This window comes from Galendromus occidentalis, unplaced genomic scaffold (assembly GCF_000255335.2).
Source record: "Galendromus occidentalis unplaced genomic scaffold, Mocc_1.1 scf7180000077530, whole genome shotgun sequence".
In the NCBI taxonomy this organism is placed as follows: domain Eukaryota; kingdom Metazoa; phylum Arthropoda; class Arachnida; order Mesostigmata; family Phytoseiidae; genus Galendromus; species Galendromus occidentalis.
In genome coordinates this window covers 622817-693620 of record NW_003805518.1, presented here as the reverse complement: position 1 = coordinate 693620, position 70804 = coordinate 622817, and the positions used below count along the sequence as shown (strand labels likewise).

Below are 70804 nucleotides of genomic sequence, written 5' to 3'. Positions count from 1 at the left end.
CGCTTGAACGACTCGATCAAGTCGTTTCCGAGATTTCGATGAGAGCGATTATTCCTTTTCCTCGACACTGGAAGCTGTGATGATCGAAGCTGAGTCTAAATTGCTGCGGGAGGCTTGTTTGGCCATTTCGAACTTCATATTCTCGATTTGCTTCTCCATCTCCCGGAGTTTCTTCTCGGTCGCCTGGAGCTCTCTTTCCTTCTGGAGGATGTCATCGGAGGGCAACACGAGAATTTCCTTATCCGGTTGTCTGAGGCCCTTGTTCATCAAGCACTGCACCCGATAATTCTCATAATGCATCTGAAAGGTGATAAAGGTTTCGGATGAGACGTCGGTAAGTCGTGTAATTCCATGTTGACGAGCCGCGTAGTTTCCTGCAAGGCTCATGGGAAGGTTGTCTCGAGCCTGCTCACCGTTTCCGTTCGTTCGATCATGTCCTCCAAGTGGTGGATGATGATGGTCTTGAGTTTCTGGAAATCACAGTGGACTTCGTTGTCAACCTCAACGGACCCCCAGGGGTATCGCCGAGCCCGAATCTGTCGTCCGTTCACCTCTTGCACATCCTGGGCGGCACACACGGCCAGAGGGAAGCTCGCTCTGAGGGAACTGATCTCCTTGACGTATTCTGGATCCTCCAACGACGGATCATCGTCCACTGGCATCAGGTCGTATATCCTGCAATCGAATGGAATCGTTTCGAACCCCCAGCAGCGAGATAAACGAACAGAATACGTTACTCCCCACCGATGCTGGACGCTAATCCAGTGGGGGGCTCAGGAGCGAAAATTCCGACCTATGCTCAAATTAAGACGCACGAAGCGCACTCACTGGATTCCATGGTCGGCGATTTTTTGTCGGATTGTCTCTTTGAGAGCTTCGCATTCTTTGGCTGTGAGCGAGTCTGCCTTGGCGACGAGAGGGATAATGTTGACCTTGAATCGAGGAAGGAGTCTCGGTTAAACTTCGTAATTTCGGAACTGATCGGGCGCAAGGTGCCCCTCCGACGACGAGCCTAATCAGGAATTCGTAATGAGCCCAAGTCTCGAGATCCATCCCACCTTGTCCTGGAGTGCCTTCATGAATGCGACGTCCAATGGTTTGAGTCCCCTTCCCAAGGAAGAAATGAAGTAGAGAACGCAATGCACCCTCGTATCAACGATATTCTTGCGATTTATCCCACTCTCCTTGCACAAATAGCTGAAAATCAAGACGTCGGTCAGCCGATGCGATCGATCGAGAAGAGGCCATTCAATGGATAGAACTCTGTTCCTTAGCGTGGAGGTCCGCATGGAGGAGCGCACAAAGTGGATAGGAGTGGCGACTTCGTGACTCTAACCTGTTGTATTGGTCGTTGATGTACTTGATTATTGGCTCGAACGAGTTCTCGTTATTCAACCTGTCACCATAGCCGGGCGTGTCAATGACAGTGAGGCGCACCTTGACTCCGTGCTCGTCGATCTCAACTGTGTTGGCCTCAACTTCGACCGTATTCCCATTGCCCATATCCAGCGCGTCGGGAATCCGCCTGAATGTTCAGCTGTGTAAGTTCCGATTGTACGCCGCCGACAGTCTCCATTAACGTAATTGGCAATCCCGACGGCTCACTCACCTGTCAGGGTAGAGGTCAGCCATGAACAGCGAATTGACTAGGGTGCTCTTGCCGAGACCAGACTCTCCGACTACCATCAGGTTGAAGTCGAAACCTTTCTTGGCGGCTTTCCGGTGAAGCTGTGTGGGAAGATGTTTGGCGAAGCCAATCTCCTGCTGGATCGTCATCTGAGTAGAAGAGAGGAAAATCAGTGACATGTCGTCCGAGAGCACCAATGACTCAGACGCGAAAGATAGCGCTACGAGTGGTTTCTGAGCTCAGAGTGGAGGGGCGGTCAGAGAGCTGGCGTTGAATTAAAAATCAATTCGAGTCGTCGAAGAATCGTGTATTCATGGAGCCTCGGCTCCCTTTATTCGGACTCGATGAAATATTCATAGAAAGAAAACGCTCCTGGCACGTAGCTTGCTTCGGGAGCTGGTCTACGAGCAAGTTCCCCAAACTATGCATGGGTAATTCGGCGGACAATTTAATTTAGGCTATCGAATCAGCGCTCCAACCAGCAGGAATGTTTCGCTGTGCGATGTCGACGCCGCACCGCGGAAACAGGAAAATATTTATCTCGCTCGGCGGTCATCTAAGACCCCCAGTACGCTGCCTTCACAGCACGGTAAAATCTGAGGGAGGAATGCAGCAAACTCCGTTTGCCACCGATGAAACTCCGTGATTTCTTCGTCGAGATACGTCAAACCTGAACATCCCAAGGCAGGATCGTGAAGCGAGCATGAAACTCTTCAGGGAAGCCCCGAAAACTCGAAAATGAGTCAAGAATAAAATATCACGTCGTCGTTCGTGTTCGTAACAGCCGATCCCGTGAACCGACATCGGACGTTTAACGCTGACACAGAATCGAGCCGAACGGAGGCTCGCCCGAATTTCAGCTCCGCGCCGCCGGCGACCCAGCCGACATTCGGCGAACGTCAACAAGTGTTGTGTGTGGATAAGAATCTTTCGGACCCGGAATTTTATGGCTGACTGAACATCTATAAATGAAACTTCGAAAATGGGAGGCGAAAGCTCCGAAACGAGAATATTTTCCGCGAGGTCCCGAGGGAGAATACGATGGGGCGGCTCGTTCCTCACTGAGCCGGAGGCCATGCATGAAATTTCCCCGAGGGGAATCTGAAGAACTCCTCAGAACGTCTCCCCGATAATCGGATCAATCGAAATATTTACCGAAGAGAGCGCGCTCATCTCTGACCGAACCCCTCGGAGGTGCCGATCGCGCTCGAGCGATCGATGTAAATATCTTCTGTGATGAGTTCTCCCACGCTTAACATAAACAGCCGGAGCGCTGTCCGGCCGAGATGCGCGTTTGGCTCCCCAGCATCGGCCGCTCGACCCAACGCCAGCAATCATCCGGAGTTATTGGGGTCCGGAGCTGTACTGCCTGTGTACGCTCACATACCAATAGGCGAATGTGAATGATACGATATTTGTTTACATATCTCATCGAAGAACAAACGGATCATCTGAGCCCAACCGTTCGTCGATGGCACAGCATTCGGAGAGGCGGTTTCGAAGGAATCGCGATTCGAACAACTCTGGGATATATATTCATCCTGACGACTGGCTTAGACCTTGCTCCCTCCGCACTTCTCCGATTTTCCTTTCACAAAAATTGACACCCAGCAGAACTACTCGCCAGAGGAATATTCAGCACTCGGTACCGGATAGAACTTCCTCACTGAGAGTTCCATTCCCGTCAATTCGATCGGGTGCCAGAAACGTTGAGATATTTATGGATGCGCGTAGTTCTCGGTCAGCCCATATCGAACGAATCAGTTTATTTGCGAGAGCTCCCGAATTCGAGAATAAATTCAGTCGTTTGATCGCTCTATGAGACCTCTGATGTCCGAGCTCTTTCGCCAAACAGTGTAAGCTCAAACGAATAATGTGAGACGTGCTAGAGGCAGTATGCGTCAAGCTGTTCTGATATTAAGTTCCGGCAGCAACACCGGAAGAATCAGAGCCATCAATAGTGGATCGAAATATTTCCGAGCTGCCATTCCATATGGACTGATGAATATTATTGTGGTAAGCTCAATGACTCACAGCGCGACAGCAGAGGAGTCCAGAGCGAGCTCTTCGGCTTTATTCCCCGGATCGGCTGCGATTGTGAAGGGTTCGGTGGAAACTCGAAAGAACGAGCGAGACCCTTACCTCCGGATAAAAATCTAATCAAATGTCACCGTTCACAGCTGAGAGCTCTCGAATTGGAAAGCTCTTCTCGTTAAGAACACTACACAGCGGAGAGGAACTCAAGTTTCATAGCGGAGAAAGTGTTCAGAAACATAAGAAGTGGAATGTGGACCGAGCTTAGAGTTGAGAAAAGAATCGAAGGAGTTTTCCGAGCAAGAGAAATTCGCCAAACAGGCGACATCGTCCCGACGATCGCCGCCAACGACTATACGTCTGGAAGTTCCGTTGACCGAACGTCCGCCGGTTGGAAAGCGCGCCGTTGTTATCGGTGCGCTGCTTGAAACCTGTGGCTTCACTCTAAGGGACGAGCTCTCGTTCTATTTCTGAGAGGCGCACAAACTCCGTTGAATATTCTGCTCACCGTGACCGAAGATTCCGGCAAGATGTCAGTGATCGAAATCTGTCAACTGGGATGCGACCGAAGACGTTTCTGTGTTTGGGTCTGACCGCTGACGAGAGCGGCGGCAGTTGTTCGAAGATGCGGCGGACGATCGTCGCTGCAGTAGTCGCCCAACACAAGGAGAGAGAATCGAGCTTTCCCAGACGCGGCCGATTTCGAAACTCGCCCAGATCGCCTCCGATTTATTCTCGTGGCGGGTATGCTGATCGGAGCAACGGGTAGTCGAGGAGCTTAGCGCTTCTGTAAGTGCTTATCGTGCTGACTCGCTCTTCCTGAATGAAACTCACGCCGTGAATCCCTCGAGGAGGGCCGCTCCCGTTCCGTGGAATGACTCCGATGGTTGGCGTGAGTTCGATCGCGGGTCAGATTCTCTCACGAAATTCCCTCGCAAAGTCTCCCAGTGGATCAGCAGGTCTCCGGCCGGCTTGACTGTGTTTTCCAGCCCGGGGAAAATCTACGATTGCATGCCGATCGGGTTCACAAATCCTCCGAATTTCGAATCGCTCCAATTTCAACTTCGCCGCTGTCGACAATATGTAGTCTTGTCCTCTTAAGACACCGGGTTCTCATCATGGAAGAGCAAGCAAATCTTCTCGCGGCCATGGTGACTCTCCCTCGAGGGACTCTTCCCGCGAGAATGAGGGATCGCGAGGCTCATGCTCCTACCAAATCGGGCAAACCAAGCGGAGACCTTTCGCCGTAAAAGGAGGCACTGATCGGTACTGTGTTGTGGCCGAGTTCGGGTTCTGGGAGCCAAGAAGCTGGAAATTGGACGAGGACCGAAGCATGAATTCCGCTTGTGCCATATGGAGCGGGGCGTTCTGCTATCCACGGTGAGACGAGCTGAGGGATGTGTGGAGTTCCCGCCTCAGGGAGAGCTAATGCAAGCTCCGTGAGGGGCGAGGCCCTCATCATGCCTCCCGTGGCTGGAGGAAGGCCGAGGAAGGCCGAGGAAGACGAAATGACGGTGGCCGCAGGCAGGGGATCAGGGTTATACGAAGATTTGAAGCCGGCACCATTGGACGTCCGTTTGGCGATAGCAAAAGCATATCAGGATCCACTTCACCGAGAGAAGCAACAGCCAAATCCGGACCCGCGGCTCAGAACAAGGTGAAGTCGGCTCGGCAAGATCTCTTTCGATACTCGATCATAGCGTCTTTTCAGCCGGAAAATATACCGTGGAACCTTGGTATGAATCTCATTCTTGTACCATCGACATCGAGTCATCGTTCGAGCTGTGTTCCTCCGATTGCCGACTTTCGAAACTCAGGAGTGATGCGAATTCGGGATCAGACTATTGGGGACCGGCACCCGCCAGAGGAGCAGAATTTTCTCAGGCGGATGCCCCTGAAACCGAATACATTCCGCCAGAAAATCGAGGCATACTCGTAGGGATAGTCTCGGACGCATTGGTGCTGCTCCGTGCCGTCGGAGCGAGCGTCCTCAAACAGATCGGGGCGCTCCTGGGACCGTCGACTTTTTTGGTTACAGTCGCGCAGTGCCGGATTGGCCGACAAAACAGCAGAGGCGATGAGTGGTCCGCAGCGCTAGCTTGCTAAACTGTCGCTAGTCGTTTTCCCGCAGAGTTGTGGATCGGGACTGGAAGCTACGAGTCATCGAATGTTCTCTGTAGAGGACTCTGTTATCAAGTCAACACGTCGCGTCGTCTTCATTAACGATGTGGTGGGAGCGGAGCGTAGTCCGGAAATTGTCTGTTTGCGAAAAGCCGGAAAAAAAACCAGCGAACGAATAAACACGCCAGTTTCCGGACCGACGAGGGCTCGAAGACTGCCCCAACAACGAGAAACCTCCACGACTCTAATCTAGAATGGTTCCCTTGATATCTTTCTCGTGTTCACTCACCATACCTATTTTATCAAGCATGCTCGAATGAGCTTCCTCCAGCCATCGCGTTTTTCCTCACACAGATCGTTTCTCCAAGCTCCTCCCCTTCTGGCCGGGGACCGAGTTGTCAAGAATCTCCAGGCGCGCTCCACCTTAGAAGACGGTCATGGGAAACAGCTGTAGCGAGGTCAGGAGGGAACAAGCGAAGCAGAAGGAGGTAACTGGTGGTGGAAGGCAGGCAGGCAGAAAAAGCGAACCGGAGGCGCACGGCTGAACTGTGATCAGGACAAACGGGAGGTTTATTTAGGGTGAAAGAACGATTTCTCTCGCTCCTCATCGCGCAGAATCGAGGCGTTCGGCGAGACGCGACCGGGAGCTACTTTTTCCTTTTATGTCGAGGATTCGGATACAGAGGGTCCTGGCCAGGTTTCCTCGATGAGGAGCGATGATGTGTCGCGGCGGAAGAGCTTTTCCGAAATCTCTGGATCAGGCTCACGTGGGGTATTCGAAATTCTCGCCCCGACAGTTTCGCTCTTGTCACAGTTTCTTTGCGGGTCACGCCACCCAGCTCCTCGGCCGAATTGCCTCCGCTCGTCGGCGACCCCATCTGAAGTGCCAATGACGTCGTTTGTGGCGGGGACTCGCCTGCCCTTGACTGTAAAGTTCGATTATTCTTCTCCAGGAAGTTTCGGGATACCTCAGGCGTTCAAGAGGCGGATCAGACAGGGTCTCCCTGAGCTCGCGATTCACGTTGGAATTTGATTTTTCTGCCGGCGTGTCGCCAACAACCTGATGGCCGCGTCGATCGTCGAAATCATATCACAATCGAGCCGATGTGTCGCAGCCGAGAGCAACCGGACCCACACCCGGGAAAGGACCCCAGGGATGTCCTCGATTCGCAGAGCATCCGTACTTGGACTCATTATAAGTTGGGGCGAATTCCTGGCATTGGTCATCGGAATCATCTCGACCAATGCCGACGAAGTTGAAGATCTGCTGCGAACCGGAAGGGGTTGAATAGAAGATGAGAACAATGGGCGAGAAGTCACAGGAGGTCAGAGGATTCGGCTTGAAGTCCAACGCAATAAGGCTCGACTTGTAGCGGGCGGTTCTGCCCAATGTGACCCCTAACGAGGCTGCGCTCGTTGATGGGCCAGTCATATACTTTCATTCCGTGTATTTTGTGTATATTGTGTATCTCTGATCCGAATCGAGCTTCCTGACTGCTCCCATTCTGCGCCGATTTGAAGCCAAGCAATTGGAGCTCGTGGTTACTGTTCCTTCGGAGCTTCGATAGGAAATTCTCAATATCCGCGGAAAACTTCTTCAATTTTTGTACCAGGGTTTCAGTCGAGAGGCTTCCCGCAATCCTCTGGATCGTGTCCATCCATGCGATCGCTCGATTCCAGCCACTGGTTCATAAGGGGGAAGGGTAGGGGCATTGATTATTACTATCGCAGCTTAACCAATTTGAGCTCTTCGTAGGACTCGTTGACCTGCGGAGGAACAATGCGGGGACGATCCTGCTTGGCATGAAATGGGGTGAGATGGGGCGAGATGTGAACGATCCGATGATCTTCTCCATCCAATCTATCCAATGATTCCATCGAGCATAGAAGGATTTGAATTCCGAGTCGCACTAATCGTGGAACTCCAGGGGCACAGAATGCTGGTCGTTCCGACCCGACCATGGATCAGCGGTGGGAGACACGTTTTCTTTGGAGCCTCGTCTCCTACGCGTTCGAATGTAAGGAAGGCTGAGCTGGCAGAGGTGAGCGAACGATTCGGCCAAGCAATCAGCTGCTTCCGGAGTCAATACAGACACCGAGGAAACGATGGAACGCTCGAAACAGCAAAAACTGTGGCAGCGGATTCCTCGCAATAATTCAATGTGACTGTTGCGAGTGACGTCGAACTCCGCTAAGTGGGAATTCGGAGCATTTGCTCAAGCGGTTTATTTGTTCACTCGAGGCCGCGTTACGTCCCTCGTTTGCATCTAGAGGGCTCCCCACCGCTGCTTGCGCATTTCTAATCGTATTGCTCCATTCGAAATCACACAGCGAGGGGAGCCTCGAGCCGTCGCGGGTTCTAGGAGCTGTACAAACTCCGCCCCTCCCCCCCTCCTTGGAAATCGTCGACGTTTTCTAATCAGATGTTTCGTGCAGCGACGTGACCTCGCTTTGTTGCTCTCCGGAGGGTTTCGGAGCCCAAAGATGCCGACGATTCTCTCCGTTGTTTCGAGCCTCCAGAAACGAATCCGAAGGTACGTCAGTTCTGCGGCGTGCACCGGCGCCGTCAGTCCCATGTCTCAGGAGGTAAGGGCATGCTTGGCTCTCTGAGGAACGCACAGTGAAAATCACAGATCCCTTTTGCCAACTCCCGCCGCACTCTGCCAGGTCTCGAGGCCCCAGACTAAGCGGAAGACTTTAGGGTTGAGGGAATGGGATTCGGGTGAGAGAAAAATGAGTCAACGCTCCGAAGAGCCCTCCTATGCTCGGTCTTGCCTCATAGGAGTGTGTACTATTCCCATTAAGGCTCGCATGAATGTCTTTGAGGAGAAGACTGCCGCTCGGAATCCGTCTTTCCCGTTCCCGGGCAGGGAGCGAACAAGCGAAATTCCTCAATGAGCTCTCGTTCGCGTCGCGCGGTCCCGGACTTCACGAGAAGATAAACTCGAGGCCATCACAGGAGCCCCGTCGGACCCAACATCCTGCTTTGGCGGAACGTTCGCGGAATAAGAGAAGCCGAGGCTACTCAGTCGTGGCGTCGTTCGTCGTATTCCTCTCTATAGATGAACTTCATTGCAATTTACACTTCAGTGACAAGTGACCTCGGAGGCTGGACCGAATGATACAGAATAGTTTGGTGGGCGGGAGTCATGTTAGCGTTTCGATGGGACTTCTCCCGGCCGTCCATGCCGCTCTGTGTGGCATTCTCTTACTTCGCTACTTTTTGACGCGACAATGACGTGAGTGCGCAAAATTGGATTCCTGTATCAGAACGTGCCTCCCGGCAACGTGAGCACTATGTCCCGCATATAAAACACGGAAACGCCAGCGACGGACGACGGGAATCAGCCTTAGGTTTTCCGTCTCTCGTCTTCGTTCTACACACGCTCGCTGTGGAAGTCGCTTCCGGAACAGAATGAAAAAATACCGATTTCGCTGCTTCCGCCGCTTGATTTATTACTCACTCAGCCACTTGTATGTTTATCCTCGGATTTGTGTGCTTGACGGATGTTGAATTTCTTCCGCGCCTCCGTTCTCCGACTGCGAATCGATCTCCGAGCTTCCGAGTCCCACTCCTGTCCGAAACATCGAAGAGCGGGAAATCCCAGACTCCATCAACATCGATGCCCTCATTTTTTCTATCCAGAGTGAATGAGAGTCAACTCGGAGCTCCAAGTCCAGCAGGCCGCCTCGATATTTGAGTTTTTTTACCCAGAGAACAGAGGAGAGGATGAATCTCATCGCCATGACAGAATGCCTCTATATAAATATATACCATCCGAGTAATGAGGTCGATCAATAAGGACAGTACGGTACCACAGAACGATTGTCAAGAGCCGAGCCTTGATACATGAGGAAACGGCCATCTTGACGACGACGATATTCCGGATATCCCTCGGTAGACAGTGAAGTATCATCTCGGAACTTCTTTCGGTACCGTTTCGAGCACAGGCCCCTGATCATACACGGTGAGCTCGGGTTCTGTCGCCCGCAGGGACACTATCTTGTACAGTGCGGAATCTGTTAGAGGATCTGGAAGCTCTGCACTGATCAGACTGTCCACATCTTATGATGTTCGCAACTTAGAATCAGACTCCAGAGTCAGTATCATGTGCATGTGGGGAAAGCCGCGTTTCTGAAGCTCTGTCACGTAGATCAACGCCGCCGCTTTACCAAAGACTTGCTTCTTCAGGATCATGTCGCAAAGAGCCTTAACCTTCAGGTTGAAAACTCGTGCTGCCAAATCAGGGCGATCGGAAGCGTCCTGACCTGGGTGAAGATTGGAAGCTCTCTCAGGCCAAGCCGGATAGCAAGTGAAAGTGATGAAATGGTCAGGCTTCCCGTATTTGGCCACAATACTCATTGCGTCCTGATATTGTGCAACCATATACCGCGGCCCTCTGGTGAATGAAGCGGCTAAAATTACTCTGAGGCAGGGTGGTCCTTCAGAACCGTCGCTCAGCATAAAATCCTGAAGTCCTCGAACGGTGTCGAGCCGAAGCTCATGTTGATTCTGCCTGATAAAATTCAGGCGATTCATCTCAATTTTCAACCAACTGTCCACCATAAATTGCTGCCGCAATTTGCCGGCATGGTGCAACGGGTTGAAAACCTGATCTCGAGTGAAGAGCACGTACGAATAGTACTGTTTCTGGGTGACTCTAGCTCTTCTCGGCGACACCGAATCAGATCGTTCCATCTGGGGATGCCAACCGTCTTCTCCAAGTAGGAACAGCAATTGATATGCGAGCGGACCACACGCGACTCCTCATCTGCGACCTGAGCCATGAGCCGAAACGCTTTTACGTAGGGGTTGGACTCCTTTAACACATTGTTGAGCGTGATGAAAATACTTTCCAAACAGTTCCTGTCGCCTTCTCGGCCGGCAAGTTCCTGGGCAGCCTCGTTCGTGTCCATTATAAGCACCTGCGCACACTGGGGAGATTCGCCATACCGTGGTCGCAGTCCCCCTATCGTTAGGTGTACCTGGCCATGCACCCGGAAGCAATAAGGACCGTATCCCTGCGGCGTCTCAATATTTGCGGTCATTGAAGCCATAGCCAGAGCGTTGTTGTAATTCCTGATGAATTTTCGGAAATTCTTCGAATCCTCATCGTGGCCCACGTACAAAGAGCGCAGTGTTGGTCGAAGAGCGTCAAATAGCTGAAGCCTCTTCCAAGGCCGGACCGATTTCTGAAAGCTCTCTGAGTTCTTTCCACAGACTTGTGCTTCGCCATGTCTGTTACCGCAAATGCTTTATGTACTGGAGTCCACGACATTTTTGCAACACGATCTGATCAAGTTGTTTCAGAGACACCGCTACTGGCTGTTGATGATGGGACGCTGACGAAGTGAACATCGTTATTTTTCGAATTTGAAACGTTGTTCTCCAACATCGGGCACGTTCCCGGAAGACATTGCATCTAATGCACCTCAAGCGATTCCTCAAAACTCCCGAATAAGCATTGCTCCGGAATTCTCAAAATCATACCTCTGATGGTGATTCGCGATGCGTTCTCCGAAAAAGCTCTTTAGCTTCCCTCAGGTTCGAGCCATCGAAACCAAACGAGTTGCGAGCATGATGGGAATATGGGAAGGGAAGGAGCTCCTATTGACGCAAACAGAAATTCGAACCATAGGAACAAGGGGGCACGGAGAAGCGTGATGATAGGGGAGCGGGAGAACGGGAAAGAAGGATAAGGGATGAGGGGCGGATGGGGAACAGGGGAGAGGGGGACGAGGAAATGGGGGATCGGAGAAGCGATGAGACGGGGAAACGGGACAGTGAGACGGGGAAACGGGACGGTGAGACGGGGAATGGGACAGTGAGACGGGGAAACGGGACAGTGAGACGGGAAACGGGACAGCGGGAAAGCGGGGCCGTGGGCGAGCGGAACAGCTGGAGACCGGGACAGCGGGGATCGGGTCAGCGAGAAAACGAGACGGCGGGGAAACGGGACAGTGGGAGAAGCGAATGAGGGAACAGAAGAGCGAGGGAACGAGGCAACCAGGGAGCAGGGAGATGGGGAAGTTGGGAACTGACAACCGATGAAGATGGGACGATGAGAAGCGTCCAATGAGAAAAACTCCAACTGCAAGCGAACTTCTGTCGTGCGCATACGGAGCAACCGTACTCGAAGCAACCGCACCTAGGGCGTGCGCGCCCAGAGCAAGCGCACCCGGAGCCAGTGCATGTCCAGAGAGTCTAGCGCTTCCGAGTCGGGAACGCTACAATATGAATATAAATATCGATAAATATGAACCCCAGACGTGAGAGGGAGGGCGATAGATCATCGTGTCAGAAGATTTCATATATGATCGGATCTACGGCAAGGCAAAATGGGAGATACCTCTTGAAAACCTCAGACGGGCGTCTTACGTCTAATCGATCGGGTTCCATCGGTATCAGGACCTGTGCCCCGTAAGCCGCGCCCCCTGAATACTCGGCCCGTGAACTCAACGCCGGCCGGCCTGTCGGCTACAGCTGAGGAGGACGCGAAGATTCAATCATCCGTTTTATATCTCCTGCTGGATTCGACACACACACACGAGAAGGGCATAGGGTGTTTATGATAATGATTATGGCCGTGATACTCATTGAGCCTAATTCGCAGGATGCATTAGGCTGAGTAGGTCGAATATTGAGGTTCGATCTAATCTAGGCTGGGAGTATATGGAAAAGAGCATTGAATCAATGGTGGAACTGGACTCTCATCTAGAAGACTATCAGGATCGTCGGCGTGCTTCACCATGAATGAACCAGGTGAAGGCAGCCGGCGAACTAATCAGCTGATCTAACGAGACCGATAGGGACGCTGAGAATAGTGGGACCAATCTCTTGGTATGCCGTACATTCCCTATGCCTATGCTACATGATTTCCGCGATGCTCCTCAAGAGGCTCGATCCAACACTCACTCCCGATACCTACCATTGTGAGAACGGAGCAGCGGAAATAGTCGTCTCGAGTGTTCCATGCAATCCTGGTACTCCTGGGGAGTTCCGAAAGCTTATGAAAGTCAACGCACTAAAGTTCTCGCGTAAAGATTGTCTCGTGTGGTATGCGATTCTCAGCCGGCTCGCTGATGAGGAAGCTCGGGGAATGTGCGCCCGTCCAAGGGGATGCATTCTCAGAATGAGATTGAGGACTCACTTCACCCGAAGTAATTCGGATTCCAGAGCTTCGAAGAAGAAAACAAAAAGGTGTCCTAGGGGCTCTGGGCGCATTTCGTTCATATCTGGAATTCCGTTTTCCGTTTGGAACTTCGAAGAATATCGCATGCCATGAAGACAGACCGGCTTCTTAGCGTCGGAATAAATGCCTCACTCGTTCTGCACCGGAGTGTTCTCGGATCGATTCCGGTACGCTAGAGAAAACGTCGCCGTCTATATATAGCATGCACCGTCACCAAAGAGCTCCCCGGAAACTCAAGACGCTAGGGCGCGGTAATACATTGGGATGACAAAGCAAGCCGACATTGCTTCACGAGAAGAGAAGGGCTCCTGCAATCTACAGCAGATTTCTCCGAAGAAGCGGCGAAAAGACTCCCAGTCACTCCCCCGCCGCCCGATGAGTCGCCGGGAATTTTCCATTCGCGTTGAGCGCTATCGGTTCTGTGAGCATATTATTCCGGTTGAGGGGGGAGGGGTCATTCTGATTGGACTCTGCAAACGAAAGCATAACTTCGGGCAATAAACCAAGCTCGAACGGCGCATACTTAGAGGCAGGTTCATGCGGTCCGTCAAGTCAGTGTCGGAAGATTAATCCCCAGAGTGGAGCGATTAGGATCGTCTTCGGATTCCAACGATTTTTTTAAAAAGAAAACCTTTTTCATCATCTTAGGTACCGATGAATTTTGAAATCTACAAGGACAGGGATACGGATTTCTGATAAGACATTCGGTGAGTAGGCATTGTAGGTTTGAGGCTTTTGATTGGCAGGATGCCGGCTTTTTGGAACAGTGGTCCAGCAGATTCTCTCTTCCCAACTCTGTACATGCGACGAATGATCTGGTTCTGAAGTGATTCCAAGGGGGTGAGCGAGTTCTGGAATGCCGATCCGTAGACAGGGAGACAGTATTGCAGATGCGACTCGAACAAGGCTTCGTAAACGATAACAGTTGTCCTGAGCGAGAGAGCACTGCGGGCCTCTGAAATCGTTGCCGCGGCTGTCAGGCGACCGAGAAGTGACTGAACGTGAGGCTTCCAGTCGAGTCTCTCATCTAAGATCACTCCGTGACATCGTATTGACGTTCCAGACGACACCGCAGGCGTAGACACCTGATCGTGAGCAGCCTCTCGAGTGTAGCCTGATGTCCACTCTATCCCTGATGTGCGGGGAGCCGAGTACAATGTATTAGATTTTTTCGCATTGAGCAACAACCCATTGCGGGAGGACCAGTCTCCAACTCGGGCCCATGAGGACTCCAAAAACATCCAGTCGAACTGTCGACGGAAGCTGATGAGTAGACACGAGTCATCCGCAAGTCTAACGTAGGAAACGCACTGATCGCTATACAGCAGGAGATCATTGATGAGGACTGTGAAGAGCAATGGCGACAACGGACCCCCCTGCGGGACAACTCTCGTGACCGCTGCTACATTCGACCTGACGGAGTTCCCGCATCTCAGAGTCTGTGTCCTCCCCTGGAGGTATGACTCGAGGACCCTCGGAGCGGGCCCATTGACACCCGTCCGTCTCGAATCGTTTAAGAGCCTCTGCAGGTGCAAGCAATTGAATTCAGATGTGTAGTCCAACATAATCGCCACCGGTGATCGAGAGATCCAGTACAGGTACGAGCACGCGTGGTGCTCGACACACGAGTCCTGAGTAGATAAGTCCTGGTACGAGCTTTGATACAATGAAAGATTCCTTCTCCTCGGAGGACCCCATTTTTAATTCTATCCCAGATCAAGCTAAACCTCTCATAATTTGCGGCGACTTCAACTATGACGTTAAAACGCGCAACTCCGACTTGGAACACCTCATGAAACTTTAATCTCGATTTGATCTCGGATAAAGCCATTTCAACAACGCGTCACAATACGTGCATTGATTTAACGTTCGTTAGGGGAATCAACAAACACGAAACTTGAATGAATCAAACCTGTTTCAGTTATCACTACCCAAACCTCTGCATACATGAATACATAAAAACCCCTGACGCAGTCCTAGGCGTCTCCTTCTCCAGTCAGAACTGAACAGGCAGGGCACCTGCAATTTTTTTTCTTCTTGTTTCTCAGGTCAAAATTTGGCTGTCGTCTTCTTTTTCTTCGGTTAAGTACTTCCTCCGACGTGAGACGTGCGTCGGGAGTGTTTACCAGAAGAGAGCCGTCCCTGACTAGCCGATCCTCGAACTCCATCAACTCCTTAACCGAATGTATGTTGACTCTTGATGAATCCCGATCCTTGGTTTTGACTTGCTCCGATGTCTGGTTGCTCGTCATAGCTCCACAGTGAGCCCAGTTCGATTCACGTCTAATCATTGCCGCCGTCTTGAGGAGCTCATTCAGAAACGTGCTCAGGTGATACCTCACGTTAACAGTCCGCGATTCGCCAAGTCCGAAGTTGTTAGTGACAGATCTTTGGCTTTCCTCGTTTGGTAGAAGACCTCCTGTGCGTGGGTTTTAGTTTCGAACGAAGCGATGATGGGGCTGTCTTATCTTTGGCTTAATCTATGCGCAAGAAGCAATTTGTTGCGGACGCCGCTTTTCTTTTACTCCGAGTGCCCACGCGGGGAGGCTCGGTGGGACTCACTCATGTAGCACGTGTACCCTCGAGCTCATTCGTACACTAGAGCAATCGCTTTCTCTGATAAACGAGCTGGATTCCGGTTACATGAAGCGGAGGGATCATCGGGGAAATACTCTCAATGAGACCAGAAGGGAAACGAGCTCTCCGTTCGGCAAGCGAAAGTTACAGGGAGTGTAACTGGCCGACTCCAGCTCGAGGCATTTTATCACAAAGCGGAATCCCGGGGGTTGGGAAGAGAAGGTGATGTGAAATACTCGATGAACCTTTCGCGAGAACAATTCATCGGTCCATCAGATTACGAATCGCTGTGGGGGCGACGGCATTTCTGAGTGCGATGACTATTATCGATCAGAAGCCTTGACCCATCGCAAAATTTTTCTCCACCCGACATCGGAATAGGGTTAAGCCTGACCAACTACATACAACGTATATTGTGAATCTGCCTTTAAACTTCCTTCCTGGATCCAAAGACGATCGCAAGGATGAAATCAATATATGATGAATATCTTTCAATGGATATGATCGTACGATCATCGTGGGGATCAAAGCTCATCCCTGGTCCTATAGATGGACCCCGGATGCTACACGACCAGGGTTCTAGGGAAGGTCGTGAAACTTTATCCGCCGAGTCTCCTCAAATCGATGGAAATCGTTTCACCCAGATTGCGGGCTATTTTTGGAAATCTCTCCGGGATTCAAAATAAGCGGGAATAGCGCCTCGGTGGAAGAAATTGAACTCGTTAAATCAAGGCGGGCGGGCCGGCCGGAAGGGGACTCCTTCTTCGCAATCGATCGTCGTCGTCATTCTCGACGAGCTGTCTGCGATATATCAAAGCTGCTTATTTAGATATACATCGCCCCCGAGGAGCGCCGGAGTGAGTGTAACTGGTGCCGGTGGAGTTGAAGAGAGAAACTTCCCGGAAGCGACTGAACTATGGCGGAGCTTTAGATTGCATCGGAACTCCGGATTCGCTCGCTCAAATAACATGCAAATGCTTTCTTTCCCTCCACCGTGTCTTTATTTTCCCCACGAGTCCCAATGTCTACCATTCTCGAGCTGTCTCCGGAGAAAGAACCCCCTCGACCTAGCCGCCGCCGCTCCAGACACGTCTCGCTCCAAGGATTCGGGAACTCCGAGGCTGGGGATGCGTTTGAGCATCGAAGTCTCTCAGCCTTTTAGTGCGATATGTTTCGCCGGGGAGCGGAGTCTCCTTGAGAAAAATGAGTGACGGAGTGAAGGAATATTTTTGCAGTTTTTATTTCTATCTGGCCTACTACTCTTCTCCGAACCCAATCCAGATTCATTATGTTCCAGGATTGACGATTCCTCGACTAGCGATCGCTCTGATGAACCGATGCTGACTTGCAGGGTAATTGAATGAGGGCAAATGGATAAATGAACCGAGGATCGCCATGGTCAGCCTCCCCCGCCAGAGCGGGAAGTAATAGAGAGTTTCGGAAACTTATCCTCGTCTCGGAGGCTCGACTTGTTATCGGTCCTAGTATCCTCTGCTCGAAAACAAGACGAACTTCCTCCCTTCAAGGGAGGGATAGAAACGATTTCCCATTTATTGGCATGAGTCTCCAGAGTTCCGGGATATTCCTGATTTCCTGCGAAAAATTCGATAGGGGTCCTCTTATGGACGCAGCACAAGTTTTTTGCCATCGTGACGTCATCGTCGTAACGGTTTTCTCCCAAGGCTCTTTTCCCGGAGGCAGCTCCAAAGCCGATTGCTTCTCTTGCCTCCACCAACTGATTAGCCTCCCCCAATCTGCTTCGACCTCGTTCAATATCGCTTCCAGGTGCGGTACTTATGACTCAAGCCTCAGAGCAAATCATACGCGTCGATGAATTACCGCGCGATGCGTTTCTCCCTCGGTGAGCGCACGGACTCATGTGGATAATCAGGCTGTGGAACGGGCAAAGCTTCGACACCGTCCGACTTCCTCCGAGATTGGTGGGAGCTTGAGGACCTAGGGATATTATTGTGGGAGCTATCTGACCGCCCGATCGTAGAAGTCTCCATTCGGTAATGTTTTCGATTGGGGAGTGAATAATGATTTTTTGCCCTTCATTATTTTTTCTTCCCCAATGATAATATTCTCTCGGAGACGTTCGGTAATGAAAAGACAGTCGGCTGCAATTCAGAGGTTCTCTCGAGAGGGGTAATGAGAGCTCTTGGAAAAAACCCTTCCCTACAGCCCGAGGGAAGCTGGTTGATTCTCGACTAAGCGATTCGAACACCGCTCCTGATCAGTCATACGATTGACTGAATCGAGCTCGGAGCCTTCTTCCCGTATTCAGAGAAGTATTGGGGGAAGTAAAACAGCCAATTAGAAACCGGAGATGGTTTCCTTGGAAGATCGATATCTCAGCAAGTCTCGGGCTGTGAAGACCACGATTGCACAGGATCAAATGATGGAACCTTATCAGCGGCGACAAGAACCCCCAAGTTGACTTCCGCAACGAGACTATAAGTGCAGGAAACGCGATCACGCATCATCAATCGTGGTTCATCGAAATCGGAGCGGCTGAGTGGTCGATTCGGACGAAGTTGAGTGCTTGGAAAATTCGGAAGGCGAATCCTGAGTGGTTTGGCTCAATTCCAGCGGACCGAAAGTGGTCCGATCCGGGTCCGAAAGTGGTGATCGATTGCTGATGGGATCCATCGTCTGTCGAGTCCACGAGAGACCGAAGTCGTAAATGAACTTTCCGGGGAGTGAATAATCGGACGAAGGAATCTCTCTAGTCTCACATCGTCAGACAAAGGCCACGACCGGGGACGGCGAAGATCGCCGCTTCGGGCAGCAGCGCCTGGCCGAGCTCATGAATATCAAAGGTCGATTCCAGGTCCCGGGGAAAATCGATCAAAGAAATCGCCGGAGCTCCAGCATGAACGTTTTACTGAACCCTTTCCTTCAGGAATTCTCCATGTGTTCTCGATACGGATGTACGAAGGAAGCCTTCGAAAGGCCTCTTCCTTGCACGAACTTCCCACCGACGGACTCAGCCACGATCGCGACTCTTCATTGTTTGAAACATACATAGTCTATAACCTTGCGAATGATTTGTATCGCAAAAGAAGGAGTCTTTGATGTTAGACGACTATTCGAAATTTCTATGGGAGTCCGAATTCGGCCTCCCCGTGCATTGCGCGATCAGGCTCTTGCCTGAGGCGAGTCTCACTCAGCAGGGAGGAATGAATTCCGAGTAATGAGAGTCCTCGGAAGGCTCGGGGTGAATGGGGAATCTGGGGCAAATCCAGAACTCGATCCAGATCACAATAGGTATTGGAGTCGTCTGGCATGAGTTCGCCTTTGAAGAGATCCTGCAATCGAAGCGAGTGCCGCCCCCTAGTCGCGACGAGCCCTCTTGCCCACCTGTCCGAGGGTTTGGGGTGAGTTCCGAAAATGTCGTCGAACTAAAGGATGTAGCTGTCATACAGAGCGAGTGACAGCTTTGAATGGTTGGAGAGCCTTGCTTCCAGGCGGGTTCGGAGCTGGACTTTGCGCTGATGGAAGGGAAGAAGATCAAAGACGGATTATTTAGGAGAAAATTACACGGGCGGCTCGTATAACAAGAGCCCGGCAGCGGGGCAGGACTCTAGGCGAAAGGGCTAGCGAGGGAGCGAGGGCTCGGTCGAGGGGCGAAAGTTTTGCCTGAAATTCGTCGTAAATTAACGACCGTCTCTACGGACGCGTCCCTTATAATAGAGTTGCGTTGTTAGTGAACCACCGAGCTGACGTCATATTGTGGCTCGATGCGAGAGTCTCAACTCGTGGGAATGCCTCAACCCGCGGCAGAGAGCTTCTACGCAGTGAGTTGGCTTCGTGCAGTTTGCGTTTGGCGGCGATCTCGTCCTGAGTTGAGCGAAAATGCGTCTCTTCCCGGCCTCCTCGGCCCTTACAATGACACCTTCCGAGGACTACGGCTATCAGACCCCTATTCACCGTCTTCCTTGAGCTTCGCGACGGAGCCGGAGGAATTCGCGGGCAGCTAAGGGCCCTTCCGTGAGATACCAAAGGCCCTCGGTGGCCCCGATCGCCTGAAACCTAATCCGGAATAACGCTGGACAGTTGGGGCAAGATGCATTCCGTCAAAATCAAAGGGAAGTCACAGTGCGACAGGAAGCGGAATTTATTCCAGTTCGTCGACAATCGGGTCGGGAGCTGCCCACCAGAGGAGTTCTGAGAGCCTCTCTGCCAAGCGTTCCTTCGGAGAGGGCCGACCACGGAGATGCTGCCAGACGACGGCGACGGCAATGAGAGAGTGTGACCAGCATAAACGACTCCGGAAATGAGTTTTCCCGGGAATGAATCGAAGCCACGAGCGAAAAACCGCCGATCGACGTTCATTGATTCGTTTTTCGCTCAAGTCGAGGCTGTGCATGACTATGGAAGCGAAGACGAGCGCGAGGATCATCTTCATCACAACAATGACGACAATAGCGCTTTTGTCGAAACACTCGAGTGATTTCGAGCGACTACTCGATATCAGTCCCGGGGGAGGTTTCTATGAATCTCGTAGGTCGAGAGGACTAGCAGAATACATCCGAATGACTTCTCATCAATGTGCGCATCATTCTCCATTAGCGTTGAGCAGAAACAAAATCGAAGTGAGGCATAGAATCACCATGTGAGAACCAACATCACGACCCTCGCGATTCAGGAATCCTCTCCGATCAGACGATTCCCGAGTCCAGACTTGACCTTGAACGAGGGATCGAGCCCGAGGAAAGTCAGAATCTCTATTATCGATAGATCCCGACGACGAATAATTACGGCTTGCGAAATCGAGTGCCGCAGGTCTCTTAGCACATCATGTTCCTCGCTCGCACAACGCATTCGTCTCCGAAAGCTCCTATTCGTCCAGGATTTCGAGCTTCCGTGACGCCTCTCTTGACGTGACCAACATCTTCTACACGAGCCGCTCGAGGGTTCTGTCGCGTTGAAGCAAAAACCTACGCAGGAGGCTTGCCACGAGCTTGAAGGAAATAGTTCGGAGCCAGAACATAATCAAGCATTCCTTGCCCGCAAGGGTTTCCGTTGGCTGATTCTGCCGACGTCGTCGAACTCTGATGAAACTTTTACGATAATGAAATAAGAGGGGATCCGAGTCGCGCTAATGCTCGAAGGTACGCTGATACCTCCGCAAAGTATGCGTCCTGCTCTTATGCTCATACGGTTGCGATGAAATGGCCATATCATGGTCGGACGCTGCATTCGATGTGCAAGATCGCGCGTTTCCTAACGCCGCGCCGGCACTAATTGCAATGCCTCATTCTCATTGGATTCTACACGGGAAATGCACAACAATCCTATCAGCTGTTCCAGCTTATGATGTCTCCTAAATCGTGAATCATGCGGGGGAATCAGAGATCGAGTCTGGCTCCGGTCTCAACCCGACTCACTCAGCCTCGACTCATTGTCAGAGTGTACAACAATGGATTCGATAACTGTAATACGCAACGATCCAGTTCGAGCCTTTCTTCCGCAGATTTCCAGCTTCAAACGCCAAGATGGATCATCGGAGTGCCGTAGGGAGCACACGATCAAAAAAAGGGGTCAGACGATTTACGAGGGGTCGGACGTTGATGAATATCAGGGCAGGCGCCAACATCTGAACTTGAGGCTGACGTCCCAGTCCCGGTCTCAGCTTTCCCTCTACGCCGCCCCGATCGAGCGAGTCTATGCGTTGTGGAACGTCTGCAGCCATCGACGGAAGACCAAACATGCTCCGGAGGAACCACATTGCGCTAGGGGTGCGCGCCTCTGCACAGGATTGACGAGGAGAGCGCAGACGCCGCGAGCTCCTTCCTCAAATGAAAGCCATCCGGGCAAGCGGCATAGAGAAGATATGTCTACCAACGGGTGAAATATAAGATTCGACTGTTCTTCTTCCGGAATGAAAAGTTGCTCGCTGCACTCAACATTGAACAGCGGGTGATGGAGTCAGCTGCACAGCATAACGTGGATGTGGTGCTTAAAAAATTGCCGACTCCACTTTTGATGATGCGCTGCACTCGAAAGGCCCGCATTAACCAGGCTCTCGTCGATGATGGTCTCTGCGGAGCGGAGAATCATGAAAAGCAAGAGACCCTCAGACTGGATCTGCCTATAGCCCCGATCATGCGCTCTCTCGGCCCTTGATCATGGCGATAGGCGGTTGGAACTCCTACATCCTCCAGGGTCCCTTGGATGAAGGGAGGGTCCAGACGAGTCGCAACCTTCAAAAATGTCAAGAATTGCTCGAGCGGACGAGAGGAAGATCCTAGATTTCATTCGGTAGATATTGCGCTTAGTCTGAGCACAAATATACCGAGGGTATGGGGCGAACCATCCACAAAAGCAATAGTAAATAAATACAAAAAATAAACGAATCAGAGGAGACAGATCTGAATGGTCGGCTCGTCCGATAAGCGGAACAACAGGAGGCTTTCGGGAGCTGTAGCTGGTGCCTCGCCACCATCCTACGTCACGCATATAAGGAGCGGATAATCCGCTATTGCGTTAAGAGCTCGTCGCTCTCGGCTCCACGTGATGAGAGCAATGCCTGTCGCTCGCTCCGCATTGCTGTAATCCCAGGAATTGCGAGGCGATTTGCATGTAGCTCACATGGAGGAACAAGTCCTTCCAGCTTTTTAGCGCTAAGCGTCCTCTTCCGCGCAAACTCCACTTTTGCGGGAAATGAAGATCGTCCCCCGCCCCCCAACCCAACCCCTGTCCCCCGAAGTAACAGCTGCGTTGTTTCGCTTGTTTTCGGCATTGTTAGAGAGTGTTTGTCCACTCGTTACGTTCTTCTTGTCTGGGTGCAGACGGGGCGCCGCGCCGTTTGCCCCAAGCCGCAATCGCCATCAGCGGCGGAATTTTACTTCCGAGTCGCGTCCTGCAATGCGCTGCCTCGGGTTTCACCTGCTTCCCGACACGAACGCTGATGCCGTGGAGCTAGGCCCCGGAACGTTCGGAGGAAATAGAAAACTCCGAAAGCTCGGGAATCGTTGGGCCATCGCCTCTATCCACTGAGCTCGGCTGGAGGCCACCGAAGATCATACGGGAAGCCCCTGACAATTACTTTTCAATCAGACTACGGCTGCGGAGCCCCTATAAGAACGAATGGGATCACACACGCAATGAATCCTCCCCCAGCCGACACCGGGAGCTCGATAATCCTCTCGGTCCCGCATACGGGGAGATTGGAGTCGGACCATGCTGAGAATCGATCAACCCGGTAGCTAGACTCGGGAAAAGCTGCTGGATCGAAGAACAGTTTCAGAACTCTTTCCATCATGATGGAATGCCATGCCCAAAAAGCCTCGGAAGCTCCAATCCGGGTCCGCTCTGAACAAGGCGTGGTGACGCCCAGCTTTAGGCATTCAAAAAACTCGATTCGTCCCTCTGCCCTCCAGAGAGCCCGATGGATGTCGCAATGAGCTTTGAGTGCGGGCAATGAATTCCCACAGGAACATGAGCGGAAAAACTGCCGACTCCAGCAAAAGCGCTGATCGGCAGCTACCATCCAGAAACGCATGTCGCGCAGGGTTTCGCTCGCTGCTCAGTACGTCTCCGAAAGCTCCGCCATTCTGAACGTTCTCATTCGCAGCAGATGCTCTACACATGTCGCGTTTCATCTCCCTGTCCGTTTTTCCCCGAGCGATACGAGTTCATCTGGTACGTCGACGAAAAAAGTTTAATTCAAGCAAGTGAGCGCCTGGAGGAGCGGAACACTGCGTCGCCGCCGCGACGCTTCGCCCGGGGATAAAAACAAGTAAAATTTATTAGAATGAAAGCAAGTAGGCTCATCCCACGACGTCACGCTATGTTTTTTCGATTTGTGGTTCTGGATCATGGTCCCAATCAGGATCTGGCTTTTGAGGGAACTGGCTCTCAATGTTTTCGACTACGACGGATCCTCGAAATTCCTCCCTCATCCGTTCGCTCCCCGTTCCTCTCCGAGAGCGTTCGTGATTCCGAGACGCGACCACGTCCGACAGCTCATTCATGAAATCTCTGCATGTCCTGTGGGAACCTCGGCGGGACACACAACGATCCTTATCGCGGCCATTTCGCTATTGCTTCGATATTCCTTGCCATGATAACGACTCACCTGTCTCGGAGCACCACGACATCGCTTCGCCAGCGGACCTGCAAGATAGGTCATGTCCTTTGTTATCTTACCCCACACCGCTGTCGCCGGACGCCGTCACTGCGGTGCTGACCGAGTTTGCTCCGCTGAGCCCAAGGTCTCACAGTATATTCCCGGACACTAACACCGTCCGTGTAGTTCCTGGGGCGGATCTTTTCCAGCACGGGAGGCAATGGCGGAGAAAGTCAAAACTGCGGTCTTTATGGGCATCAGGCTCACTCCCATCAGAGATTCTTATCGGCAGACGTGGTGACAATGCAAGACATTCGTTTCAGCATGGACACCGACTTCCTTAGGTTCTCCGGGACAGAATCTTCCCTTGGGCTTCGAGATTCTTCGGTCTCCGTGGAGCAATGCACATCAGAGTATCAATAACCGAGCGTTGATTCTCGGACACGGAGCCCGGAAGGGGAAGAAGTGAATTCGAGCCATTGAGTACTCGCAGCAATCATTTATCGATCACGAGAATATCTGTCCCTGAGGCGAGATCGACGCGCCTGCTGGACCACGCGGTACGGCCAGTGGAGTTCCAGGGATCCCAGAATCTGTTGCGCTCTCGCTGGGGGAAAATACACGGAGCACCTGGCCGCTCTTCGAGAATCGACTTGAGCGCTTCATTAGGCTCCATCGCCCCGGAAGGGGAGGGAATCGTGGTCTAATTTTAATGGTGGAGAGGTGACTATTCCCGCCGGGATCGAGGATCATTATTCCTCGCTCCCGGTCGATTCCAGAAAGTGGCGAAACGGACCGGGTGATGTGCCGCACGTTCATTGCTTGTATCCGGTGCAGCCGCAGCGGCGGCGGCAACCCAATAATCGGAAGACCCATCAACTTCATCACCGTGTAATGCCGCTACGATCGAAAGGAGAGCTTTGCGATCATCGTTCTGCTGATCGACATGACCTATGTATGCCTCCTCAGAGCTGGGGCACGTTAACCCAGAGACCGCTCCCGTATATCGGTGCGCCTCCGCAGCGAACAGAGCGGGCCATTTGGAAGATGAGAAATGACCCGTTCGGGACGGGAAAACATCCCGGTCGAGCGGCAGAAGCTCCCCTCGAGTCTTCAGCCCGAGTCGGAGCACCACCAGTTTCTTTGGAAAATTGGCGAACTTCGCTCAAACTCGCTCCTCTGCATAGGCTCCCTTAGTATTCCGAGGCGCTGCCGTCGACGTAACTGCGGCAGCTGGCTGCGCCGGCGCTAGTTCGTCTTCACATAATTAACATTGTTCGCACCGAAGACAAACAGTGCCCCTCCTCGCACTGTGGAGGATTCCCCCGCGAGAAGAACTGAGTCTGTACGGAGCTGGCGATAGAAGAGACAAAATCGCGGAGGCTTCATCGCCTCCAGACGTTTATAACAAGAAGTCTGCCGGGACTTTGAGGCAAACGGTCTGGGTCCCCAACTTTTCCGGGCTGAACCACACAGCCAGGGTTGAACGTCCCGGGTACTGTTATTCACATTGCTTCCGGGGACCGATCCATAGAGCAAATTTACCCAAAATGTTACGGTTCACACCTAGTTTCAGTGATGACACGCTGTTCCTTTCAAGACCGTCCGAACGGGAATGATCGATCATTTATTGACTGACAGCTCGTTGTTGCTGTTTCTGGAAAGCGCGCTAAATTTCGAATGTTCAACACAACACAGGAGGATCAAGGCCGAGTACCTGCGTTTCCGTAAGGAATATTTTTCCGGCAGCAGGGATCAAACCCACACTGCCTCCCGCGCGAGCGGTGTCGTTGCGGCATTTCACGAAGTTAAACGCACGTTCGCACGAGCAGTGACAAACGCGCTAACCACTCGACCACCCGTCGGTGGTTTGGGTCCCCGGTGAGGGCCTCCGTTTCCCGCGAGCGGTTCAAATTCCCCAAGGGCCGAAAACACCTCCGGCGTGAAGAATTTCCATACTTGTTCCTAGCGGGAGACCATCTCTGGAACGTTCCTTACGTCTAATCCTCGGAACGTGCGATTCACTCAAAGTTCGCTCTTCCTCTTCGGTTCGGGAATTGAGAGGAAACAGAGCTTTTCAGATGTCTTTACACAATCTGACTTCCTTGACATACTCTGAGTTCCTCGCTCAGTATCTCGAGAGGAACGCATCTGTATAGCCCATTCGAGGTGGTTTTCAGTCGACCGAAGCCAATAAGACTCGCGATGTTGCTTTGTTGTTCATTCTGAGATTGCGCGATCGAGGCAACGAAGATCGATGAGGAGACACCATGGAGCGGATGCGGCTCAGCGATCAGTCACATTTTCCAGCAAAATCGCGGATCTCAGCGAAACTGAGTTTCGTTCAATCATAGGACCGTTCGCCGTAGCTCCCGACACGTGGCGTTCGGATTAAGAGGCGCGATGGGACGACGGCGATAGGAGCTCCCGAGGGGGATTACGGGGAGTGCGTCATGGTCTGAGCTGGGAAGCGTTCCGTGATAATTGGGCGAGTAAGTTCCACCGTGATCAGATGATGCTGGAAAACCACGCTCCCTGAGAGGGAGGGTCGCATCAGAGACGATAAAACTAAGGACAGCGCGAAGAGAGACGACCAGCGACGACTATTCCGGCAAGGACGTTCCTCTTCGGCAGACTCTCGCGCATGACGTCGAGCATCGGCCCTCGTCTATCGGCTTAGAATTTCTCCTCGCGACGGTTTTGCCGTCGGCTCTGTCGCAAAATCTGAGAATTGAATCAGCGATCGAACATCGCATTAGCACCGGAACTGGCAGACTCCCCTTTCTGCAGAGACTCCTCAAGTTCGGTCGAAGTGCTCTCGACCGAAGGTTCTGAGGTTTTTCTCTTCACCGTTATCGAATTTCCGACTTGCTGATCCGCTCTAGAGAATACTTCTTGGACGGAATGGAATGACGACCGCATGCCTCAGTTTGATTCAAGAAAGTCTGAACACTGGCCGCGTCCGTCCTCTCTCGAGCCGAGTTTCCTTGGCAGTTAGCCGGACATCATTCGCACGCACGTGTCCTCAGAAAGCACGTTCTACATCGTTCATGAAAAATTGCAGCGGACGCAAGGGACGGAAGACGTTCCCCGGGCTGCACCCTTTCGGTCAAGTTTTTGACGGCCAGCGTTAGTTTCTATGGCCTTCCGCTCTCTGTGAAAAATAGCGTCGCCGCCGTCGTCGTCGTGATCGTTAGAGATCACCGAGTTTGCGACGTGTAGATTTTTGCAAGGCGTTTCCGCCAGGGCTGCAGGGGCTCTCTGGTTGAGAAAACAATGCTCCCGAACTCCGAGCAACGGGACGGATCCGACGCTCAGTCGGCTTGCTCGCGGAAATCGGCTCCGCAGCCAGGGCCCGAGCAAACCGATTTCTCAAGCGAGGTTCCCGAGCAGACTCTGGCGCAGTGGACCAGAGCAATACAAATAATATCGATCGACTTTCGATTTGTACGAGATTCTGCGCCGCGATCGGTATCCCGGATTCCGATGACGCAGATCAGAGATCGTTGTTCCACGAGGATCGGTCTCCTTCAATCAGGCGACCCGACAGAGCTTGCAGCGAGGGGAGAGGCTTCGGGAACCACGAGGGTGGATCTCAGGTGAAAACCTGAGAATCGCGAGAGTCTCTCCCGATTCGGCTTCCGATTCCAGCATCACCATGGGCGTGTCCATGTGAAATTCCGGCTCATTCTTCGAGATTGAGCGGCAGAGGACGAGATCGCCGATGCGAAGTCGCTCATCGGCTCTTCCGATCGACTCGTAGAAACTTCCGGATATACAGGACAAAGAGGCATACGTCTCTCGTTCTCACCATCGAAGCTAGCCATCTACGCGGTGCATTTTCCGAACTCACCTTTTATTGAAGAATGGCAAACTGAAAATGAATAAATCTCAGCTTCTGGGTCTCGACACAGGATCATCATCATCAGCTCTACATGTGTCTGGCCACATCGAGCTTACTTCCTGCATGCTCGAAGAGAGCCATGCTGTCCGATAAGGCTCATCCGAGGCAACAAGGCTTCGTTAGACACCCTCAGGGTGAATTAGGGGAAACATAAACTGTTAGGGCGGGTACGCCAGACGTCCATCGAGAAGGAATGTGCGCGGTAGACATCAACGACAACAGAGAGTGAGCCAGACATTAGCGGAACAGCGAATAAAAACAAACATAAAAACAATGTGCACGCCAGGGCATAAAACACGTCGGAGCGGTATCATCATCGGGTAACTGTTGTTCAAGCCCCAGCAGAACTTCTTCCTCTTGCGGGAGCGGAAACTTCCCCGCGACCTTCTGACTCCATTGGGACATGGGGAGGGAAGAGGGAGGGGGAAAGAGCTCCCGAGGAGGCCATGAGGAACGAGAAGAAGGTTTCGCGAAGCCGTGCGATCTGAGTGTTCGGAAAGATGCCGGAAACTTCCGAAACCAAATCCAGACCCGAATACCCCACGTCAATTTCTCAAAAAGCTCTCCGTAGTATTTTCTGAACTTCGAACGACAATCACGCATCGTGAACCTGAAGTTTCCAGATGAGCACTCCAGGCCCATGCGCCGGCGGATTCTCTCTGGCGATCATCGAAGCTTCTGACGTGGGCTCGACGCCCACCGAGACGGTGTCACGTCAGCGATTCCTGAAAACCTCCACAAGTTGCTGTGCCCATGCATGAGCCCCACCATGACCACGCGATCGAAACGGTGCTGCTGAAAAACCTCAGGATTGGTGCTCCAGGTCGAAGATTATTCGCAGGGTGCAATTTGTGGAGACGCATTGTCTTAGGCATTCCTGCGCATGCCCATCCGGAAGACCGAGCATGAAGTAGCCTGCTCCCATTCCAGGGAGAACTTGGGGAACTCCGGAGCCCCGACAACGCCGACGCCCGCCTCCGGGAACCCCAGTTCCGTCACAGAACAGGGCGCTTATCAAAGACAAGGGGAGAAGGGACGTGGTCTGATGGTTGTCTGAGACGTTTTTGCTCGGAGCGATTTTTCCTCACTTTTTAATTTAGTTTTCCTGTGCCTCGGCAAGGTTTGAAGTTGCTTCCTCATCAGGAAGTGTCGTCTTGAAAGATAACAGATGGCTTGACTGAGTGAAAGCCCCGTGGCGACGAATCGCATCTCAGGTTCGTGGGTGCCGGCAGTAACTTCTAACCATCGCGTCCGTCGGAGCGAGGAAAGAGCTCTCGAGCTCAACGAGCCCGCTGCCCCAGTTTTCGTCCCCGCCGAGCCCGGCGGTAGACACTATCTCGGCAGATCTGACGTGTGAACGAACTTGTGATCCCGCTGGAACATATTCGAGGGCGAACTGTTTCGGGCGCACATCGCGTAGGATGAGCGATCCCAGTGGGTTTTCCAAGCTCTCATTATGGATCGAACTCCCGCTCGGTCTCATGAGCGTGCCTCCAGGCTGAATCGAGATCGCTACGAGAGGCAGCTCTCAACACCCATCTGTATCTGTTGCTCTGCACAATGGCCACCGGTCGGACTGCAACAAGCACTCACTGACACTCCGGATCTGGCGACTCGGCGTTTTTGCGCCGGGGACGCCGGCGAACGATGGCTTGCGGACGACTGACTTCTTTGTCGACTTTCGATTTGTGCTCCGGAATGCGTCGCCAACAGTGAGTGAGAAGTGAAGTCCGTGCCGTAAAAATGGAATCCAGTAGACGTGCGTCCACTTGAGCGGCGGGAGATTCCAATGTTGCGACGTCTGGAGTCCCGAATTATGAACTGAGCCTATACGCACGACCACGAATGCGTTTTCTGCGTTCTATCGGGAGCAGCGAGCCTGTTACGACGTCGACGTTCGAGGCGTCACGAGCGGGGTGCAAACAGATGGGAAAACTTGGACAGTGATACGTATTTTCCGTCGAGATATTCACTCGACTGGATGTGACAAAAAAAATGCGTATGACAGTAGGTTAATGACGTCGGTAAACGCCAGAATTTATGACGTTCCAAGTAAAGCGTATGGGTGGGCCATACAGGTCTTGTTTCCCGTCTTCTCCTGGAATGGTGTCTGATGCTAATGGAAGACATCGTCCCGCTGCGGTGGAAAACAGGAGAAAAAAAACGACTGCGTCCCGAGGCGACTGCCTGCAGGAAAGCTTCTTGCTGTGCGATGTTAAGAAAAAAACGTTTTTTCCTTCCATTCGTCGTTCGCAGTTGTCGGAATCGGAAGTCGCGCGATTCATGCAAATGTCCCGCGATTTGCTGGAAGTCGACATTGCTGTAAGCGACGATTGCGCTCCCGTTCTCAGGCGTCTGCGAGATAAACATGACGAATCGGATGAACTCGAAGTGGCGGCGCGTGCTGCGCACAAATGGAGAAACTTTTTATCAAAATGGAAAACTTCCAGACATCGGTCCGTGACAGCCGCAACATCGAACCGCAATAAGGCAGTCGCTGATCGAATGCAAGGGTCGCCGCGTCACAGCCCGGGTCGAGATCGATCCGGGCGGGACGAGACATCGCATCAGGGCTGTGGGAGAGACTCGTCGAGCGCCAAACGTATGGGCGCGCCAGTGTAGTCGCGACTCGGGGGAGGAAGGGGGGCGAAGTACGTGCACGCTAAACCGTCGGGGGCTCTGTCTGCAAATAAAGCACTTTTACCGAGGATCTCATCGAGCACTCGCCACATCGGTCATACTTAAAGTCCCATGCGCGCGTAGTTGGCCGCTGCCCAAAAGCCCACTGCGCCGTCGAGAAGTCCCCGACGAGATGACGTCGTCATCTCGGAAGCTGCTCGAGATCTCGGTGTCGATGCGCGTATGTGTGGCCTTGTGAGTGAATGGGCGTGCGTGGCTCGTATCATATTCGCTATGTTTATCTTACGCGAGGCATTTCAGCCACCTCAACCGACTCCGGCGAGAACATGCGGGGGGGGGGGAGGAGGGCGAGGGTCTTGACAGGCCAGGAGGGAGTGGACGGTCCCGAGTTTGCAGGCCAGAGAGACAAGGAACGATTTTCCTAATGTCCCACATTTGGCCGACATCTTCTACTTCCACCACTGCCTCCGCTCCCGAGGAGCAAGGGGAGAAGCCAAGGTCAAGAAGGAAGAACTCAGACACTACGACTGCAAGGTCGAACGTGGTCGAAATAGCAGAAAGAGGCGATCGCCGCAAAATACGCCGTAAATCGATGCTTTGGGAATCGACTGTCTATTAAGTCGGAGGAAAAGTGCTATAAAACTTCTGGACACGGTTCGGAATTCCGGCACTATACGCGAGAGAATTGGGATGGCGAGTTCTGTCAAAGACTTTCCGTGCGATATCTTGAGTTCTCTCGGTGGACAAAGCTTTCGGAAATCATTGAAAATGTGTTATCGCTGAAGATGGGGTCGAAATGACGCAAACACGCAAGGAAACAATACCTCGAAAAAAATCCCTCAGCCCTCGGGGTCAAGCAGCCTTCCCTTCGGATTGGCGGCACCTTGTAGAAAGGTGCCGCCATAATCCTCTCTCGAATTTCCTTTCCCACCATCCGTCGACTTGAGGACAGAACAATATGGGACCTCCCATTCATCTGAGAGAGCGCGAGCATCCCGGCGTATCCAGCGCGGCGTCGCGAGCCGATCGAGTCGATGCAGAAAGATCCCTGGAGAAACTGAGGGTTTTCACCCCGGCCGCGAGCGAATATCGCCACGACAATGTCTGAGGAGCCAGCGAACTGCGATCAATCATTGATTCATGCGATCATTAAGAGATCATAACTCTCGGATATGCGGAATTATTCGCCGAGGAACTTTGCTTCAGGGAGAGATCGTCAGGATATCACGTTCCTAGACCATCGGGTCTAATATGCGAAAACGAGCGAAAGCAGGATATGTAAATGATTGGGCTGAATCGACCTTATTCCCCCTTCTCTTGAAGCAAATCCGTCCGTTTCGCGTCTCAGAGGCTCTCTTCAGATTCTCGCTTATGTTAATGTGTCTTTCCGAGGATCCCCCAACGCTTCAAGCATGGCGGCTGTCTTAACACTGTGGTCGGAGAGACTGCCCTCCGGGATTCCCGAAAACTAATAAGCAGTCAGGGAGCAGTCCTCAGGAGAGGATTATCAGGACAAACTCTCCCGATTCTAAGCGGATCATACAGTTTCGTTTTTATTTGATTTGTTCTCAGCTCCACGGCATCGGGCGGAGTACGGCATTGAGGAACACTCAGCACTTCGAGTCTTCCCTCGACACGAGGGAGTTCGGACCGGAGCACCTTGGAAAAACACAGCAATTGAATGCCCCGCTTCTTCTACTCCTGGAAACTCTGTCAAACTCCCCGAAGAGCCCCACTAATTGGCCACCCTCTTCGACGAATCCCTAGGACCCTCGATATTTCGCTTCGGAGGTGCAGGAAATTCGCCAAACGAGGCTCGAATGACCCGCAATATTTAGAGTTCGTCAGTCCTCCATGGATGGTCGTTCCTAATTTGCTGATCTCTCCAAGCTCCTGTGCCTAGTCCAATTTTTTTCTGGAGTTGGACCCGAACCGCGTGTGCACCGGAGCAGCGGAATGTCATCGTAAGCGAATGCGTCCGGTCATTTTTATGCTAATGAGGTCGAGGACGGGAACTTGATTCCTGTCCGTCCCGATTATCGATTTGAAACGTTGATTCGCAAAGGGCAGCGCTGCTATGCGAAACGTTCCTCGGAGGGAGGAGCGGTGCGCTCTGAAATACCATACTTACTCGGCTCTGATGAGGGGATCGAGATTCGACGTCGGAACTCTATCCGGCGGGCGAACGATAAATCAATCAATTAATTCAACCATCCGGTCGAATTTTTCAGTCGAGTCCCACGAAGCGAGCGAGCGAGTTCCTAGAGCGAGGAGGGCATACGAGTAGCCGAGTTCCCGTCTGCGCGAACGAGAATATCTCACTTGCGAGAGCAGACCACAGCGGAGAGAATGATGACGTAAAGTATTCATAGAACACTTCATTCGCAACTGGAGTCGGCACAACCTTGCTCTCCGTTAGAGCGGAGTAAACATAGCGAGGAGCGGAGTAATAATAGCGAGGAACGGAGTTCCGAAGTGGTGAGACTCGATCGCGAAGCGAAACTATGCGACCTCGAGGGTTGAGTCTGGAGGTGTAGGAGACGAGATGACCTGAGGATGTTCCTCAGAGACCTAGGGAATTCCTCACCTGTCGTTCCGATCCGCTGTCCTTCGGAAGAGGAAGCCACCTGGAACTCCAAGGCATCAACGTTATTTTGGTTGGTGGAGCTCGCAAAGAAGTCTTTTGATATCCCGCCGTCGAATAATTATCAATATCCTCGCTCCGCGCTCAGATCGCTATAAGTAGGTCTCTTCTCGAGAAGATGAGCCTCTCGTAGGCCCGCACGTCGTGTCATTGGCCTGACTTGCTCATTACTCTTTGCAATGCGGGAATTCTCGCCGAAACGAGAGGGCAACCCTTCTCGGGGTCTCGGAGCTGCGGAGCTCACTCCACATGATCTCGTATCGGAATCACGGAGGAGCAGAGAGACGATGACGTCGAAAGTCGGAACTCCAATCCGTGATTACGCCCCGCGCGACGAAACTACACTTTTCAAACGGGAAATTATTCCCCTCGCCGAAGCTCTCGTGGGGAGGTTCGCATCGAGAAGCTCACCGGTTTTTCGGTGTGAAGAGGGGGAATCGGTTCGCTAATTTCGAGCAATCAGCTTGAGCAGCTATGCGCCTAATCCGGATAAACTGAATTGAACCCTTGGCAACCCGATCCCGCGACGGCTTCCCTGAAGGAAGAATTTAAAAAATCTTCCATGATTTTTTGCCTCCGACGGGAATATTCGAACCGCCGAGTGGGCTCAACGCAATCACGGAAAATGTGCTGTCTACGTTCGCCTGTCCCTCGCAACCCGACAAGACGGGGTCGAGTAGGACAGAGCGGATTCTTTGTTTTCTGCTTTAAGAGACCGAAGAATGACCACCGATTCAACGATTAGCACCGACTCCAGTTTTTCCAAACCCATATAAGCTCATAAGTCGATCTGCTGCAGAGAGATAAGATAATCCCACGCTATACCCTCGGCGAGAACAGCGATAGCAACTCTTGGAGGTGCAGACAAATTTCTATTCTATTGGCTTCCTCATCTCCCCATTCATCCCGCTCCATCGATCTTTTATCTCGCCACCCGTTCCCAGGCGGCAGCGATAAACCGCGTCATCGTTACCTTCCTTTGGACCTCCAACGTTGGAATTTTTTTATTCGGCGCTTACACGACGCATCCTCCGAGGAATTTCGCAAACTTTCGTGTGCCGCCAGGCACGAAGAACTGTTGCGGCGCTCGTGTAGACTCTTTCATCAGGAAATGCATCGGATAGCATTTCCCGGAGCACTGAAAAAAGAGTGAAGAACTTCCCGAGAGCGGACTGCAAGTCAAGTCATTGCGCAGGCAGAGCGTTCGTTCCACACGAGCATTCTTAGCTTACATCAGCTGGTTTAACATTCACGAGCGAACTTTGTGATGAGGAGCGACCTTAGAACTTTTCTCGTGTCTTGAGACATGCCGTTCATCCCTCTTAGCCAACGAGCGTTTTTCCTCAGGAGGCTTTGGCGAAAAGTAAGGGTTTCCAATTACGAGCCGGCGGGGAAAAAGCGAACGGCTCCCTGGCTCCTGTCAGCATTGTCTCAACGATGTCGATATTAGCTTGCATGTCATCAAGCATTCCAGCCGCCGCTCACACGTCCCGCATCCATGCGCCATCTGGCAGGCGGATGGCCGCATGATTGTTTTCAGATCAAGTTTTCACTGGTGATGACATTCGGCGATGCGTTCTCCATATCTGGCGTCGATGACCGGATTCGAGCCGGCTGCTGGCGACGGGTCGCATCAAATAGGATCCGGAGGCTTATGACCGCAAATCACATCGCTCTCTGGCGACGCACGTGGAGGTGTTCCGATCGTTTGAAGCAATATTTTTCAAAACTCGCTTCCGCCTGGTTGAAGACCGCGTCCCGGCTCGGCCGGTCTCCAGGCCACGTATCACTCAATTTCGCTGCTCATATTACGGGGAAAGGAAGGGAGAGATTGATAGAAGCTTCATTACCCGGCGGTCCCTGTCCCGCGGATTGCCGGAGCCTTCCCGGCCGCCTTCCCGCCAGTGGACCGGTCAGTCAACCACTGACTGCGTTGACCCGCTGTGCGGACTAACCAAGAAAGCAACTAGGCGAAGAAAAGCGGACTTGGTGAACCTGATATAGAGGCTAATGTGCTGTCGGATGTCAAATGCTTAAAAAAAGCCTGTTTACACAGGTGTTCGCAACGCTGATGAGATGTAGTCTTTTTATGGCCCTGTCGTCTTGTTTCAAATGGCTCACCTGCCCCAGTCGAGGGATGGGCGACATGCGAGAGCAGGGCGAGTGCTCAAGCCCCAGTCCGGAGGTGTCGACCCCATTCCCCGCTGACTGGGATCGAACTCCCGGATCCACTCTGCGAATGACTTGGATTGGGACCCCAAGGCACTTGACGTATGTCGCACCCGACTGGATCCGACCGAAGAAAAAAGTGAATTCCAGGTCTCCTGTCGATTATCTGATTTGAGTTCTTGTCATGGTTTTGTCATGGTCGATTTTCATGGTAGAATTTTTCCTCCTCCGTAATTTGTCATGACTCATGACTGAGGATCCAGTCGGAAGATTACGGAGTTATTCGCCGCAACGTGCGAAAGTTTCGCGCTTAAGTTACCCAGTCTCGTCGTTTGTTCAAAATTTGTTGTGACAGGAGAGCGTCGAGTTTCACAGTCCGCTCGGATTCTCGAGGAACGATGACGCCTCGAGTTTTGAACTCATGAGGAGGGTGTTGCTCCAGAGGAACTCGATCGACTCGTGTAGCATCTATTTCGGGCATCGTTTCCTTTAATACATGCGCGAGTTATTGGACAGCACGCTCGGCCGCGTTGAAGTGGAGCCCTGCGGGTACGTCATGTAGCCGGAGGAGAATAGCTGGTTGATTCGGTCGGTGGGTCGCTTGGTGGCCGGTAGCTTGCCGTTTTGCGAAGACCGCCTGTTCGTCGTTGAGTCCGTCGGTCGGTCGGTCGGGCGTTCTTCCAGTCGGTCCTTCTTTCGGTAGGTCGCTCGGTCGCTTGGCAGCTCGGTAGTGTCCTGACTGAGGAAAGGACCGCAGCTCGAGGGGGAGGGAAGGCTCCTCGCCCTTGTTGTAGTTTGCGAGTTGGATCCGCACGACAGAGAGCTTCGTGGACTCGACGCGGGAAGTCGCGTTGAATGCAGTCGAGTTCGGCCCGGGGAACCGGGCATGTAATTTTTGTCTAGTGCTTGCAACTGACGCGCTCTTGGATCGTCGTGCAGAAATATGGTGACCTAAAGTGTTTGCACATGCAGGACGTTACCTACGAAAGGCGTACGTCGACATCGTAAGTGATTCGGTGATTTCTGAAAGTTGCGCTTGTGAGCCCCGATTGCGAAGCGGATCAGCGACGGCCGGGATAGAATGAAGCAGAACGTCGATTGTTCCCCAGGAATGTGGGACAGGGTGGAAGGAGGGAAACGAATCGAATTTCTTGGCTCTCCGATTCGACCGCCGCGCTGAACGGCTCGGAAGGATGCGGATGAAATCCCCGTGAGCGGGCCCTAGTGTTCTCATTGAATACGTTGTTTGCACCGTGATCATGTGAGAACGGCAGGTGAATTTATAAGCGGTACGAATCAGCTGTCAAATCGGAGGAGAAGCACTCCGGACCGTTTTTCCCGAGGGCGATGGAGATGTGTTTCATCTTACTTACACCGTCCGCTCTTGATTTATTGGGGTGTTTAGTCAGGATTAGGAAGCTTCTGTGAGGCGGGCTTGCTTTTTGAACACCTGCCGCCGTGCGTGGAAAAGGCCCGTTTGTAATTCCCTCAACTCCTGGAGAGCCCTCAAGTCGGACTTCTCGAGCGCCCTACCGTGACGGTCGAGAAAACATTTGGGGAGCGTGATCACGGATGTAACCCGTACATAGTTCTACGCTAATTCTCGCGTATCAGGATTATCCGCGGTTTCTCTGGATAGGTGTGCTTTCTGGGGAATAGAGCATCCATCTCTCCGTGGGTCGGTCTCTTCGAATATCGACCGTGCGAACAAGTACGCCCCCGTACCTAACCAACCGCGCACCACGCCATGCGCGAATACGCCCATCTCGGAGATGTCGCCTATTTGCGACAATCCGACGTCTCATGCGTTTTCAGACGTCTCTATGAGATCCGTTCGATGACGTTCATTTTGCGTTGAACATGACTCCCGAGATTCCGATTACTCGACTAGGAACAGGTGTGCATCGGTTTTCGCTTCATTCTGATCCTGTGCATCCCCGCACGCGCCGGAGCTCTGTCAGCGGAGATGATCACGTGTTGTTGTTGTTGTTCCAGTGGGAGAACATTTCTCCGGCGAAGGACTTCGTGGGTGAAAGTAGTGCACGTGACCAAGACAACGACGATAATTAGGTGGCAGTGAGCAAGAAAAACCACAGAGGCGGGAATACGTTGAAGGTGACTAAGTCAACGAAGTTCTACGTCGGAACGACGTCGAAGAAACGAAAAAAAACGCCTCCAGGACCTCCGCGACGGCTACACACAAGCATCACGATTGATCCGTAGACGCTACAGTGAGGTTGACGGTGAATTTTCCTGCGACGTGAATACGTCCAGGATTTCATCATTCCCTCGATTCCCGCTACGTACTTCCCGACCCAGCCTCCCCAAACCCACATCAAAGGTCGATCCAATGTGACCACAACCCATCAACAACTCCCACCTCACCTCGATCCTCGACCAGTTCTCATTCCGATTCTCAGTGGCATCATCTTCTTTCCAATCATCGCCTTCATAATAATTTGCGCACTCCGCTACCGGGCCATGCGACTCCGAAGGAAGGAACATCGAAAACGCCTCCGCGGAGGGTGAGTACCCGGTGTCCCCTTCTTCCTCTCCCGATTCCCATTCCTTTTGCTTCTCTGCTCCGGTCTTCAGCGGAAGCGGCGGCGACCTGTGAATTCGCATCCCAAAGACACCTTCAGTCGACCATTCAAGCCTCACACAGCAGTTGTTGTAACAAAGCGGGCTGCAGTAGTAACGTCAGCAACAATAATAGCCGTCGTAGTAACAGCTGTTGGAACGACTGAACAAAAACCCACGCCACGACTCGCATTCCGAGTCCCTTTAATGTTCAAACAAGGAACGAGCGGGCGCGCGCTGATTGTGAGCCCAAAGTCTGCTCGGGCAACTCGACCAGAAACCTGTTCGCGTTTGAGGATTCGCAGCAGCAACGAGAAAAGTCCTGGAAAAAGCGGGCTGCGAAGAGCCTACCGTCGGAGAGGAGCAAGCTGCGTTCAGACGAATCCTCGTCATGTCTGATCCCGCCGGTACGGAGTTCTGAACGCAAAGACGCATTTTGAGCCTCACGCTCGGCAACGCTTCGAGCTAATGGCGGCTCCTGGCCCGAAATCTGGCGTTCGACTCGACGGTGCAGCGGTGATGGCCCTCGGCCTACGATGTCTGAGGTTCGGGATCGAACGTATACCGAAAACTCAGATGGGGGTTTTATTTCGAATCGCGAAGGGGAGTCGGAGCGAAGAGGAATTGAGAAAGTCTGACGGAGCACGGCACGACAGAACATCGTCGCAACCGGCGATTCCGGGGAAAGTTTTGTGAGCACTTTTTGTGTCGCAGAAGGGACGCTCAGCGGAGCGGAAGCTGCCGTTGGAATTCCCGCAAACTGAATATATGTATCTCTACATATCTCTCCATTCATGCATGCATGCGAGCATCCATTCCTTCTCTCCTCGTTTGTGTACCTACCGGCCGGCAAGTGCGACCACTGCGGAGGACGAATGGCCTCTCGCTCAGGGCGACAGCCGACAAGCGAGATAGCGTCGTCGAACGCTGTTTTCCATATTCGATTCGCTTCCCATGATGCCTTCCCGCCATTTTCTCAACTCGTGTTTTATTGACACCACCGGGTCGTATTTCCCTTCTTGGCGGCGATGGTTTCGCGTCGAGTCAAACTTTCGAGTTTCTCGGTATCGACCGCGATTTTTTCTCCTCGAGACTGAGGTCAGGTTCCCCCTCCTCGGTGAGGTGCCGTATTCGCTCAAGGGATAATAGGAGCCATCTCGCCCGAATCCCGCTCAAATCCATAAACTGTGAAACATTAGCGCTCTGACCATCAGCGATCTCGTTGATGATCTCCGAATGAGCCTGGTCCCTTGAAGGTACCTGGAGGTGAAAAAGACGTCAAAGGGCTCCTGCGCTTCGCTTCCGGAAGTCGCGCGATCTCTGAAAGGAAAGCTCCGCGGTCCTCTGAGCCGTTCCGAATTCAGGGAACGATCCTTTTTGATTTCTAATTCTGGGTCGTGGGGTTCTGCCGAGAGGAGGTCGGTGTTCCCTGACAATCGTTCGAACGAATCTCAGGAAATCGGTTTCTCAATCCCAGCGCTTCGCAAGAGACTTCTCTCCTGACGTCTCTCTGCCACTTGTCAACCCGGACTCCGACGACTGTTTGTAAGCGCCATAGAGGGAGGCAGTCGAACGGATGAAAGGAGAAGTGGTTGTCCTCTGTTTCTTCTCTGAAGAGCTGAAGGAGCCTTCGAGAATGAACACATGGCTGCACCCGTCCTTCAGTTTGAGGGGAGCGACGGATGGTAACATCTACGCCTTGTCGGCAGACTTCCGGACTGGATATTTTCTCGCAACCACGAATATTCTCGGACGGGTTCCGACCCGATGCCCGATACATCCCGCACAGGATGACGACGGGAATAACCTACAATAGTTCACGACCTTCTGCTGGAGTCTCATTCCGCTCGTTCCAATGATTTCCAAAAAGCACAAAAAGTCCTTTTATGGTTCGTGAGGGAGAGAGAGATTTTCCCTCGATCAGCTCCGGAGTGGAATCGTGATTTCGCGTCTCAAGCGGCGTCATTGTTAATACATTTGTATCTTCTCGGAGTCTGGATGCGCTGAACAGCTCGGGGGCGATTTTCACACAGGAGTGATATCTGTCGTCGTGGGGATGTCCACAGACAACTCGTTTGCTCCGAGCAAACGAGTTGTCAAGCGGTAGTGGCAGAAACTCAGCGGGAGGCGGACGAGTTCCGAGATCAAGCGAGAACCATTGAAAGAAAGTTCCGGCGCTCCGATCCTCGGTTGACCTAAACGGCTTGGCTCCTGAGAAAGCCGCCGACGGACCCTTTGATATTGAAATTCTCCGAATCAACTCTGTCAAATTTCGCTGCAGCACAATGATGGTCCATCGTCCCTAACGGAGGTGTGAAATTCCAATTTTGCCGACACCGTTTGTCGTGGGATTTTTGATCGAATCGAGACGATATCTACGATCCCTGGGACATCGTGGAGCCGTTGCGCAAAGGCTCTTCCACTAATATCGCGGGACTCGAACGTCGCTACTTCAGGCGATTGTCCGAATCGCAAGAGTGGACGGAGAGACAATCTCTTTCTCGGGAGCCGAGGACGACGACGACGACGTGAGGCCAGAGCTGGTTCCGGGTCATCGACGAGACCATAGAACAAAAATGAGCGGCCAGGGACAAACCAAAAAAAACAAGAGCAAAGTATTGCAAGATGTTCCCGTTGTTAGCGTCCCGTTGCAAACAATCAAGGAGAGCGACAAGCTCAACTTATTGCAGAATCCTGATCCCTTCCCGAACGAACAAAGCTTTCGCAAGGCTCACTCTCTCCGGGGAGCGTCATCCGAGGAGGGAAAAAATCCCACCGAAGCTCTTCGCATCGAGGAACTTCTCTACTCACAATCATAGTGCTGGAGTATCCGAATAAATCCCGGACCTCAATAAGAGAATGCTGCTATTGGTGTGATTGTTCGAGCACTCATTACTTGATATTAGATGGAAAGCTAGGGCCAACTCGAATACTTTCCACCGGGAGTTTTCCACGTTATTTCGCTGACTCTTGTATTCGGCCCGCGGCTTATCGCGGCCGGTTTTGTCCCCATCTCTCAGCCGATAGTTATCACGTTCCGAGGGAAATCAGTTTCAGCGGCGGCACCGGACGTCCTGAAATTGTTTCCGATCGCAGTCCGGCATCGGTCACTCGACTCGCCCAAGCCCAACCTCTTTCTCCATATCACGAATCGATAGACGGCTCGCGATTTCCGCTGACTGCAGACTGACGAAGTTTTCTTCCTTTCCACATTCCAGCATTCGCGGAGGGCGCGGCATGCATGTGCCCATTCCAGCACTCGGCGAACGATCATCATACTTCTCACAAAACTCTTCTTCGGGGGAAACTGCAAGCAGACAGCCCATAGGTGAGCTGATTTGTGGGCCACTCGACTGACAACTCCACAGCACAGCTACACGAAACACTCGGTTTCAATAGGTACCTATCGTCCATCCGAACTCTTTAGAAAAGAAGCTTGGCCACGGAAATTGCGCAGATCTTGTCGTCGTCTAGGTACGGAAATTTTTTGAACGATTTGCCGTCATTGATCGATCACTCAATCAGCACGAAAGAATGTTGTTGCATATTTTTTGAATCTCGGCCAGCGAACTTTTTCCGCCGTTGGTCGGCTAGGCCCTCCGGTCGAATGGTCGACGGGATCGTCCGCCGCAGCAACCTCACACTCACGCATTCACTGACACCGTAGGCACTCGTACGCGAACGACGTAATCTGAACGACGCACCGAGAAAAAAAGGTCCACCGAATTCCAGCATGCGCAACTGGTCGAGATCTTTTTTTTCTCCGTGGCGTCCACACTGTCAGGAAACGAGGAGAATTCACGGTGATAAACGAGGCTCGAGGCGACACATATTCGGAGCTCCATGGTGACCACATCGAAAGCCACAGCCAAAAAGAAACGCCTCCACCACTAGACAATTAGGCGCCAATCAGACGCGAGTCAGTCTTGACAAACAACGGCAGGCAGATAAACAGTCCGATAGAGCTCAACGCGCACGCACACGATTTCGACCTGGAACGTGGTCGGACAGACGAGGGAGAAGACAAACGAGAACCAGACAGCCGTATCAGGACAGATAGCAATTCAAGAGACGGATCAGGTTAGACACGGCACAGACACTGCATGGGAGCAGAAGGCTGCATGCGATATCACTGTTAATTGATGGAACGATAAGGGAACACCGGAAAGAAGGAGCAGTCGGAGAATCGGTATCGTCATTGTAAGCATCACTCACGAGAGCGAGGCCACTTATGAATTGACTGAAGACGGCGAGTTGACGCGATTTATTTCTCCAACGCTGTTTCGGTGCGAAGGTCGACACACGGAGGCTTCGATCCTCGAGCACAGACACAATACACGGACACCCCTCTACAATGATGACTGATGACGACACACACGCAAAGACGAAGACAAAATGTTTTTTCTTTTTTCCGAGAGGAGGGAGCTCTTAATGTTTTCCTATGTGTGCCGTGAATCACCGATTCGAGAACCTGTTCACGGAGAAAAATTCTCGAGGAGCGGACCGCTGCACCGTGAGATCTATTCTGCGATGGAATCGGAATTTTTAGTCTCAAACCGGCGAGTGCGATTCGAGATCCTCGATGCAGGGGAATCGGTACAGGTCATTTGGGCGAAAAGTCAAGAGGGCGCGAGCTCCAATTGGGCGAAATGCCATTTGGGCGCAAAGTCATTTGGGCGCAGCGCCATTTGGGCGCAATGCCATTTGGGCGCAATGCAATTTGGGCGAGATGCCGTTTGGGCGAAAACCTATTTGGGCGAATCCCATTTGGGCGAAATGCCATTTGGGCGCAGAATTGGTAGGATCTTTCATTTGAGGAAGCAGATCACTCATGAGAAATCGACGGGAAACAGGACCTGGTGATCGCAAGAATGAAAACACCTTGTGAATGCGCTCCTCGGCGCAGCTTTCGAGAGTTTACTCTTGGCTTATCGCTTTCTCGCTTTCATTGCCATAGGCGACATATGCCACCAACATCGTTGGCATACGGCGGACTGATGGTTAATCTCGTCAACTTTAATTTACACATATTTTGCGAAGACGAGCAGAACTTGTCGAACCACAAGTTACGACTCCATGAAGAAGTTGTGCGCGATGCCACGCAGATACTCCACGTGAGTCCTGTTCGAAACGTCCCGCACAATCTCTAAAATCCTCCTGTCGGCCTCCACATACTTATTGCGCTTCTTAGAACTTGGAGCACCTCCGAGGAATTGTTCGAGCTGGAAGTCTCGATTTTTCTGTATCCTCCTCAAGCCGTCGATGAACTTCCACAGCGTCGGGTGGCTGACCCCGAACTCGAGCTGCATGCGTCGATGAGCGGCTTCCGCGTAATTGTTTGTACGCGCTTCGCCGTCGAGCGTTCGTTGGAAGACTGACCACATGTCTACCGGGAACAGTGGCTCCCGGGTGACTCTGTTCAATCTCCCGAGGTATACGTCCTCGAAGTAATTGAGAATGGTGACGAGCTCCGGCGGAAGAAGTGCTGCGAGCTCGGAAATCGCGTTATTCAGCTCGGCCGGTGGAACGAAAGCCAAGGCCGCGATCATCCTCGCGTTGAGCGCGAATTCGTCGTCATTACTATACCTGTTGAAAGCATTATCGGGAAAGAAGATTGAGAGGGTGCTGTGATAGAATTAGGGCTGGAACTGGCGAGCCGGATCAGAGGAGTCCTCTCTCCAAGATTCGAATAGAAATCGAAACGAGCATATGAAATCGTTCGGCATATCCAGTCGATCCATTCATCCATCCATCGATCAGCTCAGTGAACGGGTCTTACCGACTCATAAGCCCTTCTCCCGCCAGCTTGAGCTTGATGTTCTTCACGAGGTGGAAGAAACAGCCATCCATCCTCGTATCGGATGAGAAAACGCTGCGCACGGCGTTCATGACAGCCCTTTCGAAGTCCATCACCACGGCCAGAGGACTCAAAGCCGGCCACGCGTTCTTCAGTAGACTCAGCGCCCTCGTGTATGTTTCAGCGGTCTTGTTCGGAAGCAGTGCATACGCGACCGGGAGGACATACTGTGACCGTTCGGCTAGCACCACGAAAATCTGGAGGGCGGTCAATGGAAGCTAAATGGATTGGCCAGAATGAAGCGATCCAATGGGATCCTCCATAGCGGAAACCCCTCCCCTGGGTCGACCCTTGCGAGCTATGAGTACCTGAGAAAAAGTCGGTGGGGAAAGACTGAAGGTCCCATCGACGAATAGCTTTTGGACTAAGCCTATCCACTCTCTCGTGGACTCTCTTCCGAAAATGATTATGCGGTCGACATCTCCTTCACCGCTGTCAGCTACGACGAAATTCTCGAATCGTCCGGGCTCGAATTCATATTCGCGGTAGTGTTCTGGAATTACTATGGAACTCCTAGATTCGAAATTTGCCGGGGTGTTCGAAACGGCGTTCCTGTGGCGGTTTATCATCCTCGCCATGACCGAGCGCTCCGGGAGTCGTCCGAGAGTTGCTCTCGAAGCCGTGAGAAACGCTGAGGACATCACCGACGATGGTGGTTCACTTGTTTCTTCACAGCGTCGCTTGATGGCTTCACGGACTTTCGTGGTCTCGACTCCCGAAGGGTCGACCGGATCCGTGTGTGAGCCTTTCGTACTGACGACCTCCCCCGACTCAATAGAGGTGTACGCTCTAGCGCGGCACGGACAGGAAGCGTTCTTATACATGCACCGCCAACTCTGTACACTTCCTCCGCCTATCACACGGTCCCGGACGTACATCCAGCCCTCGTGAATAAGTTTTTCACGACCTTTCTGAGTCTTGGTGATATTCGAAGCCATTTTTATTCGATGAAATTCCACGACGGATAACAAAACAAAGTCGAGCGTCTAGGAACGATGATCACGGCGACTCAGAATCGTTCGAATTTCGATCACACGGCAGTTATTATTGTTTAAGTCTCTCCGACTCTCATTCGCGAGACATCCACTCGTCACTGCGCACAGCGCGCACATCCTCGATGCCCCTCTCGAAGGCGAAAGAGGTCTCGTCCCGAGATGATTGCCTACGATTATCCATTCTCGTCGAGTGGGATCGTCATAGATGCAGGAAGACAATCTTCGTCGACCAGCCTATTCGGCTGCTGGACGGCATGGCTGAAGCTCTGAAGGAGTCAATCTCTGCGTCTACCATATGAAAAAACGAGTCACTCTCGAGGTATCTTTCCGATGATCTGCGCGCCCAAATGACTTTTCGCCCAATTGGCGGTTGCGCCCAAATAGAATTCGCCCAAATGGCATTGCGCCCAAACGGCTTTGCGCCCAAATGGCACTGCGCCCAAACGGCTTTGCGCCCAATTGGCACTGCGCCCAAATGGCATTGCGCCCAATTGGAGCTTGCGCCCTTTTGACTTTTCGCCCAAATGACCGTGGCCGAGGGGAATTGCTTTCTGATCTCGCGTCGAGCGACGATTTTTTCGCTCCGAACAGCGAAGCGAGGAAAGTGATTATGCAAGAGCTTTCCATCCCATGTGACGGGGTACGGTATGGGATCCGTTCCGTCGTCGTCGCCTCAGCCCGCCCGAACAGCCGGCTCTACTGAGGGGACGTCAGAATTCAGAACCTCCATAAAAAACGATACGTTTCCCAAAGAGGACCTCCCACTAAACTCGAAGCAGATAGCAGCGGTGCGACGACGGTTTCACCTTTTTGCCAAGCTGTAGTCAAGCCACGCGCGATAGTCAAATTGACTAGAACCTGGGTTAGCCAATGGGATTGCGGCTTTTCCAAAACGGGGACGAGATTTCGAAGATTTGTTGCTCCCCACGGAAGCGCTCACGATCCGATCGGTAGTGGAAAAACCGAAATCCTCTCGACCATTTCTCGCTGTAGGAGGACCTTCCCCGTAATTTTCTCCCCCATCGGACCGCGCGCTGGGCTGTGACCTTCATGAGGGAACAATCATTTATTGTTTCCCTCCTTCGTGCGGATAGAGTCTTGCCGTTGGACAGTTTTCTCAAGAGCTGCTCAACCCGTATTTCCCTCCGGAGCGAGTCGTGGTCAATCCCGGAAGAATTGCATGAAACTGCCGCGGAGATATTCTGTGGGTCGTATCGAGAGATCCGGCGCTCCGGAATGGGTTCTGGGTACGCCTCCGAATAGGCGGAAGCGAAGCTCTGTTTCACTCGCCTTCGTTGCTTCATGTGGTGGAAATTTCCCTGGGTGAATCGCATTGCAAACCCTCGGTCAGGGGAACGTAAGGCGTTCAGCGGAGGCATTCGGGAAGCATGGGAGCTGCTCCTTCACCTCGGCAGCGAGGTGGAGGTCACATGGGGCGGTACGTTCTGGGCAAGCGTAAATCCCCGGACGAATCTTAGCGAATAGGCAACAGCTCAAGGAGCGAGAAACAGCGAGATGATCCGCAGATAATTTTCTGGACGTTGTTCGGAGACTAAGGACGATGATTTCGAAGGAATTCTCGCACTGTCTGACTGAGTGCACTGTGCAATATTATTGTGTCCTTTGTCGGTGTACCACAAAATCTTGTTTTCGTACATTTGATGATGATGATGATGGCGATGATGACGTTCTTGAAACAACAAAAAGCAAAACCTTGTAGCCGAAAGCTCACCACGCTCTGATATGCTGCAAGTCGAAGGCTCGAGGCGCAATCATAAAGAGCGTTCAACGACGTCGGCGGCAGCGGAATCGGCTACAGCAACAGCAGCGACGGCGCCGGATCATCAATGGTTATGACCTCTTCATCGGACTTCGCTTTTCCGCGGGAAGGTGGCCGTGACAACAACAAGAGAAACAACGACAACAGCGACAACAACGACAGCAACAAGGACGACAACAACAGAAGCAGCGAGGACGACGGCGGCGACGGCAGCAGCAGCAGCCAACCCTGCGCCACCATAGATAGCAACAGCGATTTATGTGCGTACGTTTTGTACGCACGTTTACGCACACGTGGTCGTACTACCACAATCGAAGCAATCGGAAACACGGGAGACGAGGTAACCGAGCGCGGGCTGATTCCAGGATCCGGCGAGCAGAACAAGGAACAGAGCGAGGTCGACTGTACGGGAATGCGATTCTCAAGTACGTATGATGCAGGCTATGTTTCTTTCCCTTTACGCTCTCTCCTCCGGACTGTTTTGAGACTGATCTTGATGTTGTCGATGTCCATGTTCGTCTTCGTTCTATATTCCACGACCACAACTAATGCCGCCACCATCACCACCACCATCACCATTCACCATTTTGTTCCACAACCATTCCACCACTCACCGTGCTCTTCTCATCCTGAGAGCATCGCCCATCTTCCGCTTTACGGATTTCCCCGCTATGATTTAGAAGAATTGTTCCTCATCCATTCATTCATCCCCACGACAGACGAACGAACACTCACCAAGGAGGAGAGGCTGTTAGCGTAACGTTTCCATACAGAATAATTCTTCGGACTCGCACCAGATTCTTGTCCGAGTGCTGATACCTATTTCCGGGGAAATCGCCTTTCGAAAACTCGACAGGGATGTCGAACGAAATGGAACAAAACTCAATGTGAACGAGGTTCCAAAAGTATGATAGGCTTGTGAGAATTGATATTTCGCAATTCCGTGTGCTGCGAAACTTCAGACAACATTGAATCTTCAGTGCGTAGGCGTGGGCGGGGAGGATTTTCCGGTGCAGAGGTGTTGACATCGACTCAGACCTCGGCGGAAGTTTCAAGAGCGGCGAGATGCCATTCAATAGGGGATTTCACTTCGAGAGAGGGAATCTCAACTCAATCCGATCGAAGGCATCCGAGACGGAAGAGACAGGAGCGAGAAAACTCTCTGGAGCACTGGCCGCACATCCGCTCGAATCAAAAATTTGTACCGAGACGGAGGCAAGATTCGGAATAGCCAGATATAGACGTAGAATCACCGACGGTAAACCAATGAGAGAGTGACAGATGGGAGAATGGATGAGACTCCTGGTGCCAAACATCGCTACCCACTTAGATACGAGAGATGTCCGCTCACTTATTCGATCGACGCGCCTGCTCAGAGGACCGCCGAATTTCGTCCCGAGGCCTAGTCGACAACACACTTGACAATTAGGACGGCAGCAGCGGCAACAATAACATCAACAATCGCAACAACAACCGAAACGACAAGAGTAGTTTGGACGACATCACGAACAACAACGGCAGCGACAACCACAATGAGATGAAACACTTGTTCGACAGCTTCCATTAGCGATTGATTGCGACTGACCGACGTTGCTCGTTGTTTCGAGGCCTGTTTCCATTCGTTCATATCGAATACGCTCGTTATTGCATTTATTCTTTTGGAACGCTTATGCATAAGAATTATCTTCTTCTTCGGCGTCCATGGATGCTTGGAGCGAAAAGCGCCGGACTGACTGCCAGATTGAGTGGCTGAAAGCAAGCGTGCGGAGGCGAGTGAGTCAAGAAGATGAGATGTTTGGCTGAGTCTGCGAATTCGTCGCTCTTGTTGATTCCGTGAGGCTCATTAGAGAATGGGAAACGCTAGACGAAAGCTGAGGGGAACGCTCAGCGGTCTGCGACTGGGAATGTAACCCCATACTCACTCGAAGTGTTCTGTTACGGTAAATTTCAGGCGTCCCTTCTTCGAATCGCCACTCTTCGCAGATGAGTCGAACTACGAGCAGTCTCCAGGTTCCCACCACATCATCATGTGAGTTCCTAGCCTCCCTTCGATCTAACAGCTAGGACATGTCTCGGTTTTCCGCGCAAGTTTCCGCCAATGTTTTCCCGCAGCTCGCGGGAAAACTCGCTTATAGGCGAATCCGAGATCCATCGGCGAAAGTAGTGATGATAAATTAAGATACCGAGTGAACGAGCCCGACGGCGGTGGTTAGTCCGAGTAGTCGTTCGCTGAAAAATTATCCCTTTGAGGGATAATCCTTCCGTGGCGCTTGTTTGTTATTGATGAAAGGAGAAAACTCCCAACAACCATCGGAGCTGCCGATATCCGCCGCTTTAGGCTTGGCAACAGCTCCGACGCAGGTCGGGCTCACGGCTCGAGGCTGCCGCAGGTTCCCGTGTGTAAAGCTGTCCTAGACGCAGATTGCCTGACCGGCCGACTGGCTCTCCGGCTGCCAACATCGACCGGTTGTATAAACTCTGGTCTCTCACAGGTCGCGACGCGATGAAAGCGAGCGTTGATAAAGTCCGCTGAGAGGAACTCCAGACTCCAATAATTTCGTTCGCGGCGCGGTTCCGCAGAGCACTCGCGATTCCCCAGCAGGCCAGAAGTACCTAAATAATATACCGACAAACTTGACATGCATCCAGTTAAAGAATCGGGAGAGCGGATGAACGTGCCCTGGCTCCGTCAATAATTTCCCAGCACCTGCTCCAAAACAAATGCATACGTGCGCTCCGGGAGCTACTCGATGTCGGTCCTCTAGGAGTCTTCTGAGCGGAGCTCCTCCTTCCGTCTTCTAAGCTCTGCTCAGAATCCTGGGCACTGAGGTCATCATGTCGGAATAGAAACTAGCGACAGTCGTAGAGAAAACTCGAAACAGGTCTATGCGATCCCAACCTCAATTTCATTCGCAGCCGATTCCCTCGTGCCCATCCATTCTTTTCCCTTGAAATCGCTTCCCGCCAAACCACCGGATATCGAATACGACTCCGTTCCCGGCTCCGTCCTTCCGCGGTCCCGGAAGAGTTTTGGCGAAAGGCGAGCGTGAAAAGAAGTAGGCCTAAATTCAGAAATGGTCGCCCAAGCGATCGATCATCGATCTTTCCTCGCTTATTGCAATCAAACCGCAATCGGACCGGAACCGGCCCGAATTCCCATCTCTCCGGCTGCCCGTCCTGCCCAGCGTTGTTTCGACTCCCGGGAGCTTTCGAAAACGGACAGGGCGGCGGTCGACGACGACGGCAGGTATTCGACGTCGTGAAACGGGTACGGAGCAACGGTGTGAGCCGGTCAATCGAACGGGGACGATTGACCGCGAAAATTGAATCTGGCATTGAGTCGGAACGAGCTCAGGCTGCGGATCCGTCGTATCGGAGAGCCCGAATATTCCCGTACCGAGTGAGCTCCTGGAAGACTACGCTGCTCAGCGGAAGTAGTAAACGATCATGAACCTCGGTTCGGCAATCGGTGTCTTGGTCCTGACTGAGATTTACGATGAGCTCAGGTCGGATCATTACTTCTGCGAAGCCTGATCATTGTCTCGTTTGGAGCCTCGAAGGAGGAACTGTGGGGGACCGAAAACTAGAGAGAGACAAAAGGCAGGAAGAAAGTCGCGAGGAGTTGCTGAAGGAAAAGTTGAAACAGCTCTGGAGTGTTTCCTCTCAGAGCAGTGACAAAGGAAACTGCCAGGAGCCGTTCAAACGCCGTGTCACCGGCCGTTAAGATCCTCGTTGACTCAGCAGTAATGAGTTACTTGTGGTTTTGTCTCCAGGGAAAACTTGTTAGAGGATTTTGCGCGCTCGCTCATCGTTTTTTCCAAAGACAGACGGAATGTCGTATTTTCCCGGCGCGGGTTCGATCGAACGTGTTCGATTTCTTTCTGCCTAGCTTCGTTATTTCGTTTGCTCCGCGCCGGGTCGGACAGACATCGCTTCGACAGAGCCATCACTCGAGATCCGCGGTGCCAAGGGAAGGAAGGTTCCACTATATCTCGGCGAAATTCATCCCAGACAAGCTACGAAACCCTCACGGAAGCTGACCCGTCCATGAATTCAATTGCATCGCGCACAAATTGTCACAGTTCGAGTGATCATTATTGTTTGTGCTCGGGCAATCCTGTCGACGATTCGCTTCCTCCGCATTGGATGTTAGAAACCCATCAGCAGTAAAACGATTCTGTTTTCGTTGTGTCAACATTCGCGAAGTCTTCTCCCGGGACATCAACGCTCCAGAGATTCGTTTATACAGCGACGACTGTGCTTTGTCGAGCCGGAGCAACGTCGGCATCTGTAAGCTGTGTTGCTTTGTGTTCTTTAGTTTGTTGCAAAAACTCTCTGTAGACCCCGAAGGCTCCGAGCGGAAATCCGAGTGATCCCTGTCGTTGATGGAAACCGGCGACGGCGGGCGACGCGTTTGTGAATAAACGCCCCGCTCTCCAGAAAGCCGCTTGCCGACAGGCCAGAATACGGATCCCGAGGAAGAGGCCGCTTTCCCGCCCGGAGAGCTCTTAAGCCGCGTCGATCCCATCGCGCTACTGTCAATCACTCGTCCACTGTTCTTCATCGATATATGGAGATCAGGGAATGAGACCTAATTTAACGACGTCGCCACGGCACCCGGCGCGGTGGGCAACCTCTCCCGACACTTCGTCGACTTTAACCGAAGCTCGGTCCAGAACCCCGTCTTTTGTGTGTGTCGACGGGGGCGAGCCAGCCTTCTGCAGCCCCTGTTCTCTTGAGAGAAGCAGCGATTTCGTCCCCCGACTCCCAATATGCAGTCTATTGTGTGCCGTGTACGAATACGAGATTTTTCCCTCGGACACTTTGGTCGAGGAATCATTAGCCCAAGGATCGACTGATTTAAGGAGGATTTTCATCCTCCCCAATCGATTCATCAGAATTGGGAAATCCGTCAACGGTATCCGATTCGGCTGTGAGTTCATCTCACTCAGGTAAAGAGCATGAGGCATTGCGAAGTTTCCTGCCGACACCAGCCGTCTTGGGCTGCAAGCGAAATAAATTCGGAATACCTAGGATTGAGAGTCTCTGGTCGGGAGAGCTAATGAAAAAAAGCTCTTCACCCTTCTCCTCTTGCTCGCATGGTGGTCGAGCCAGAAACCTTCCCTCCGAACTTCCGAGAGGGCGATTTTTCTGAATTCTCTCGGGTCGACTTGGAATTCGAAGCAACGTGGGTCTGACGGGGGCAGAAAGCTTCACATGGGACCGTCAGGGGAGGACGGGAGGAAAATCTCTCTGTCGAATGCGTGGCATGCGAACCGCGAAAATCGGACTGTCAGGCTACGCAATGGTCAGGGAAGACTATTTCATGATGACTCTGCATCTACTCCCAGCGATCGACTACAATGACGAGCGCCTCGAAAAATAGAAGGAGGAATTTTTCGATCGAATAAGACTCGACGCTCACGACGACGGTCGTCATGCCTGAAAGCTTCGGCGAAACTTCAGAAGCGCTCGCTGAGCAAGCCATCCTCCTCAGACCGGTCGGGCGGCGTGGAATTCTCGGCTCATTCGGCTCTGTGTAAGTTTTCGCTTCTGTGAGTTCTCCACGCGGAAACGAAGAACGACATCGTAAAACGACGAGGAATCGTGCCGGAAACTCTCCTCTCACCGACGCTGTTCCATTGCTTTCGTGCTGGGTTCCTGATGTATTTTTCATGTTCGTCCTGAACTCACGGGAAAATTGATTCTTGCGTTTTGTCGGATTCAAACAAGTGACTTTCCGAGCCTCGGCGGATATTGAAAGAGGCTTGCGGTTGCAGAATTCGGAACGCGTCGTCACTTACCCGGAGCAGATTGGTGGGGGTTCCTTTCTGCTCGCAGAGCTTTGCCGTGTATATTCGCTTTTCACGCTGGGAGGCAGCGGGAGAAACGCGAGCTTACAGAAACTATGTGGGTAAAAGGATCATTATCAGAAGGAGGTACCGTCGAACACTTACGTACTCGACGAAGCTCGGGACGGCCGACAACAGCCGGAACGCATTAGCGCTCTAGTTGGAGCCAAAGTGAATGACTGGCTTACGGAAGCTGGAAACCATAATATGGACAGTAAACTCGGGGGCTCATTATGCAATTACGCCTAAATAATCTCTTACGCTCGTTCCAGACCAAGGAACCCATCGTACGTCACGTTCTACAAGCTTATCGATCTTCGAGCCGTCGTTCATGGAGGATTCTTCAGATGAGGATAAAGACAACGATAAAGAGATTCCTGTATTCGAAGAGGAGCCGAAGCCGCTCAAAAACGCGACAGTGACCCCGGATCAGGACTGCAGCTCGCCGCTGCCGCAGTTTTGCGACAAGGAGAATCTCACTGAGGTCAGTTTTGTCGGTCAAACTCCGCCGTTCCCATGATTCCCCCTCGAGGCGAACGTTCGAAAACTTACCGGACACACGAGTTACGTCGGAGAGAGACCGATATTCCGCTTGTCAGATGCGGAGAAAAAGCTGCTCCGCGAGATTTCGGACGTATTCCGGGACTCTAGGGTCCTAGCATGGAGCGATTCTCTGTGTTGCGATCGCCCATGAGAGGAACTCATGTTATTTCTGGCCGAAGCGTTACGCCGAGTAAACCATCGACCTGATTAGGCTGCATCGGAGAGTCCAAGAGCAATTGCCCCATTCACAAAGACACGCTAAAAAGATCCCTCCTCGCGAGTGCTTTCGAATGCATGACCATCCGCGCGCCGGTCGAGTCGCCCGCTCGCTTCCCGTCGAACGAAGCCTTGTTGGCTAATTAGATTCGCCAGCAAGAAAGAGTAGCAGAAGAAGGAAGAATTTCCTGCCGGTGATGATGCTTGCAGCGTCGCACCGTCCCGTTGTCCGTGATGTGGGTTTCCAGGTCAACGAAATTTATCGCGAAGCAGCGATGAAAAGCTTGTCTTTCCCCTCCGTTTGGCTAAGGGAATTAAATAGGGCGTGGCATAGGATGTCGTGTTCCTTCTCCGGTGCCGCAATAGCAGCCGCTCGAGTCCCGAACGGGCGACGACTACATAGAGATGTTCGTGTGCAGTTCGCTCGCACTCGACACCTCACCGCCGTGAAACATACGGCCTATCGCCAGGGACTGCGAATCGGGACCTGAAGTGAGGGTTCCGATTGGCTTTTCCTTCTGCGTCTGCCTCGCTTAGGAACCGGAGATTCATCCACCGTATCGGTGATGATTAGAGTTCCTTTTCTCCTGCGTTTCCGGCGCTCAGGATTTTGATTCTATCGAGATCTGCAGTTCCTCTCGCGGCCGTCGCGATCGATTTCGTTTGAAATAGATCTCGCGAAGTCTGCTTTCGAATTCCAGGCTCAGCACGGACGACGGCCCCCTCGGACGCGGACCCCGTCGTGGAGAGGTACACAACGTGCACGACGGAAGAAAAAAATCGAACGTTGACCGTGAAACGCTGCTGCCAGCTACCTACTCCCTATTCGAGGGGTCGGATGCGTGTACGGACACTTGGAAAACTTGATGGATGCACATGTACGTGGGAGATGGCTTCATCTCGAATGAATGGATCTGATTCGCTTCGACAGCTGCGTCTGCCGCGTATGGTGAGTACGGTTCCCTCACGTCGTCGCTCGTTCGAGACGTTCAGGGACCACGACGTTTATTTCCCCTCCGACCGATTGAGGAGCAGATTTTGCTCCACTCTTCTCCCGAGTCGGCGAGCACCGCTGGTTTCTTTGATCTCCGGGTTAAGCGTTCAATGCTCTCTAGGGATCCAGATATTCGCGTGAGAAGGCATAGGCGAGACGATAAGTGCCGGTTATTGCTCCCTGAACTCGAGAGCTGTCTGAGATCCAGGAAAAGAAAGTCTAAGCCTTCCTTGAGAAACGCTGGCCGCGGCCGACAGTACCGGTGAAGGTTCAGTCGTCGACAGAACCCTTTCTTCCTTTCTTTCAAAGCGCAAATGAGCTCGTTGAACACGACGGGATTCGCTCGACTTGGACGAGCAGCGCTGTACGGCTTAGGATCAACTCTATATACGTCCAGAGAGGCTTTCTCTCCCAAGTCGGGAAGCTCATCGCTGTCCCCGTTCGGGTCTCGCCGGATCCGTACTGATTGAATGTGCCTACTCCACGGTTTCGTAGAGGTAGATGGGTTCTCGCGTCGATGCGGGCGCGCGCTCGTTATTTCATTAGAGATTGGAAAGAAATCCAGGAGGCTGGAGCGGACTACAATGGAAGAGGTCGAGGAGCAGTGTTGAGAGATGTTCTTTCTCTATTTCCAGAAAGCTGTGCGCTTTAGGCCATGGGGCGTCATTATGTCGTGGGAACCTCGATGAGCATTGGGAAGTTTGATATCCTTCGAAGAGACCGGAGACATCAGGACAAGGACCCCGTCATTGTTCAAATCATCACCGGAGTTCGCTCTCATTCTCACACGTGTTTTACCTACATCAACTCACCGACCAAGACAAGGATCGGCGATCAGTCTATGGATTCATGTGACGGGTCAGCGCGATTCCACGTCTGCAGACCTATACGGAGAGTGAAGGTGCCGGTTCAGCGAGTTGTCCGTCGATGGAATCACAAATCAATCAAATGTCTGTTTAAAGGAGAGTTCAGTCGGAAATGAAGTCACAAAAGAGGGAACATGCCTCATCGTTGCCGTCGTTTGGAAGGAAATGAAATTATTTATCTACCACATACACACACCCTCCTCACCTCTCATTCCTCATGATCATCCTTACCTTATCCCAGGCTGGGTCGGAGCGTTTGCCGGATCTAATCACCGACAGAATCGAATTCAATCGGGAGAACATGGAAGGGGAACAGGTAGAATCTGCTCTGGGAATCTGCTTCGTCCCGCAGGTTCTCGGAAGAAAATCATCTCGATTCGAAGGGAAACGAATTTCGCGGTCCTGTCGGTCCAATCCATAAGATAGGTGGCGTCGAGGACGGTTGCGGACATCGTGGCTGGCGGCGTCCGTCCGCCGGCGCCGTGCCGTTCCCTAGAATCGACAAGGAAAACGGACGAGCTGTGTTGCGACGACTTTCGAATGTTCGCCTCTGGGATCACGTTGTGCCGAAGCGGATTATGACAAGGCCAATAATTCTGTACAACACGTTGGATAACAAATAGACCAATTGTTTTTTATGCCCTCGATATCGTGTGTTACTCCCTCACTATTCTCTGTTTCCACCCTTCGCAAACTCTCTATTGCCTCCTTAGCTGAATCGATGCTGATTTTCATCCATTTCGCTATCTTTTTCGAATAAACCCATCTCAAGCTGTCGATGACATTCGCGTCCCTTTGTCAATTGTCATTAGAATCCGCTGCGATTTCCCCTGATACAATCGAAAACTGAAATTCGCAACTTGACCTGTGTGGATACCGGAGATGCTCCCGCGTCGGAGCATCAACCGCGTGAAACGTTTGTACAGCGAAAAGATGAACGTGCTGATGCGCCTTTCCGGATTGCGTCCAGCACGGTATGAATATGGCGATCACTTGTAATTACAAATTACGATAGATTTACTGAGCTAGGAAAGCGGAACTTGTCGAGTTCCGATTGTTCGATATCCGTTGACGTGATTCGTGACAAATCGTCAAAAGTTCGTCGTTCCTCACGGAGGTATTTCCTTGACGGCTTCGTCAGAGGGCAGGGGAATTTCAACCTTCCATATCCCTGACACCTTTTCCTTTATTAGGTACTCTGAGAGATGTCTATCTATGGTTCTGTCATAAAGTTTAGGGAATAAATTAGGATGTCATCCGGAATCGGCACTGAAAATATAAATAAATATATATGCAGATAACTACGACAGAGCATATGAAACATATGAATAAGTGAGTTTTTCGCAGTCAATTGTTACCGTTGTGGGGATGGTTCCCGAATGGGAAATAAATCATCACGCTATATTAAAAAAAACCGAGTACGGTAATCAAATGTACTAATTCTCATCATTGTTATCGTTCTTTCTGTCATAAGGAATACCATCAGGTTGTTGAGCGCCGAGCCGCTGGCTGGAGATATCAAGGGGTTCATTCTGAAGACCACGGGGTGCATTAAGGAGGGCAAGTCGGTGGTCATCAGTGAATGGAGCGACTACTCGCCGCCCAGAATGAGATTATCATACGAGCGAGTTTCGCTGCGTTCTCTTTTACAACCGCTCTCGCGTGATTCTCCAATCAGAGACCGGAGTCGGACTTAAACAAACCCGAGATCAAAGCGCTCATAATGAAATTGACTCCATAACAAGTTCTGGAGCCAAAAGATCATCGCCCTGATCGCTTTACCGGGGAGCCCAGCTCGCGAACTCGGAACCCATCGTTCTCGCCGCGCTTCCAATTTCGATTCGAGCCAATCGAGCATCAAATATGGAGTGGATCCCGGACTGAGATCGACCTAATTGAATCGAGATTCCCGCTCGACTGGATAAGTTGACTCTGACAGGTTGTTTGCGCGTTACTTCTTCCGAGTCGCGAATAATTTTCGACGCGGATGGAAGTCAGTCTGCCGCCGAAGGACAGTCTCCGGGGAGATCGGTGGGCAGGGAAACTGCAGTGCTGGGATTAGCGATGCGTCAGCACTAACCAAAGCTCGCAACGATGCGTCCGTCCGTAAAGAAGTTTATTAGTGACGCCACAGTCGGGGGAATTCAGGCAGAACGCGGACCTTATTCCTGGCGGCGATTTTTTATGTGGCCGAGATGAGTATCGCAGGACTTGCTGGCGACGGGAAAAATGGCAGAGACACCCCGAATAGGCTCTGACCTTCATTTGTCGGGTCTTTGTGCGGCGCAGTGACGAAGACTCGGGAGAACGTGTACAATGGGATTTTGATTCCTTTCGCTCGCGGCTCTCGTGACCAATAGTCTCCGTCATCCCATCGTGGACGTTGCTCCGGCACCGCCAAGGGATCAATTCATCACAGGCGCTAAGGCGGAGGACTATTTTCGATCACATCTCGCGCGGGGGGGGATGCATGCGCCTCGCTCGATACATTCTGTCCCACGTCCGAGCGGACGTCGGCCAGCAACGAGAGTTCTCGTGTTACACACTCCAAATACGTAGATACATGTACGTCGTCGGCCGAAAAGTCCACTCCCTAGAAGAATAGCGCCTCTCGTGCCTCTCGCTACGAGGACGTCTTCGACCGGGGGTCGTCCGTTCCGCTCCAATGAGAGGTAGAAAGTCGGATACTATCACGAAGGAGCTTCCCGAGTCCAGCGAAAAGATTCTCCTGGCAGTATTGTCGCCACAAAAGAACACTCGCATCTATGTACTGGATTGCCATGCAATACGAACCTGTGCGGAAGTCGTGCTACGTGCACCGAGCTCGAGGGAATAGCCTTCCGAGAATCCTAATTAAGTCGTAGCTTGGGGCACGAAGATGTCCCTCATCACTCCGACGCAGCCTTCGAATGAACGCCGTCCTTTTCACTCACTCGTTGTCAGTTAGTCAGTCCTTTAGTATGCGCAATCTGACAGCGACTTTAGTATCGGAGCTCGCGGCCTTTTACGTCGGCAATTTAAATCCTTTCGTCCTCGTTAAATCGCGTCATTATTTGTTATTTTGCGCGAAGGGCACGTCGACGGCTGCCTCAAAACAGTGAGTGTTCGGCTCGGCTTGGACCTGTGGAGGGTCGACAGCGGCTCCGCGCTCACGAGAAATGCTGGAAATACGGACGGTATTCTGGAAAAATAATTTGAAGCTCTGCTACGGAAACCGGGGAATCAGCCTACGCCAGAGAGGACATCTGATATGGAATGGCTTTCGCCCGATAGACCCACACCTTGTTGTATACTGTTGCGTAAAAGCGTCGACAGTGTTCCTCTGACACGGTAAGTCGGGGCGTAAGCTCGAGGCTATTCCGAAGTTTCAGAGAGTGGTATAGGGATTTTATGAGGCACTTTCCCTCGTCTACGCTGTGCTTTCTCTTATACCTTGGCCTCTTCCACTGCGCCTCTTCATATCGCCGTTCGTTCGGTGGCTCGTTCCCTCGCAGGCTGGATCGCTGAACGAAGTCTCTTCCGTATCGTTTGCTGCAGCCGCTCTGTGGTGCTGCGAAACTACCGGAACCCTCGAAGCTATTTAGACGCTGACGCTACACCTTCCGCGGAATAAACTGTTCGACCAAAATCGTCGGCCACGTTATATCGGCCGAGAGGAACGGGACGAGCCGCTCCGACCGCGGAACTCCGGTCCGCATCCCGTGGCCGTTGCTGCTCTCTCGTCGTCTGCATGAATATGTATGATGGTCTAACAACGTATGTTGGCAGGCACCGTACTCCAATCAGCCGTCCGTTGTGTGTGACATTGTTGTTCCTTCGGCTGTTAGGAGTCGCCGGGGACATTGTAGTACTTCTGCCGCGACCATCAGACGTCCGACGGCTGACGGGGAAAAACCTGACGGGCTTTCTCATCTGCCTTAATGGCCATAATGCACTCTAACAACTGAGACGCCCGTCCACTGAGCAGGTTAGTCCGACCGTGACGGCGAACGACCGCTGTTCTCGTCTCATCAACAAACTGCGCGACCTCCAGATCGCTTTCGGAGGAACCAGCTTTCCCTGCCCGAACCTACCCTCCCACCCCCCTCCCCCTCTCCTCCCTCCGAGCCGTTCTGTCCAGGAGCGAAAAAGGTCCCAGGGACTTCCTCCGTTTCACAGAAAATGGTAAGCCCACGTAATCTCGCCCGAACGGGGCTTGATATGACCTCGTTGAATTTTCGCAAGAAAACTCGACTACCTACGATTCGGAATCGAATCTGTCTCTCATCAGTGTAGACTCGTCATGATTTTTCCTCCGTGGTGAAACCAATGCCCGCTGGGATGAGAAGCGTGAAAACCGATTTTATTCTGTCATGAAGACTCCAGCCGCCTGGACTCGGAAGCCGGGCAGTAGCGTCACTTCTGCTCACGGATCCGGAGAACAAGTCCATCCGACCGAGATCATTTGTTTGTCGGTCTTTTTCGCCGGGTGTCTTCTGCAGGTTTCCTAATTCTCAAAAACGCTGGCTTGATCCCCGGGCATCGTTTTGTACTCCTCCTCGACTGCTCTGAGAGAAGTTGGCTGAGGAAAAAGCTTATACTCGAGGCCAGCCATACCGGAGGAAGAACGTACGTTCCCACGTGCAAGACGAAAGAGGAAAAACTCCCCGAACTAGGTGGATGCCGGGAGCGATCCTCACAATAAATTCTCAAGCAGCGCTCTCCGAGCCAACTATGTCCTCTTCGCTCCAACACAATAGCGGATGGTTCCATTTTTCTTTAACGTTCTATTCACCGCGGGTTCCTCATTTTTCCAAAACTGCTCCTCGAGCCTTCGTCCCGTGATGACCGAGGGTCAGTCGGCTCCGACGGGGACGCAGAACAGCTTGTCGGACTAACTGAGACGAATTTTGATGGGTGTCATACATATCTGCCCCTCGGTCGGACACCGGCATCTCGGAATAATTACTTCAGACCGAGCTGACTTCAAAGAGCTCGTATCAGCTTAGAACGGTGCAATCGAATCGGTTATCGTCCGAATCACTCAAGGATGACGAATAGGGCCGCAATGAAGTCTCCCAGATGGAGAAGGTCGGAAACATTTCCCCATGGGAGCGACGACAGGCCGAACGAATTCGTTACGACCGAGCCATCGCCGTCGGGTTCGGCCGTTTCCCGGCGACCTTTTCCATTGTGGTTTTCGATCGAGCGCGCCAGAGACATATTCGAGGCGATGAATGCCTTTCCAACAGCCGATGAGACAGTGACAATCAACGACATCCAGCGACTCGAGGCTTCTCGTCGTCCTCGTCTCTGCATTCCACGAGCGTATCATTTCCACTTCTGATGTTTGCAACTGCAATCGCAGGCTATGCCTCCCTCTGGCCCCCGGCATGGATTCCGCCGCTCCGAGAACGATCGGAGACCAGGCTCTCGGTCTATCGCTCGCTCGAGTGTTTGCAACCGGCTCGAGCGCTGGAAATAATCCGAGGGGGACCAATCATGAGCGAGTCGTAAACAGACGCGGTGTAGTACGGCCGGCGACGAGATCGACATGGGTCCGATACAGTTCTGCATGCGGAGCGAATGACATTTCACGCCCATCGTGCCGATCTGGGCAAGTCGGGCGTGACGTCATCGCTTGCAGAACTTCAATGATGACTGAGGCGGCTCTAGTCAATCGATTCGATTGGGCAACTTGGTGCCTGGAAGCGGAGAGTCGAGGCCGCTGATTTGACGCCCCCAACTTTGTGCTCGTGAGACCACCGAATTCCGTGACATTTTCATCCCATCGAGAGTCTCAGGTGCGCGAGAGTGCGCTCCGAGACGGGTCCCACCGTCAGATGGCTCCTGCCTGTCAGGTTTTATTATATTGTTTGATGGACTCGGTATCGGTCCGGATCGCTGTCCAATAGTCTACTCGATGAAATCGCTGCACTCTGAGAATTAATTTCCATTCAGCCGAGAGCCATTCCTCAATCGGTCAGTCGGACAATTTCAATCTCTCCGAATGCATTGTCTTCGGCAAAAGAGCGAACCGAAGCGACAACAGTGGGGTGACTGGAGTTGCGAATTGAAATTGTTTCCTTCCACTCTGTTCGAGATCGACCTCAGTGCCGACCATGGGGGCGTAAGATTGGAGGCTTGACGTGGCTCGGGCTAAGAAGGGACTAATCTGTCACGTCTCCAAGCAACTCTTCAAGCAAGAAACCCCCATCCGTGGAAGCATGACTGATGTGTCTGCCCGCGCGCCTTAATCGAGTTGCTCCACGCGAAGAGGTTTGCAGTTGAATCTGACCTGGAACACTCGGGGGAAAAGTCGGTAGGATGTTGCGAACCAGACTCCTGAACGTGGAGCCTAATAGAATGACGGAAACGCCTTGTCCAGTTCTGATATCCTAAAAGCGAGTGCGAACGCGTTCGGCCGACGCAATACGAACCGGCCGAATCTATTGACCACGGTATTAGACCTATGGTCGAATAAAGAGCTTAAATCCACTCCGAGCCTCGGCACCACTCCGAAGGGCCCCCTTTCCGAAATTTCCGATGCCCTTGCTCTCCAGCTATCACGCCGATGACTCAGAATGATCGGGATACCTCATCGTGGAAGCGTGGAGAATCACTCGCAAGGGTCTCTCACTCCGAGAACTACTCAGCTTGGTTTCCTGGGCGGGGAAGGGGGCAAGCCCTCGGTCGGGGGGGGGGGCGAGCTCGGGATGATGACGGCCCTTCTCTCGACTTGTGCTCGCGTGTCGGATCCGGTTTCTTCCCCCCCGCCCTCATCTCGACTAGCCTCACCTAGATCGGACAGTTCACTCTCTTTGGGGGAAGAACGAACCAATCTCAAGATTCTCATTTTCAATCCAGTCCCGACATCCCAAGATTTAGAGTTATGTAAAGCGGGCGGAAGATAATAATAATCGCAGAAAGCCGCAAAAACTCGCCCGTCGCGCGTCGGTTGGATCGCCTTGCTAGGGGCCGTACCTCCTCCATGGACCGAGATGAATAGCTGACGGAAGACACTGAAAGCATGATGTTCCGCGCCGCTGCCGACCTACGAGATTGATGACTGAGCGGACGAGATGGATTATTCTGACCTCTATCAGAAAGGGAGACCTCAGAGAGGCGAACTTCGGCCTCTCGTGTACACCGCCTGAGCTTTCTGAGCGGCTACGTGCAATTTTCCATAAGACTCTACTCTCTCGAGATGTGGCCGAACCGAATCGCGGAGTTTGCGGTCGTCTAGGGAAACAACAACGGCAACGGCATTTCCCATAGAGCCCCTTGTCATGACCACAGTGCTCCCCATCCGATAATGACAGTGGAGTCGTTGGGGTGGGGGAGGGGGGAGAGTCTTCTGCTCCAAATGGCCACCCACACCTTCCTCCTAGCCGCATCCAGGCGTGCGGTTTACGGCTGGGGGTTTCGCGGATGAGTGGACGATCGGGCAGATAGCAAGTGATACGCGAGACCCACGGTGTCACGGAGCACTTGAAGGTTGGATCGACTGGCAGCTTCGAGCTCGGTCGCACAATTAAAGTTTCTCCCGGACAAGGTACTCACTCAGAGGTAACAAGTGATCGTAACAGAGAGCGAGCGTTGGAAGGCGCTCTTCCACCGTATGCTCAGGCGGAGCTTCCGAGGACGTATCGCTCGGCCACTCCTTAGGAAAGTCGAGAGGAATTCGCATGGAGCCGGAATTAAACGAATTCGAAGAGAAAGACCGCGACTCTTAGATGTTAAGTTTCCGCTTAAAATTCCGTCGAAGAGGCTACATACATGAGAAAAAGAAAGGAAAGGAAGAGACGGATGAGCATGGGCGATAAGCGGGGGTATTTTTCTGTTGTGGGTGGAGCAATCGTGGTACCGACCCATGCGAGGGCAAGAGTCGCGTCCATTTGTCATGTATCTCGCACGGCGTCGGATCTCGGCCTTGCTCGAGAAGACGTTACGGCCGATCGTCTCGATGTTGGTTCGGAGGACTCACCGCCTCGGCATGAGTCTTCGACTGTCGCCGATCTCACTGACCGAGGGGGGAGGCGGCTGGGGAATCCCTTGTCTGGGCTTTCCCCAGGAGGTTGAGGTCTTCGAGGTCTCCCCGCATGATCGCGAATCGATTCGTCATGAGATACGTTCTGATATCGGTAGCTATGAACCGCCGTGCCGACACAGAATTTCACTCACTCCCAGTAGAGCTAATCGTGGAGCTCTAGAATTCTGCCTCGATATCGTACGGAGAACGGATTCGTTCGTGCTCGCTCATTCATCCTGATGAAATTCGGGTATCTCGAAAGTGGCGTGGCCTGGCGAGGTGCTGCCGGCGTTTCCTTGCGTGTCCGCGCGGCTCGCCCGATTCAGAGCTACTCCTCCCGGAGCCGTCCTTCGGAGAAATGCTCGAATTGTCTGTGAGGCGCTCATCGGAGGCTCGCCGGAATCGAATAATTCCGCTCGAAGCTCGTCGTCACGTACGTCGTCGATCTATTGATTATTGATATTTAAAACGAGTCAGTAAGATTCCCTCTTTCAGCTCCCAGTAGCGCTCTCCACTTCCGCCGAGATCTTGTTCCGCACACGTACAAACTAACGATCAAACAATCACTGTCGCCGTGATCATTAATTCCTCGGAGTGCTCGCACAGGCTCCGGCAGTTTTCTTCCCGACACCAGAACTCGTTTTTTGCTCCAGAGCGATAATAACGAAAGAGCTCCGATGCAGACAAAACTCGAGGAGCACAGGAGCGAGCAGGAACTGTGCAGAGCTCAAATCAAACTAATTCTGTGTTCTGTTTGCTCACCATCTTCTGAACTTCCGACCGAGTCCGCAGCTCCAATCAGAATAGAGAACGTTCCCGGAGAGGAATCGTCTGAAAAATATTCGGCGTATCCCGGCGCATGTTCGGCCGCGTGACGTAGCTCGAAAATTTGGCGATCCTGTTTCCAATTCATCCGCCATCGACGTATCACCGTCTTGGGAGCGCCATCCGGTTCCGAATACACATCCCCGCTCTGTTCCACGGAATAGCTACCCCATCGCTTCCTCGAATAAATGCGAAATCTGCGAGTGACCGCGGCTGCTCCGTCTGGCTCGGAGAGCTCGAGCTCCACTCGTCGAGCTCTCGTGATCATGAAGGTGCGGAGGAAACAGGGACCTTTTTCGTCGCTCTCAGCCGCCGGGCCGAAATGGCATCCCGCGCGCTCCGTTGCCCATCAGCAAACTGTTTGCTCTGTCAGAAAGGCAGCCGTCTCGGCCTCGATGCAGCAGAAGAAAAGTAAGGTGATTTCAGAAGACAGCTCGAATTTGCAGACAGGTATCCGAAGCAGCCGGAGGCGTCCGGGACCGCCGCGTCTGTTGATGCCGCTGCAAATTACATCCGGCTTTCGACAGCATACAGGAGGCTTCATGGATAGCTGCAAGTAAACTTCGTCAGCTCCTCATCCTTTCCACGTCTGCTCGAGCTCGTGGGGGACAAGTGGCAGTTTCCTGCTGTACTCTTCCTCGTCTCATTTTTTTCGCTGCCATGTGTAACAGCTAGACCTGACATCTGAGTATCTCCTGGTTTTGCGGAGGAGGACACTTTCGGAATCGGAGGTGAGTGAATCAGATTAGATCTCTCCCTCAGGATGAACGTGAAATTTCAATTCATTGGAGAATCCCGTCCTGTTGGGGCGACTTTTCGATTATCAATTTCTACGACAGTGCCCCTCTCACCGAGGCGATCTCTTTGGATTCTGAGGAAGAAGTCACCGTGCCGGATGGCAAACTACCCCCATGTAATTCGGGGGGATCGAGTGTTGACCTAGACGGCCCCTTTCAGATCCAGTTGTCATATCGATGGCGACGACGCGACGAGAAAGACTGCGAGCAGGACAAACCAAGGATCATTGAGACAAGGGACGAAGACTGGGGGTCACCCTGGATCATCGTTAGGGCTCTGAGGAAATCGCGGAGACCGTGCTCTGTCGCGGCGTGTCGTCGCGATCCTCCCTGAAGAATCAATGGAGGCCGCGATTTCCCGCGACTTAGCGGAATTCCGCCGCGACAAATTCGTAGCGCTGATCATCGACCTCGGGAGAGGATCACAATAACTGTTCCCATTGAATGCAGCTCGATTGATATTCGCTTTCTGCATCACTACCGTCCTTTAGGAGTCATGCTAATTCTAGAACGTCGCTCGCACCATGGGGAGCAACCGTCGACGTCACGTTACAATGTTCCGATGCGTGCCGTTCCAAGGAAGCGCCCTGAAAGGGGGTTCTCTGATAGACGGAGATTGAGCTTTGAGATGTTCAAGGTGGAAACTGTATTCTGTGAGGATCATTCCTACGACATCCATCCCCTCGCTTTATTCCGCCCGACCTGGAAATTAATGAGTTCCTCCTGGGATTTCCCCTCGGTGAGCCCGCGCCGGATCTCAACGGTGGAGTACCGTTCCTGTGAGCGAATCCCGAACGCGGAAAGAGCCGGACGGATGAAACTCGTGACCTGCATATCTTGCTGGCCGCTGGTATCCAACCTTCTCAGCGGAAATGTTACAAAGCACTCAGAACAAGTTTCCCACTCAAGATGCTGAACGTGCCGGCCTATCGAGGCCGCCTAGAGCGGATTCCTTTGTCAGAACACGGATCGTCATTTTGCGTTCGAGCATCTGTGATGCTTGCGATTTCCGGCCGGATGAACTTCCCAGGTCCCGATGAGCTCGAGGGAGCGGGGTTCCCCATCCAGATCCGCAATCGGAAACGAAGCGAGCGATAAAGACTTTCGCTCAAGTTCCTCGGAAGCCTCGAGCGCCGCCCGTGGAACCCGTGTAGATCGAACGGCAACCCACCTACGCATCGTCGAAGTTCCACTTGCACGACAGTGAAATGCTCTCATCCCTCATTGAAGCGGGAGCCGCCTGATTACTCACAGACGATTTGCAAGTCGCGCATGCATGGCGATGCCTCTACGTGAGTACGACTGCGCCCACTCTACTTGATGTATGTTCGGATGTCATCTAGCTGCCGAAACATTGAAACCGTAGACACGTTCTCTCGCGTACCGATCTCGTTCCAACAACGCGCTATCGAAACCTCCAAGGAAACGCTGTTCGAGGGGAATTTATTTCAAGCTTCATTGTCGAAAGTTCTCAGAGCCGCATCGCGAGCGTGACGCCGCCCCACGCAAGCCAGCCGTCCCGTATAAGATTTGTTATTCCTTATCGACCCGGTTGAAATCAGCTATTATGTTGCAATAGCCGCACTCGTCCCGCGCTCTTGCTTCTCCTCGGCTTCCTGATGTCGCAAGGCTACGCATGACTTATCCAGCAAAATACGTGCTCATCCGATTGTTCCCGACGACGACGACGCGGCGGTCGCCCTACGCATACCGAGCAGTCATCGCCCGGCCCGGGAGGCGGATCCCCCGGAATGCAACATAGAAAGCTCGGATTCCACCTCGGGTTCGGGTTCCAACCCGGGTTTTACGCGCTCCGGGGGAACACGTCAAATGGAAAGATCTCCCCGTGTTCATTTTTCGTCTAAGTGATCTTTGGCACCTGCTTTGGCCGTGACCTTGCCCATCTTCTCGCGGATGACTCGCGGAAATGCGATGGAATCGATGCACAGCCAGAAATATGAGCCAGAAGTGCTGTTGGTGTTCTTTCAGTTAATCCGAGCGATTGTCTGGCCGGCTCTTCCTTGAATCCACAGTAACCTCTCCCAATCACAGCATCTAGTGTCGTTTGCTTGGACGGTCTCAAGCTCCCATGTTGACACTGTAAACAGAAACCCTAGAAGCAAAGCGACTGCCATATATGTATGGATGAGCAGCTCCGTGGCCAAACATTGGGCAACATCGATCGATCGGGAAAGTCAGGCCGGACCGCGCAAACGATCGGACAACTTAGCCGAGCGGCAGTGATTGCGGGCGTTCCTCAGCACCACCGGTCAGGAAAGATCGACTGCAGACGGAGACTCGGATTTCTCTCGGACTCATGCCGCTCGCAGACCTCGCCCGTGGCATCATGTCTCAACTGTGCAGTCGCGAGGCTAAGGCAGCGCTTAGCGATGATTTCATGTCATTCGATCGCAAATTGTCGATGTCTCCGTCTCGTCGCTCGCGTTTCGTCCCGAATTTATGTCGAGACCAAAAATTCGACTCGATGTCAAGATCCGGTCTCCGGGAGGGTCGCTCAGGAATATTTGAACAGCTCCACCCTGTCAGCGGAAAACGTTGCTCCGAGGAACTTCTTAATCTGCCTCAAACAATTTTCTTTTTCTTCCGCGTGGCTTGGTCTCGCCCCCTGAGGAACGTTTACCGGTCGTCCTCTACTCACGTCCAGAAATCCTCGCCTTGGCTACGTGAGAGGAAGCTTGCTTCAAACTTCTGAAAAATTTCCCCCTAGATTCCTTTCGCTGTGTCTCCTGCGGATGAGACATGACCTACAAGACACACTCCTTGGACGTTCCGATCGAAAAACTCGTTGTCTGCCAATTTGTGACCGCCGGAAGGGAGAATGCAATGACGACAGAAATAACTTTTGTGAGTGGACCCTCCGAGGAGTCGAGAACAACGACTCGAGAAGAACCGACACGGACGGACACGTCTACCTGCCGCAATGATAGAGGGGCGGATTTATCAGGCGCTTGTACGAACTGGAACATTTCATTCTTATAGGTCCTAACGTCCCTTGTCGTCGTACGTGTGGCCGAAGTCCACACGTCAGACACTTCGGGTCTCGTGCTGGATATCAGAAGACAGTATGCCTCGGTGTGGAGAGGGTTTTTCTTTCAGGAGAGGGGTGAGGAGCAGCTGGCTGCCTCGGGATATCCACTGGTCCCAGGGCCGAGTTCTGTCAAAGAAACAGCAGGTTGTCCCTGCAGATATGATGCTCTCCATTGGCGCTTCTGCGTCGGGAACTTCACGAAGCCAGGAGGATTCCTTCTCTTCCGGGTGAACTAATCACCAGAGCTGAATCTGTGACGTTGCCGACAAGTGATGATTCACCATCTATCCACTAATCAACAGAGCATACCGATCCAATTGGATGAAGACCACAGGGCGAGCCATGAGAGGACTACCTACTCTGATTAAGAGTGGAAAAAGGGGAGAGAGGGGACGAGAGAGCCCCGGCTGTCACCGTTCACAGATCATGCTCCCATGACGAACAGATCGTCGGTGGACTCCATGCAGAATATCCTGATCGCCCGCTCCCCTGCGCTTTCCGTTCGAAGCCGTCGCGTCCCTTCGATGGATGAACGAGGAGGTGGTCTTCAGGCGCCCGCGGTTCCCAGTTACGCATGACCCTCACTGACCTTCGGAGAATTATTGCGCTGTCTCCTTTCTGACAGCATGGACAGAGAGAAGGAAATCCTAAATTGATCGCTCGCTCCTGACGCCGGGAAACAAGTAACCTGTTCTCTGCGCGACTCGTGCCTCATGTCGACCCTTATCGCTTGAAGTTGACGAGAGTCGACAGCTTGCTCTTTGACGCCATGGTCGATCGATTTTCGCGCTATCTGGCCGAGGACCGGGGCGACGAAGGCGAGGCTCCACTAATATTGCAAGCAATCTCGAGCCCTCCCTCGCTTTGAGACAGAATTTATACTGCACGTTCTGCCTCCCTCGCGATTCGCGGCGGAGTTCGTTTCGGGATAGCGAAAGCGAAACCATGTGTCGCAAGCTTGAGCGGAATGTATCCGCCTGAGCACTCTTGCTGGCCCCGGTCCCTTGCGAGTATAAATCCGCATGAGGGCCGTCTTGTTCAAAGCTTCCGTTGCGATCTAAACCCCTTCCAGCTGAACGGTCGACGCCAGTGAAACTCATCCAAACCTGATTTGGAGAAGACGAAGGGAGCCAGACTCCAAGGGATCATACTTCAAACGCCGATCGAACGATAAGTGGGATATGATCATGAGAAGGTCTGCCATGTCAGGCGAGAGGGTCTCTCCAAGTTTTTTATCGGAAGACAGCGGGTTCTGGAAGATAGCGTGCAGTAGAAGCGGGGCATCCGTCAATTGAAGTCGGTTCAGCGCCCTTGGCTCGGGATCTGCCTCCACGATGACTGCCGAAGAGTATGGCCGCTATCCTCGCGGTGCTCACGGCTTACACTTACGGGACAGATGCGTTTACCGGTCATTTCACAGCGAACTCTTGAGGAGCGTGTGCGTCGTCTTCTTTCGAGAATAAGACGACGACATGATAACACGCTACGTCGTGACTCATGATGATTGGTGCCTCGTGCACGCAGCAGAAACCGGCTCGTGGCGGCATGACGCAGCTCGCGTAGCGATAAGTCCCCGGGCTCTATCGCTTGAATTCTTGAGTCCTTGAGTTCTTGTGAGAGGAGCTTTCGTGCAGCCGAATAATAAAGCAAATGATGGAATTACTCATCTCGGTGACGCTTAATGCGGAGAAATTGTTTCCGCTAGCTCTCCGCACGAGATTCCGGAAGAAATGTGCCGAGTTCCTCTGAAACGATCCCGCATGTGTCGAGCTCGGCTTCTTGTGAGGGGAAACAACAGCGATGCAATCGATATATCGAGCTTCTTCCGATAAGTCGTGAGAATCGAATAGCAGATAAGGGAGCTCATTACTTATGAAACGTCTCGCCGTACTCAGAGGCTTGCTGTATTTTCTTTTCATTAAATGCATATTGTGCGAATGACCTCGGGCTTTTCCGGTCGCTGAACCCGAAAGGCATTAGCTGTAAGCGATGAGAGTCAAGGCAAGTTCTCAGCACGCGATCCGTCTCCTGTTTTCTCGGCTTTGGACGGGGAGCTAAGCAACTCAAGCCCGGAAACTTCGAATCTCCTGACCACGAGGCCTTTGTGCAAGACACCGAGCATACAAACCGTTACATGCCATGACTTCCCTCAAGTGGAATCCTTTCCACACGTCAGGAGGTCTCCGAGTTACACCCCCAACAGTGGCGCGCCCACGGGGGGAGGAGGCAAGAGCCCCCCTCAAGATCTCTTCCTGGCCCATAGAGTTCCATGTTGCGGCTCATCATCATCGGTGGTTAGCTCCTACCAAATCAATGGCCCTCCTCCCCCCCCAAACGAAATTCCAGGGCACTCGCCTGACCCCCGGTGACAAACTCCGACTTATCCGAGAGCAGCCGTACTCGTAGCCATCTGACGTTCGTTCCTCCTTGCCGAACTCAGAGAGCCCGTGTTGCTCCCGGTCGGAGAGAATGGCGGCTTGCTTTTGAAAAGAAGAGGAACGGAGCGAATAGGCGGCAAGGAAATCAGAGGCCACCATCACCAAACACTCCTCACAAATGCATCCGTGGAGGCTTGCCGCAAAACACACTTTTCAGACATACGGACTGCGAGCGTGTGCATGTTCACGCAAGCAATTCTACTGAGTGAGAATCTTCGAGGTCATCGTTCCCGGAGGGCGGGGGTCTCGCCTCGAACGAGTGGCTCGATGGAGGTCGACGGGACCGAATAAGGCAGGGTGAGGAGAATACTCCATGCATACGATTTTCTCACCTTCCGGAAGCGCTCCGAGTTTACCAGGAGTGGTGACCCAATGGAAGCTCATTGGAGTTCGGAAAATAATGGCGATCACAGCTCGAAGAAGCTAAATTCACCTTCAATCTGGATCTTTAGAAAAGTATTCGTTGTAGGCTCTCTACTCTGCGTGCTCGTGTCGATCGAATCAATGCTGATAACGCTTTCGCATGTGGACTCAGGGCGATAAGCAGGATGGCGGGGTCCATCCGAGGAGTGCTGGGCCCCGAAATCGACGGTCTGTCAAAAGGGCGGTCAACTATAGAAAATTCTAGGGCCCAAGGAGGAAAAAATGCTGCCGAGCCACTTCCCGAGCCATCTCAGTGGAGTGGAGCCCCTCAAAGAGTGACGGAATCGACGATCGGGAGGCAGCCAGACTCGATGATACGCTTCAGCCCCCGTAGAGGAGCAGCGGATCGTCGCTGTCGAGGAAAAATCCAAGAACGAAAACGACTAAGAGGTGAATAAGAGCTTCTCGATACGAGCCCCTATTATACGTACCTAAACGTAGGGCACCCGTCCGGTCCACGAACTCCTCATCCAATTATTTTCAACAAAGCACACTAGGACAGCGCAAGGACAGCGCAGGCTCGGATTCCAGTGGAGGCCTCAGATGGAAAGTGTCACTCAGTAGCTCAAGGCGATCTCCAGCGCGGAACGAC

At 52.5% G+C, this 70804-nt stretch overlaps 2 protein-coding genes and 1 pseudogene across 2 annotated transcripts in view; 1 reads left to right on the top strand and 2 right to left on the bottom strand.

Annotated features, from left to right (window-relative positions):
- Positions 1-4274, bottom strand: part of LOC100901995 (septin-2) — a 4574-nt gene extending 300 nt beyond the window's left edge. The window contains exons 1-7 of the mRNA XM_003748361.2: positions 4170-4274; positions 1610-1776; positions 1337-1525; positions 1059-1197; positions 829-932; positions 414-675; positions 1-300 (exon numbers count right to left, since the gene is read on the bottom strand). The exon at positions 1-300 is cut by the window's left edge and continues 300 nt beyond it. Of these exons, the coding sequence (XP_003748409.1) occupies positions 49-300; positions 414-675; positions 829-932; positions 1059-1197; positions 1337-1525; positions 1610-1776 (1113 nt within the window). The 5' untranslated portion in view covers positions 4170-4274 and the 3' untranslated portion in view covers positions 1-48. The remainder of the gene's footprint in view (positions 301-413; positions 676-828; positions 933-1058; positions 1198-1336; positions 1526-1609; positions 1777-4169) is intronic.
- Positions 4275-9577: 5303 nt separating this feature from the next.
- Positions 9578-11019, bottom strand: LOC108864910 (uncharacterized; annotated as a pseudogene).
- Positions 11020-19319: 8300 nt separating this feature from the next.
- LOC114828497 (uncharacterized) lies at positions 19320-52570 on the top strand. The gene is made up of 5 exons (XM_029112854.1): positions 19320-19352; positions 37261-37511; positions 40785-40894; positions 48150-48227; positions 52323-52570. The coding sequence occupies exons 1-5, from the start codon at positions 19320-19322 to the stop codon at positions 52568-52570; spliced, it is 720 nt and encodes a 239-aa protein (XP_028968687.1).
- The last annotated feature ends 18234 nt before the right edge of the window (positions 52571-70804 follow it).

What these genes read in the sequence shown, in the direction of transcription:
- LOC114828497 (XM_029112854.1), top strand. Translation starts at nt 19,320, where the DNA reads ATGCCTCAACCCGCGGCAGAGAGCTTCTACGCA. An exon ending in CGGCAGAGAGCTTCTACGCA is followed by an intron (nt 19,353 to 37,260) that starts GTGAGTTGGCTT and finishes GAATACGTCCAG; the next exon opens with GATTTCATCATTCCCTCGAT. An exon ending in TGCAAGCAGACAGCCCATAG is followed by an intron (nt 40,895 to 48,149) that starts GTGAGCTGATTT and finishes GGTAAATTTCAG; the next exon opens with GCGTCCCTTCTTCGAATCGC.